Genomic DNA, 71,186 nt, shown 5'->3' with positions numbered 1-71,186 from the left:
ACATATAGGCAGTAAGTACATGGCTGTTGGCCTACTGGAAAGGCTGGGAACCTCATAACTGTTCAGTCCACAGGGCTAGGTGCCTTAGTGGCCCCATCTAGTGCTGAAGACTTGTTTTGAAGACATCCACTGGTCTTCAATTTACACTGGAAGCTGGGTTCCATATCAGCAGAGGTTGACAGCAGCAGTAGCAATATCAGCAAAAGAAGAGGAGCACAAGAAGGAAGAAGAGAAGGAGGAGGAAGAGGGAGAGAAGGAGGAGGGAGAAGAGGAGGAGGAAGAGGGAGAGAAGGAGGAAGAAGCACCAACAAGATGACTGTATTCACCAGGGAGGAGCAAAGGGAAGCAGGTAAAAACAGCACAGCTTTTCCTGCAGACAGCCTCAATCTGGGCTACGAACAGAAAGCACTACCCCCGGGGCTGGAGAGATGGCTCAGCAGTTAAGAGCACTGACTGCTCTTCTCAGAGGTCCTGAGTTCAATTCCCAGCATACACATGGCGGCTCACAACCATCTGTAATGAGATCTGACATCCTCTTCTGGTGTGTATCTGAGGACAGCTACAGTGTATAAATAAATCTTAAAAAAATAAAATAAAATAAGAAAGCACTACCCCACTACCCACTCTAGTCTCTTCCCTTTCAATTAATACTTCCAGTAGATACCCTCACACACACACACACACAGAGAGAGAGAGAGAGAGAGAGAGAGAGAGAGACAGAGACAGAGAGAGAGAGAGACAGAGAGAGAGAGAACCAGTGTCTTAGTTGATCCCAGATTCAACCAATGTACCAGCAGCACTTAACAAACAATGACTTTGAGTTATATTTAGGCAAATAGAGCCTCATATTTTACAGTTGATCATTTGCACTAGTGACCTCATCTTTAAAAGGTACATATTTAAGGTTATTTAAAAAGTTATTTCAATTCTGCAATATCACCAGCAATTTCCTGGACCCACAAAGGCTGCCAGAGGTAATATACTACGTTAAAAACCATTTTTAAATGACATAAGTGAAAATGAAGAATCTCGTGCTTCCTTTGGTCTGCAGATTTTTATCTATGCATTGTTGTGGGGGTGCAGTTAGGCAATACTTGCCAACCTAACGTGCAGGAAGCTGCCTTAGCAAATGTCACTGTCTCTGAAGGTTGCTGCCTGGATTTCTCATCTTCTCCCAACAGAGTCGTGAGCTACCCCTCTAAGCAAGGTACAGTTCCAAACTAGAGGCTCCGCGGGATCATTAGATCAGTGGCCTTGGCTCACACTTCCAGCACAGCCCTGGGGGCTGTCTCTCCCTTGATCATTCCTCATAATGACAAAGTCAGCTAAAACTGTGGGGAGAGGCAGGGAGGCAGATAAAAAGCAAAGAGGAACCATCTTACTTTCTCTCCTGACCTCTTCCCGAGCCCCTGCTCCATCTCAATGACCTGGGTTCTAGCACCATGTGACATTTGTGTGTGTGTGTGTGTGTGTGTGTGTGTGTGTGTGTGGAGACAGAGAGGAGGCAGAGGGAGAGGAAGAGGGACAGAAAGAGAGAGAGAGAGAGAGAGAGAGAGAGAGAGAGAGAGAGAGAGATTGAGAGAACAGTGGTTTGTATGCTACAGCATCAGAAATCAGTTCTTTCTTTCCACTGTAGAGTCCTCTGTTCCGACTCAGGTCCTCAGGCATGCACAGCAAATGTTTTTACCCCACTGAGCCATTTCTGCTTGTTTGTGTTATAAATTTGTCACAATTCCTTTATGAAGTGCTGGGACTTGAACTAAGACCTTATAGAGGCTGGAAAAGCATTCTTCTCCCTCTGGGCTCCAGCCCCAAGCTCAGAACAATTTAAAAAGTAGTAATTTCCTAGATATTTATCATCAGGAAGTCTCTCTACATTCCATGGTACCCAACTCCCTCTCTCAAGTGGACACTCTTTTGGGGAAGTAAAAATCTGTTTATTGGCACGTGGTTTTCCCAAGCATTTGTTTTCCATAACTTAGTCAAGTCACTGTGTTTTGACTCAGATTCTCTGAAAAATAAGTAAGTTTCTTAGACTGAGCCTGCCAAAATGTGCCGTGTGGGCTGGAGAAATAAGAAGCAGTGTTCTAGCTAATATGTGCAAGGATTTTCACTCAACTACTGTTAATGCCAAGGGTCATGATCTGCCAAAAATCTCCCTGTGTTGAAATGAAAATACCTGCCTTCGTGTGGTGGTTTCCTATTGCACTATTGATAATTCACTGTGGTGTGATCAGCTTATACCACGGTAATGGCACATATACGTCACACTTTGAAGATGCTATTTATTGACTTAATGTGGATATTATTGTTCTCATTTATTACAGAGAAGTATCTTGTAGTTACTGAAATAGAACATGGTGCCATTAATCGTCCCGAGTACAAAATGCTACTGTCACTGGTCACACTGTATTAAATACTCTTCAAACCAGAAAGCAATTTGATTTTCAAGTTTGTAAAAAAAAGTTTAAGACTGAGTGTAAACAGAACTGGAACACAAGCTAAATTAGGCTCCTCTACAGCCTTTAGGTAATGTAAGTTGCATGGGTAGATTTCTCCTCCCATTGTGTACATACTGGGTAAAGTGATTTTTTAAATTGTTCTCTCCACAACCAGGAAAAAGTCTGCTTTCCTGTTTGTTTGTTTGTTTGTTTGTTTGTTTGTTTCTGTACTCACCTTGAGAAATAGCTAATAATTGTGTCCATAATTTCAATATTGAACTCTCTGGAATTTGGCGTTTAAATAGCAGTAGTATCAAACAACAATAAACATCACAGATCCCTGCCCCTACACAGATCAGTGTGTGCTGTCCCCACAACCTCCTGTGTTACTATGTAGTAAAGGCAAAATTACATTTTATAGATCAAAAACCTTTGGGGGGGGGGACTCCTGCTTTTTTCTTACACAGCAGAATGGGACTGATAATAAATCCTGTTCACCATGTGCACACTAACTGTAGAGCCCTTTAAAACTCCAGGCTGCACTACAAAGGGAAGGTGGTGTGTGGCTTTCTACAGAGCACTGACTTCGCAGGGAAGAAGGGCTGTCCATCTTTAACCTGCCTTTTAAAAAAATTATTAGCTACAGGACAGTTTATCTGTATTGTTAAATAACTGAGCTTTGAGGGGGGTGCTCCCTTTTCTCTATCATTTATAAAAAAATAACTCAGTGGGTAGTGTTTTCACATCTTAAAAATATATGCCACAGCTCTGTTATTTTAAAATAGACTATTTTAATTATAGAAGTAAAATATGCTCCTTGCAGGCAGCGCACAAAATACACGGGTGAAATCAAGTCACTTAAAGTGCCTCGAGGCTATGTTTTCAAAAAGCTCTTGTAGCCATTTTGAATGTTAAAACATTCATTTAGAGACCCCGTGCCTTTTCTTTTGACATGAACTGATAAGCCACCGAGGACCTCGTAAAGTTAGGTAACTCGAAGATACGAGATGTCATTTCAAATTTGACTTCTGTCTCCCCCACTTCTCTTCTCCGGCATATTTATTTGTGACCACTTTGCAAAGAGATTAAAATGAAAATGTATGAAGAGTCCCAGAAGGTAGTCTGCTTTGAAAAGCCGTTTACTTGCCTGGGGCATGGTTTGGGAGGTCAAAGGTCAGGGATAGTCATAAGGAAGCCCTGTGGGCTGTCCATTCAGTTATGCTCAACGCTCTTTCATCTCTGTTTTTGTTGACACCAGCTGTGCCTACCTTAATCCTCTCTGTACATTTACATCTTTTTTTCCTTAATAATCCATAAACAAACCTTGGGAGGGATAAGGGAGCAATGGTTGGGAAGCAGGGTTCAGGAAGATCTAGAGGGAGAAGAAACACATCAGTTAAGGAAGTCCTGGTAAAATAGCAGCATTCAACAGCAGGTTCGGTGAGACTTGACTTGACACCCAGCATCAGTGAGTACCATGATTCATAAACACTGTCTCAAACCTAACCCGAAGGAATGCCAGTGTGCTAAATGCCTTACGAGGATCTCAAACTGCTTCCCATAAATGATCTTTTTGCACAATGAAACAGATGATGGGTGGGTTCCATGATGCTCTCAGAAACCAGAAGGTAAAATACAGCTAGCATAATGCTGGTTTTAGCATTCACGATCCCCACTCTGCAGCACTAAGATGTTCTGCCTTTATCACCCCCGTTTCCAATAACACAAAGGTTGAGGTGAAATGGGGGCTGGGGAGTGGGGTGAGTGGATTTCTGAATCCCTGATGTGTAAAGAGAGGGAAGCTGGTGATGGAAGGAAGAAATGTGTCAGTGCGTCCTGGTCAAGCTTCTTGGTCTAAAAGGCCAAGAATACAATATGAACACACCGACTAGGCAGAGGCTTTCAAAGATAAAGGAACACATTATTAAACAAGGAGAGGCCCAGAAACGGACCACAGTGGGCTAACTCCCTGAAACATCCAATTAGGAGTCCTTTACCGGCTGAGGGTTGTATTGGTACGTTGGTGCTTGAATAATGCCTGCATGTGGCTCCACCTGTGGAAGGCAGCACTTTGGACTCTCATGCTGGGGTTTATAGAAAAAGTGGTGCTGATGCTGTGGTCTGTCTACACGGGGAAAACGGAGGGCAAGAAAACATCACAGCCAAAGACAGTCCTAGCAACATTGAAGGAATTTCCTGCATATAGTTGCTTGCTACTTTTGCAAAGGAGAAAAGCATCTTTAATATTAACCACAAAGGTGGGGTAGGGTGGGGAAAGGAAGGCACGACCGCCTCTCTGGAGACACTGAAGCCCTGGCTTGATGTGATGGGTAGGGATAATGCCGAGCGAGCGCCCTGCAGTAACCCCTGGCAACAGCCATTCCCAGAACAGCTGTCAAGCAGTGACTTAAATGGATGACCCAAGAGCTGGCTTTGTTTTTTTGTTTGGCTGCTTGTTTTTTAACCCTGATGTGTGCCTAGGAACACCTGGGGACTCTCTTTCTTTTTGGAAGAAATAAGCTGGCATATATTTTATGGTACTTTTGCTTAAATACCCAAGAGAAACGACTTCATTGTCTACGAGCACCAAAGACCTGTTAAATATATCACTCTTAAAAGCCCGAATCCCAAATTTAGTGCATGTCGTTCACAAGTACTACCGTTCTAATTAATGCTCTCTGCCTGTATTTAAAAAAAAAAAAATTGCAGGCAGGCGGGCGGGCTTCATTTCTCCCGCCTACCCTCGCCTTCCGGTGTCAGACTACTCGTATTGAAACCCTAACTTACACACCACTTGTATAAACAAACTTAAGGCAACATGGCTTCTCTCTAGACCTCTGTGGAACATTTACAAACCCAAAGCTTGATATAGGTCCTAAGTGAAGGAGCAAGCTCTGAGGAGGCACTCAGTGTGCTGCCCAGCTCCAGATCAGGGCCAAGAATAAACTTGCTGGCCGGCCACGCCTTAATAAGTGCATGGTGTTAGAGACTGTCTGATGATCACTAGGAAGCGCTGGCACTCAGAACCTATACCACAAAGCTTCCTTCCGGTTCATCATTTTGCATTTTCTGCAAATGTCCTTCTGAACTTAACAGCCATATTTTTTAATCGCATACCACTCATGTGCATATATTACAAGGGAAATATAAGTTTAAATCACTTAATGAATTCATAAACCTGCTCAGCAGCGGGGCCCCAATTCTCCTGAATACCTTTTTGAGTTATCAGAGCTCCAAGACCACCAGGAACACTGCTGATCCTGCAAAACTGCATTTATTAAACTCGCTGAGCAAGAGAAAGCAGCACCTTGGCAGAGTCTCAGCACTCTCCGGGGAGGGGTGGGGGGGGGAGAAGGAGGAAGCGTGTCTGGGGGGGGGAACAAGGAGGGGGGCGTGTCATGTTTATAGAGTGTAGAGTGGGCACAAGGTGGTCTGCGACAGCGCTTATAATAATCGTAACTGGGCAGGGGTAGGCATGAATTTGTAATGAGAAGAGCTTCTCCAAGTCTTATCTTGCAACAAACCCGGCTAATGTGAAAAAGCCCTTCAGTGTGTCTGTGAAGATTCCATGGCTATTCCATAGTTCACCCGCTTTGTAACTCTTACACTATGGTTTTACAAGTAGAGATCACTGCTTTCCTTTTCATCCACGGTCATCCGTGTTTTCTCACTCAAACAGCATGATCTGCACCATTATGGACGCTGGTACTGATGGAATCATTTCACGAGTTGCATTTCTTAAAATGCCTCACAAAGGAAATAATGTGAAGAAGGGGTTTTGTTTGTTCATTTGTTTTGGCTCAGGGTCTGAGGATGGCCAGTCACAAGAGGAAAGCCACCTGCAGCAGGAGCTTGAGGCAGTAGATCTTGGTAAGTCCACAGTCAGGAAGCAGCCAGAGATGAGTTGTGATGCTCAGCTTTCTTTTCTTTTCAATTCAATTCAAGACGCTAGCCCATAAAATAGGGCTGCTACATTTAGGGTGGGTCTTCTTATCCCAGTTATAATGCTATTATAAAGTGGCCCTTACAGATATGCTCCGAATTTTATCTCTCATGTGATTCCAGTTCTTGTCATGTAGTTGTTTTGTTCTGATCCTTATCATTAGCCTTAATTTATTTCATCATTCTAAAAATTTACTACTTTTGCAAATCATTTCCCATAAGGAAGGAATCTTATCTCAGAGGAAACTACACAGACCACAAAGCAAGAAATACCTTGAGGCTATGTCTTAGGTGGTTATTGCTGGGATGAAACCCATGACCAAAAGCAACTTGGGGAAGAAAGGGTGTATTTCATTCACAGTTCCATGTAACAGTTCATTATAAACAGCAGTGAGGACAGAACCTCTAGCAGGACAGGAACCTAAGGCAGGAGCTGACACAGAGGAAGAAGCTGCATGTGTTACCAGGGCAACAGAGCCTTAGAAATCATCTGGTGAGCAAGGCCAGGCTCTCTCCATTCCTATGCTTGACCGCAGTTCAAATTAAAACACACTAAGTAAAAAATTATCTTTTGATTCTCTAGCAACATTCTGACTCCCCTGTGACAATGTTTACCAACTGCACACCAGATAGAGGCCTAATACACAAAATATATAAGGAACTAGCAAAACTAGAGATCAAGAAAACAAATAACCCAATTAAAACTTGGGGTACAGATGTAGACAGAGAATTCTCAACAGTAAAAACTCAAATGGCTGAGAAACCATCAAAGGGATGTTCAACAGGGGAACATTTGATGTTTCTTGGGGGAAAGCAAATCAAAACTACTTTGAAATTTTATCTTACACCTATCAGAATGGCTAAAATAAATAAAACAAGTTTCAGCTCCTGTTGATGAGGATGCGAAGTAAAGGGAACACTCACCCATTCCTGGTAGGCATGCAAACTTGTACAGCCACTGTGGAAATTGGTGTGGCTGTTCCTTAGGAAGATGGGAGTCAGTCTACCTCAAGATCTAGCTATACTCTTCAGCATATACTCAAAGGATGCTTCATTCTACCACAGAGACACTTGCTCAACCTTCTTTATTGCTGCTTTATTCATAATAGCTGGAAATTGGAAACAACTTATATGTCTCTCAACAGAAGAATGGATAAAGAAAATGTGGTACATTTGCACAATAGCATATTGCTTGGACATTTTTCAAAAAATGAAATCATGAAAATTTCAGGGCTCACTAATAAGTGAATATTAACCTAGAAAACTGGAATACCCAAAACATAATCCACACATCAAATGAGGTACAAGAAGAAAGGAGGAGTGGCCCCTGGTTCTGGAAAGACTCAGTGAAGCAGTATTCGACAAAACCAGAACGGGGAAGTGGGAAGGGGTGGGTGGGAGGACAGGGGAAGAGAAGGGGGCTTACGGGACTTTCAGGGAGTGGGGGGCTAGAAAAGGGGAAATCATTTGAAATGTAAATAAATTATATCGAATAAAAATAATTAAAAAAAAAAGAAAATTTCAGGGACATGGACAGAACTAGGAAAAAAAATCCTAAGTGAGGTAACCCAGACCCAGAAATACAAATATAGTGTGTATTCACTTATATGTGAATATGAGCTGCTAAGTCCATGACAACCAAGCCTCTGTAGAACCGCAGAGTAACAGACTAGTGGGGGACAGATAGATCTCCCTAGGAAAGGAAAATGGGAAGTTATAAATGGATGAGAGCAGCAATGGACCACGTGGGGATGAGAAGAGGCAGATGGAGGGAATACAGACAAAGATAACCAAAGAAAGAGGTATTTGAGGGATAGTATGAAAACCTAATACAATAGAAGCTTCCTAAAATATAATCTATATATAAAGGTGCTATTTCTCTCATAGAAGAAGAGGCCAAATAATGAGGGAGACAGCCCCAACTGGATATCTTTTGTCACCAAACAGATTCCAATTCCAGGAATGAAATTGCATCTAATTGAGTTGTTAGCCAACGGAGACTCATGGGAACCCACAAATAACCCAGACTGTTGCCAAAGCTATAGGGTGCTCTCCACAAGCTGACAGCAAGGCCCCTTTTCTGTAGACAACACCTCTACAACCCATTGAACATAGAGGAGTTGAGCTGGTGCCTACATAGAGTCTTTGGCCCCTGCTTGCTAGTGTCTTTGGTATACAAAGGTTCTCTTCTTACTACCAAAGGAGAAATGTAAACAATGACCCAGCCACAAAAATCTTTGATCTACAATAGTGTCCTGCCTGCAAAATATGCTGGGACAATGGTAACATAAAGCTTGTGAAGGTAGCCAACCAATATTTGACTTGACTTAAGGTTTCAAGAGACCCATACCCAACACTGGTTAAACTTGAAGAAACTGAGACTAGATAGTGACCCAGGGGAAAACCAAATATTATAATTCTACTAAGAGAACATTATTATAAAATGACTCTTAATGACATTCTGCTATACTTGTAAATTAGTACCTTGCCCAGCCATCTTCAAAGAAGCTTTCTCCTGCAGTAGATGGAAACAAATACAGAGACCCACAGACAGACAATAAAAGAGAGTAAGAGACCTTGGAACACTCAGCCCTAAATGGGATGACATCATCATATCCCTCATTTCAGGACTCAGAGAACCCATGGAAGAAGAGGCAGAAAGAGTGTAAGAGCCAGAGGGGTTGGAAGACACCAAGAAAACAAGGCCCTCTAAACCAACAGGATTAATGTACACATGAGCTCACAGAGACTGAGGTAGCAGCGTGCACGGGACTTACCTGGGTCTGCACCAGATGGGGTCCTAGAGATGAAAGGAGAAGTGGGCATATGCCCAGCTCCTAACCAGAAGCTACTGATAACCACTTGTTTGATAACCACTTGCAAATGAAAATTTAGTTCTCTTCAAGGGAATTACACTGGGGAAACAAACTTCTCTTAAGGTTAGGTTGCATGCCCTCATTAGATGGTCAAACTCCTTGGCATCTTTAAGGGTTCCTTTCCCCAAAATGTTGCTAGAGCTTTTTTATTTAATCTTATTTTTATTTTTTTAAATTTTACTTGTATTTTTTTTCTTTTTGTGCTCTACAGGTTCTTTGGGTGTATATTATGGCTTTCAGTTTGGTGCTTTGGTGTGATGCCTGGGCATGAGAACAAGTGGGTCTCTGATTCTTGTGTCTTCCCTTGGGCTCTTTTATTCCTGCTTGCTTGTTTTATCCTATTCCAGTGTGTTAGTTTTTGTGTTTATCTTATTATATCTTACTCTGTTACCCCTTAGAAACCTTTTGTTTTCTAGTGAGAGACAGAAAGGGGGTAATCCAGATGGGAGGGCAAGGAGGTGGGACTGGAAGGAATAGAGGGGTGGGAACTGTAATCAGGATTCACCATGTGAGAAAAAAATCTACTTTCAATAGGAAGAGCAAAGAAGCTGTGCATTCACTATGTATAAATCCCTCGTGGGAGAACTGGAGGAAAATGGTGAGTTCATGACACTTAGCGGATAGTGAGGAATATAAGGTGTGTCTTGCTGTAATGACCCTCATTACTTGATTTTCCCATCCATCATAGAAGAGTGATGATTCAGAGGAATGACAGTGAATATGGTCTAGGTCCCAGCCCTCAAAGTCTTCCTTTACCACCAAAACAGATACCTTGAAATAAGTTCCAAGCCATTCACTAGCCTTTGAGCTAGGCAGCAGTACAAATCTCTCTCCTATGGCATTCCTATAAAAGAAGTCTATGTGACTAACCTTAATATTGTATTTATTTTCATCTCCCTTACAATAAGTTTGGATAGCCAAGAGAAGACCTTGATCCACCCAGATGCTGCTCAACTTTGCATTATCTCCAAAAGACAACAGTGTTCGATCTGCCCAGCTCAATTATCCTGGAAGGAAATCTTTCCTTCTGATAGCCTAGTAAGAAACCCCGTGTTTTAGCTATTGCTGTTTTCCTATTTGGTTCTTGGGTAGACTTCATGGCTTTAATTTTCTGCCCCAGACCAAGTCATTTCCATGTCTTTCATCCCCTCTCTTGAGATTCACATATTAATCTTCTAATGTGAATGTGTGCTTCTCCTCTGTTGCATGTGTCTTCCTCTGAGTTCAGGAACACAGGAAAGGAGCCATGATGTAAGTGATCTATCTTGTTCTAATCACTGAGCAGTATATACTGATCATCAAGTCACAGAGTGGTGAGTGAGCGGATGCTCAAACACAACTTGATCCTTCACCTTTTCCCAGGGGAAATGACAATTTTTCTTCAATACATGTACATTGTGCATGTTACATCTTCATAATCATATTTTCCTGAATTCATTACTTAAAAAGAAATAAAGATGGTTAATGTTCTCAGACTTTTTTCTTTGTTATATTTTACAAAGGAAAATAAGTACCCCTGCATCCCTAATATCCTGAGCATATGTTTCACGCACCTGCTGGGTGATCCACACTGGGTGCCATCTCCGTTTGCTTTTGAGTCAGGAGATGTCTTTGACTTTGGGCTACATAGTATAGATGCCTGGAATAACACTGTGGACACTTTTGTGTGTTCATTGTGAGCAAATCTCCCACCCCCAACCCTTTCCTAACCCCATGTCAAATGGGTCATATCTGAAAACACAATTCAGATTTCTTTGCTACAGATTATTCACTTTATCTGTATTTATCTTTAGCTGAAATTATCCTGGGGAACCTTTGTGTTGAAAGCATAAAATGATATTTAAAGCAAATCTAAAAGCTGAAGGCAGGTGTTGGAAGCAGAAAAATCATTCCTTGAACTCCCCAGGAGTTGATCAAAGAGGCAGCCATAAATTGCAGCAAAAGCAGAGATCCGCTCTGCTCTGAAAGCCAGCCAGCAACACTGGAAATGTTTCCTTATTTATGTCATTAATTCTGTGATAGCAATCTCTACTGACAAGATTTGCAAATCTAATCATTTATTAATGAAACCTGTCTGTTGGATTGTACCCAAGATCCTCCTGAGGTCCCAGCCTCTATGTGGCCACAGCCCTTTGCTAGCTACAAGCTTGTTGTCTTGACAGAACGTGACATTGGAATTTCTAAGATTCTCAGGAGAGCACCAGCTCTGTTAGAGCTTGTGACTATATTCAAAGATGGCCGCCAGGCACAGCCTTGGTCCAAGGACCAGCCTCCTGGCCAGTTATCAGTATCCACACAGCAAACATTGTTTCTTCTGCGCACAGAGAACATTTTCTGTGCATCCCAGGCCAACATGTGTGGTTTTGGGTTTTGCTGCTGACAGGAATGAAGAATTGGACCTGTGTTTGCATTCTTCTTACTCACCCTGACAAAGATAAGGTTGACCCAACTCTTGACTAAGACATTGATTTTTTTCCCTAGAAATTTCTCTGTGGTTTCAGATACTTCCAAAATATCACCCTGTTTCCTTAGCGACCGTCTAAGCTTTAGTCCTTCTGAACCGATGTGGCATGATTCATCAGTGAACAGCCAGAAGCAGCCACCCAATTTACAGGCTTCCTTAAGATTTCCTGGAAAGAAATCCCTGCCCTGAGCTCTTTCAAGGGCTCTGTTTTTGATGTTTCACAGAGCATAGTTAAAAGTAATAGTATAAATAATAATAATAATAATAATAGTTCTATAACAGCAATATTGGTGAAGATAATGAGATGCAGAAATGAAAACCCCTCAGCAAAGCTCCCTCACATGTGCCTAAGCTCTGTTCATTAATCTGTGATAATTAGACTTTTTTGCAGAGGTTAACAGCAGTGGTGCATGGTAATTAAAGACTCCATCACTACCAAAGGGATTGAAATGCTTCTAGTGTGACACATGTCCAGCTTTCAGTACATGTTATGTTTGCTTTAGGTATGGATTCCCTATGTAAGAAGTGTGTTGAGTGTGTGTGTGTGTGTGTGTGTAGAGAGAGAGGGAGGAAGGGAGGGAGGAAGAGAGAGAGATGCATGATCTTATATTACTTTCTTCAGTGAAAGTTAACAAAGTATTTTAGCTGTAAACTAAATAGAAGAATGACCTATTGCTTGGATCATCAAATTTTTGGCTTGGCCACATGACCTTAGAGAAGTTTTTGATGTCCTTTGCCTCAGTTTCTCTATCCGTAAGATGGTGTGTTAATAGACTCTTTAGAGTATTATAATTTAATAATGATGACCATCAAAATTGCTAGCATTACTGGCGATATACATTATGCCATGTGCTATTCTGAACCCATGTGCTCCCTCAAAACATTTCAAAGCTGAAGGGGTTGAATAGGCTGTCAGTGCCACTTAATTCCCTTTGAGATATCCAAGTTGCTCAGGAACAACATTCTCCCAAAGGGCAGTTCATTGGACAAGATTCTCCTTTTTTTTCTAGAGTGAAAATTATGTAACACCTCGTAGCAACTTTACTCTGGTTATAGTAACCATTTGGCTTAGGCTGGGTATAGTAGCAAGATTCCATCCATGAAAGAACCCATTAATAGAGACTCTCAAGATGAAGAAGGGAACTATTTCATCCCTGTGCTGTTTTGGTTGTTGGGCTAAATGAGATGATGGATGCAAAGGTCTTAATGTGTGCTAAGTGCTCAATAAACAGTAGCCGGTGTTATCAGGGATGTGTGCTGCATATGAAGCCAAGAAAGGGAATGTTGTGTATTTCACTTTGCAAATTTTTACATGTTTCCTGTCCCCTTACCCACAATGGATGTTTTCTAAGCCCTTAGTGGATGCTGTGGATTGTGAAGAACATACACTTTTTTCCCCTACATATACAATAAATCATAGATATGATGGACCAAGAAAGATGATTCATATCCTAGGATGGTGTGACAGTCCACCATGTTACTCAAAAACATCACATAATTTAAAATGGGAATATTTTATTTCTGATTTTTCTATTTTATAATTTTTAATTATGGTTGACCACAGGCAATTGAAACCCCAGAAAGAAATATACCTAATATAGTCTAGATTGTAGTCATTTCTAAATTTTTTTAATATCAGTTTTAAATATGTAGGTATGCAGTTTGTGACATTACAGAGGAAAGAAGAGGGAAGGGAAGGGGTAAGAGACAGTTCATCTTCATTGTCAATTAACTTAGATTCATGTAGGAGCCACCTCTCTGAGCATGCCCATGAGGGCATTTGCATGAAGGTTTAACTGAAGATGGGAGATACCAACAGAACTTGGTCAGTACCATTTTATAGACTGGGTGCTGAGCTGAATCAAAAGGAGGAAATGAGGGAGGGACTGCTGAGTGCCAGTGTTCACCGCTGTCTGCTTCCTGTTCACAGATACCCTGTGGCCAGCTGCTTCTCTCTCCTGCTGCCACAGCTAGAGCACTCCAGCCTTGCTGGGCTGAGCTCACAGTTGGGAGCCAAGATAAACCCTTTCCTCCATACAATGCTTTGGTTGGGTATTTTTTTCACAGCAAGAAAAGGAGAGAGGGAAGAAGGAGGTTTCTAATCCTTAACCCTACCCCTCAAAGGATGAATTTCAAAGGTCCTAAGAGGGAGAGGGATTTTGCCTATATTTTGAGATTTTTTTTTTCCAGACTAAGTCAAAAAGTAAACTGGCATAGAAGGGGGTTCATTTTTACCCAATGTTTCAGGATCGCCTCCCTGGCATCTTTAGTCATGCTCTAGCTGAGGCCAAGAGTGAGGGCATCAGTGGCGACATGAAAGCCCCACACAGGACCCTGGCAGAGTTTCCACAGCAGCTGGCACATCCATTAGCAGTTCCCAGCCCCTCTCCCAGATGAGTGTGAAGGGGCAGGCTGGCACTTGCTTCTTCAGATCCTCCTTTTACTTTTTGGGGGGAGGGGATTTTTTTTTTTAAAGATTGACACTCCCATGGAAAGAAGAGGAGGAGGAGAAAGAAAATGCAAGGAAGGAAGGAAGGAAGGAAGGAAGGAAGGAAGGAAGGAAGGAAGGAAGGGAGGAAGGAAAGAAAAGGAAAAAGGAAAGAAAAGAAAATTTCTGTCAGCACTGAACTAGAATTACAGTTATTCCAAGGAATGATCTGGAAGTTCACTCCAACCTTCCTGACACAGATGAGAGCAGACTGACATCTGAGCGGCTTGGTCCCCCCCACCTCCCCGAGTTCCTCTTCCTGCTGATTTTCTTTGTAAAGGCAACCTTCAACTTCTGCATGCTGACACCATTGCCTGGAACAGCAATCTGAGCCCACACAGTCTTGCTGTCCCCAGGTGTGGTGACGTTATTTGACAATAAGTGACAAATTTCTGGCAAGGTTTTCTATTCAAGCATCAAAAGGAGATAGAAGATTTAACAAAAAAATAGGCAATAGTATGCTACTGCTATGTGCTAGTCTGTAAACTTGTTTTTTAGAAAACAAAAACAAAAGCCAAGGCATTGGTTTGTACTGAATTCCTTACCACAGCGCATCCAACAGCCCAAACCAAATGGTGTCACTCAACCAAGACAGAACTAGGTTGCTTATCTTACCTCCTAAAAAAAAAATCACAAGAGAGAAATGACAAGTCCCCCCCCCCCCCCACACACACACATACACACACTTTGTTCTCCACTTCTGCCTTCCTATTTGCTTGGTTAGAACACTCACTGTCCTACAGAAGGAGGTGTTTTGATTCTGGAGACATCAAGAAAAGGCAATTAAGATCTTCAAACTTATCTTGATGTAATTTGGTCCCTGGAGATTTTGAAAACTCCTGTAAATCTCCTCATTTTGCCTGGCTCCCATCACATGAAGTATCCTTCCCATTTTCCTTTTTCCAGATTAACCTGGGAGAAAGTAAAATCTCACTTTTACCTCTTCTTCTAGGACTTTTTCTTACTTAATCTTAACATAAAGGGTTCTTTTCTTCCAGTTTAGAGTGGTGGATCTGCCTCTGTGGAATAAGAGATCTTCACACACTGAGCCTGGCACAGATGAACTTGGAAGAGAAGGTATCAGAGCAGGCATGGCTTGGCTTTGCAGTAAGAGAAAACCAAGCCCTAACAACAACAACAAAGATCGAAAGAGAGAAAATGATTCTTCTTGTTAAAGTAAATTAATTAGTTGGATTTATATGAGGAGACAGAAGGGAAGGAGCCAGGCTGTGTCCCACATTAATAACTCCCTCAGGAGAAGCCAGATTGGATTGAAAGAGGAGGATGGGGGGAGGGGCCTTCATGCCACCTTGGAAGGGAAGGATCTTGGGTTTTCCTCTTTTTGCACTCTGTCACCCCTGCAGACACAAGCACATATCCCTGACATGAAAATGATGTCATCTTTCTTTTTGACTCACCAACCAGACTACATTAATCCCCCACAGCGTGAGGGCCAGCAGGAGGCTGCTTAAGGGACTTCAGGCCTGTGAATAAATGATGACCCAGTGGTTAGGGGGCGGTAGCCTAGATACATTCAGGATGCATTAAAGCAATTAGCCTGGAGAGAAGTGAGAGTACAATTTCCAATCCCCAAGAAGGACCAGGCCTTGCCTGGAACTGGGTGGGGAACTCTACAGCTGTAGGTTGGTAAGAACCACTTAGCAAAATGACTGCCCAGGAACGGATCATGCATGGAGTCCTGCCCTTTGGCCTGCTTTCATGCTGCTGCCACTGAGCGTGAGGAGAGGGTTTCAGGACAGGGAGAGCCATGAACTGCATTCTCTGCAAATCGCTGCACTTGGGCCAGCCCGGTCACAGATATTTCTAAATTGCGCCTTGCACACTGGTACCCCTGGTTGAATCTGATATGGAGGATGCTTTCTGTTTGGCCCAGAGCCTTTCTTTGCTTTGGCCCAGCATTTAAAACAAACAAACAAATCAAAGCAATATTTTTAAAATTCAAAACAGATTTTTAGGTCATCTTGAAAAGCCTGCTCGGTGTTACTGCTGGGTTGGTGTTCCTGCCTGACCCCGGGATGCTGGAATAGCTGTGTGGCCTCCACGTTGTCCCAGGTTCACTCTTCCCTGTTACCAACGCTCCCTCCCCGACTCTGCTCATTTATTTACGTGTATTCGGACCTCTGCGTGCCATTTGAGTTTCTGATCGCTACTTCATTAATTGATTTATTTCTTTTACTTCCTTATTTACTGGGACAGGGGCTTGCTGTAATGCTGGCCTTAAACTCAAAATCCTTCTGCCCCAGACTTTCAATTCTGATTTCAATTCGATTCTAGATGCCACTTTAGACTTGTACCTGCAATGACTTCCGAGTTTGATTCAATCAGAAGTATTAGGTGAACTCGGGAATATCCATGCCTGTTTTCTACATAGTTTTTTCTTAATCCCTGCTCTCTAAAGGGCTTTCATCTATCAGTCGTGGCTCAGGAACCCTCCTGTAGACACAGCCATGACTCTGAGTCTGCGTCCTTCCCAGATGAAGCTCCGGAATCTACCTGCTCCGTTGTTTCATCCCCCTTAGAAACAGCAGCTGACCAGGAAGTAGCCCTAGAATAAAGGGCCATCTGAACAGGCTTTAACTGCAGCGATTTGGGCCTGTGCGGAAACGCATCAAGGAAGGACAGCCAAGACTATCCCAGCTAAACACTTCTTCGTCTTTGCTTCAGCATGAGATGTGAGACAGAGCCGCTAGCTTCTAGGAACAGCCGGCCAGAGCATTCCTCCTTCCTGAAGCTGGGTGCTTCGCCCACCCCACCCCACCCCCGCCCCACCCCACCCCACCTCACCCCCACCCTATCCTACCCCACCCCACTCCTGAGGCAGTAAACTCCGTCCCCTCCCCGTCCCCCCCCCCCTTTTGTTTTATTTGTTTTTTGTTCTTATTCGAATGAATTTCCAGTTGGAAACCTCATTTAAAGACAAACAATAGCGCCAGTGACTCCGGCAGACTAAATCCCGCAGCCTGAACTCCCTTCTCTGAACCCTCAGCCGCTTTTCACACCTCTTGCCTCCCCCACTCTCTCTCCCCCAATCCCTAAGGCCTAACAGGAATGGAGTGCTAAGGGGAACTTCCCTCCGTCCCCCTCCCTCCCTCCTTCCCTCCCTCCCTCCCCTCAGCTGAGCTCCATTTGGGCCCTTCTAAAAGGCACATCTCATCCTTCAACCGGCACCCTAGTCCCCCAGTAAACAATCACATTGTTTAAAACTAAAGGGCAAGCTGTGTGTTGAAGGGGGCTGAGGGGCCTGTTTGACGACTGCGCTCCAAAGCCGAGAAGGCGGTAAAAAAGGTCCAAGGTACACAGTCAGAAAATGAATAATTCAACTTCCCTCACACGCCGAATTAACCTTGACTTCTTTCGTGCTTCCCCGCCCCCATCACGCCAACTTTTGCCTCTCTCCAACTGGAGTTGGCTGAAATCATCCAAGCATGCATTTTAATCCCATCTGGAAACGTCTTCTGCTCTATTTGGATCACAGAACACGAGAGCAATCGGGTAAGTACGAGTTCCCTACGGGAAGGGAAAGCCTACAGTGAGGGGTGCTTGGGGCATCCCCCATACCCATGAAAGATGACCACCAACTATCTTTCAGCTAATATTGACAGCCAGAAGACAAAGCAACTCAGGAGGCAGGGAGCCTCTCTGTTTCTATTTTTGTGTCACTCTTTTTTTTTTTTTTTTTGACACATCTCCCTGCCCCAGCTTTCTCATAAAACAGCAACAACTACCACTTTCACGCCACCAGGACAAAAAAAAAAAAAGAACCCGCATCAGGTGCAGGGCTTTGAAAGGCAACTAGGCACAGAGCCATGGTTGGGGGGATGAGGGCACAAGACCCTTGACATATAAAAGCCCCGTTTGTCCAGGATATGTCCCTGAGGTCCTTCCCTTGACCACTTTACGGGGAAGGTAGAAAGAAATGGGAAAAGAGCTTGACCAGCTCAGAGGAAGACAGAAGCAAGCCCGGGCACATGCGGTGGTTTTCTTGGTTCTGTTGTGAGATAAACAGAGTCGCCAGGCGTGGAGATGCACGCCTGCAGTCTGGGCTGCTTTGGAGGCTGATGCGGAAGGATGGCTTGTTTAAATTCTGTCTGAATTACAGAGTGGGTTCAAGGCCAGCCTAAGCAACTTTGGTAAGAGTTTGTCACAAAATAAAAAGCAGGAATGGAGGTTGGGGGGATCCAGTTCAGTGGTGGTTTAAATAAAAATGGCCCCCATAGGCCTATGGGGAGTGGCACTATTAGGAGGTGTGGCCTTGTTGGAGTGGGCGTGGCTTTGTTGGAGGGGGTGTGTCACTGGGAGGCCAGGCTCTGAGGCTGGCATGTCACTGTCATCCTGCTTCCTGCCAATCTGGATGTAGAACTCTCAGCTCCTTCTCTAGCACCATGTCTGCCTGCACACTGCTGTGCTTCCTGCCATGAAGGACTAAACCTCTGAAACTGTAAACCAGCCCCAATCCTAAGTTTTCTTTTGTAAGAGTTGCTGCCATGGCCACAATGTCTCTTCACAGCAATGGACTAAGATAAGTTCAGTGGTAGAACACTTACCTACTGTCTTAGTCAGGGATTCCTGCACAAACATCATGACCAAGAAGCAAGTTGGGGAGGAAAGGGTTTATTCAGCTTAAATTTCCGCATTGCAGTTCATCACTAAAGGAAGTCAAGCAGGTCAGGAAGCAGGAGCTGATGCAGAGGCCATGGAGGGATGTTTGTTACTGTCTTGCTTCCCCTGGCTTGCTCAGCCTGCTCTCTTATAGAACCCAAGAATACCAGCCCAGGGATGGTACCACCTACAAGGGGCTCTCCCCTCTTGATCACTACTTGAAAAAATGCCTTACAGCTGGATCTCATGGAGGCATTGCATTTCCCCAACTGAAGCTTCTTTCTCTGTGATAACTCCAGCCTGTGTCAGGTTGACACACAAAAGCCAGTACACCTACCAAGATCAATCATCAGTCCTGAAATGAAAAAATACTGTATCCATTCAGATGGTATCTTTGGAGATAACAGGAGCTGAGGCAAAAGAGAATCTGGGTCGGACTTAAGAAACTCGCTCCCGTGAGTATGGACAAGATAACTTCTAGAAGAGTATTGTAGATCTCGTCCAAGGGAGCTTTCTGCAGTGGTGGAATGTCCTATAGACGTGTTGCCCAGGAGGATAGCCACTAGTCATATGTGGCCTCTGGACAGCTGAGTTGTGGCAGTTTAGTCTTTCTCAATTTTAAATGACTTACATTTAAAAGCGGCATTGGGTAGCAGACAGCATGAGAGAAGGCAAGGCTGAGGCAGCATCTTCTACATCATTCCTTTGTGAAGCAGCCTGAGGAATGTCTAACTCCAAACACTCCATTCAGAAATTCCTTCAGCGTTTTCAAATCCTAGGAGGGAAGAGGCAAGCACTGGACCGAGCTTCCTCAAGGCGCCAGGTCTGAGAAAAGTACTTTCACATTAGAAATTGAAGCTCCAACTCTGCTATAAATAGTATTTCCCAGCTTGTGCAACTGGGGAATGTGCAGGTGACAAATTGAAGTGTATGGGCAAGAGTTACAAGATGAATAACTGACAGAATTGGAATTATAGTCCCTATTATATCAAGCATTATTCTCAATGCTAAGGTCGTAGAAAATCAGCCACTGGTTACCAAGTTTACGGTTATGTCTGACTTGATCTTTAGCTACCAGATTTCCTTGGGTTAGAGTTGAAACTGTTGGATAAAGGAACAACCTATGCTGTTGGGCTCGTGGCTATTAACAGTGTGACACTCAGGTCTGAAGTGCTCCCTCCCATGATTTTGTTGTTGTCACTGAAGGAACTGAAACCTGAAACAAGTCCATATTAGGCAAAAAATAGTGTCCCAAGGAATAAAATCCCCTTCCCCTGGGGAATAAAACAAAAAATAGCCTTCCTCTGAAACCATCAGGGCCCCTAAAAGGGAGCAGGCTTACCAAGGAGGGTCAGTCTAGCACCCCTGGCTATGGCTGATGAAGAGAAAGCATTTCCCTGTGGCTAGCCATTCATGGGACAAGGTTGGTGTTGGCTATAATTAGAGCTGTCTTTCTAGGAGGGGGTGGGTGCTTCCAATGCCAGCTCTGCATTTGCATCTGGCAGCTGGGATGCTGCCACCTGGCCTGCTCTGTTCTCCAGAGGCATCTCAGCTGCTTTCCCAGGGCAGGTGTGATGAGGGCAAGGAAGGGAGAAAACACAGCAGGGACAGTGACCATCACGCAGGCAGCCATTCGCAGTGAGTCTGCCCTGCTCATGTAGCAGACTGCTGCTGCTCCAGGACCCCGCCATGGCTGCTAGCTTTCTACACCAATGGGCTCCGGGGTGATAAGTTCAATCCCCAGTTCTGTCAAACCTGCAGTTTCTTCAGTGACCTACTTTCCTCACTCGGTGGTGTTGGAACAATGCCTTGCTCTGATCCTTGTTTAGACTCATTTTTGCAAGCCCTGGTACAGAAAGAAGCCCAGGCTTTTGCCAGGCTCCCCCCTCCCCCACACCCCTTGAATCCCTGACAAGTGTTGATGGGAAAAGAAAAAAAGAGAGAGAGAGAAAGAAAAACAAGAGGAAAATAGGTTTTGGTTCTCCCATAGACTGTCAGGCTCCAGAGGAACCAAAGACTGGCCCATCAATAGGAGAGAAATCCAAATGTGCTTCTCAACTCAGAGCAGAATTGGAATCTGAGTCTGTCCTCGAGCAATCTACCTTTCATACCCACCCCCAATTCCTCATAGTGGGAAATAACCCATGCAATGTCAGCAACACTCTGGACCCCACAACATCAAAGAAATCTCTGCCTTTGAGGTATCAGACACCCCCAAATTGCTCTAAGGGCGTGACCACTAGCTTCTTCCTCTTGAGTGAGCCAGTCCAAAAAAACATCTCTTTCATACCCACGGTCACAACTATTATTGAGAGAGTGGAGTGACTGAGGAGCCAGGGAAATAGCCCAAAAGGTTCTTTGTGCTTTGTGAAGCAATGTCAGTCACATCTATAAGCAAACACCAGATAATCTGACCCGGGAAATAACGTAGATAGACACTAAAATCCTAACCAGCCTTGATTGATTGGTTACCGTAGCCATGACTGTCCCATGTGCTTTTGAATTTGTGATGTGCCTTCTTATCTAAGACCCCTGGATACAGATCCTGCTGAAGGCCTCATGTCATAGATCCTGGGGTACAGGGCAGTGCCTGATTCCTAAGGGGTCAGCTTGACTCTGAGTCATCAGTCTTTCCAGAGCCCATACCTGGTCATGGACTCTGGGGCTAGCTTTAAACTACCTTCGAATGTCACCTTCCCATATTTTCTCAGGTCAAACGCTACGATAACTTGGTAGACTGACCTGCCCAGCCTCCAACACTCAATCTCTCCTCTTGCCACCGCTGTGACCCCTAGCTGAATCCACCCAGGCTCCTTCCCCCTGCTTGAACTTGCCAAGATACCATTCCTCTGAGACACCTTCCCCGTTTCCTCTCCAAGAGGACTGGGGTTTTCAAAATGGGCCAGGCCTATGCTGGGCTCAGGGTGAAGGGCATCCCTAAACGCCAAGGCTCTTCTAGTCCAGAGTGATGTATGCTTCAGAAAATGTAAAGGGAATCCCAAAGATATTGAGAGACTCTCCTCTGGGAGTAAAACAGAGGGGTCCACAGGGATGTCCTTTTGGCTGTGCCCCTCTCCCACTAGGTCTGCTACTGAATGAGGATAAAGTTTAAAGCTGTAGAGTATTCCACAAAAACCACAGAATGCACTCACCTTGGACCTACTAAGGACACAAAGGTGGAAGGAAAACTCTGGTTACTTGGTGTCGTGGAGGGGTTCCCTAATCTGGAATGACAAACTTGCAGATTTAAAAATTACTTTGGTGTTGGGAAGATGACTCAGTGGGAAAAAAAGCACTTTCTGTGTAAACGGGACCCGAGTTTGCATCCCTAGCACCCAAATAAAAAAAGCCAGCCGTGGCTGCCAGCACCTGTAACAGCAGCACTGGTGTTGGTGGAAGGAGTGGTAATAGGGGCAGGATGAGTTCTAGGGCTTGCTGACAACCAGCCTAGCTAGATACAAACACAATCAATCAAACAACAACAAACCCCAGTCATCTCCTGGTTCAGGTTCAGATTATCTGGTGTTTGCTTATAGGTCCCACATTTGCCTTACAGAGCACAAAGGATCTTTTGGTCCATTTTACTGGCTCCTTGGTCACCTCACTTTCTCAGGTCAGGCGTATGACCCTGTTTCAAATGGATATGGCAGAGGATAGAACAGAATACCTGTTATCTTTCTCTGGGTATTGTGAGCACATGGGTACACAAATCTGTGCACACACACACTAATTAGATCATCGGTCGTCAATTAATCATGTCTTTTTGTAACTTTTAGCTGAAAACACCTATTGGATGGAGTTACCCACCCATGGATCAGCCCTACAGGAGGGCATGTGTCAACTTCTTACTCAATGATGGTTACAACCAGCCCCACCCTTTCCCATCCAACTGGTTCATCTCCTGTGCCTCTCCCCAAATTGCCCAAGACAACCTGTCCAGCACTGCACCTCACTTCCTGGCCGTAGCACTCCTTCCTCTTCTGCACGTTCCTCCTCATCTTCACGTAGCTGCTTCCTTCTCGACTGGACTGAAATGCCTCTTCAAAATAAGTCCCTACACTGCTCAGCCTTGAGTAGCCATCCAGTAATTACCCTACACACTATATATTTCCTTCATACAACTTAGCACTCTATATAAGTATCTTGTTTAATACCTCTTCAAAGAAGATTCTCTTAACTTCCATCTGTAGAATGAATGCCCAGGGCTTGAGGTCACCTGCAATGTTTGTGGGTTTCAGTGTGTCCTCTGCCTTCCCCCCTACCCCCTCCTCCTATTCTTTCCTATCTCTGTTCTTTCCTCTCATCTCCCTCCTCCAGATTTTGGCTGATGAGCCTCCGCTGAGCTATTTTCCAAATCGTGAGAATCACTCTGTATGCAACGGCTGACATCCTAGTTGGGACATCTCCAATGAGGCTTGGCTTTGGTTTTGTTTCGCTTTCTTTTTTCTTTTCTTTCCTTCTTTTTAGACAGGATGCAATATAGCCCAAGCTGGCAATGCACTCAATACATAACTGAGGCTAGTCCTGGACTTCTGATCTCCTGCCTCTACCCCCATCCACCCAACAATGTACATCACCACACCCAGCCATCATTTGGTTTTCAGTAATTCCTTTAAATTGGGATACTTTTGTGGTATGTCATGAGGGTTTCTTAGCTTCAGTGTTTGCTTCTCTGCATCATTATAGGAGCTTTCAGACTTTCAGACATATTAACATATGTTTAATTATGCTCATCCTCAGATGTAAGTGACAGAGTTTTAAAAATCAAATAAATAGTAAACACAAGGGCCCCTGGAACTTGACAGAAGCCTGCCTGAAGACAGTAAATGTGCTAGTGGGGCCTGAGAAGGAAGATTTGGAGAGAAAGCACCTCCCCTTTCTACATTCCCAGTCACTCAGGCAAGTCTTGAACATCTGAGTAAGAGCCTCTGCCCTGGCCTGACCTCTTCCTTCAGCTTCTGGGCAACCCCTGAAACCTACAGCTCATCCTGATGATGCTGCAAACAGGATGACTACAGGTCACCTTCCTTCCAAAGGAGGAGTTCTACTCCTCACTGAGCAAGGAGAAGCGGTTCTCTCACGCCTCTTAAACTGTGGCAACAAACAGCATAGGACTGAAACATTGGACAAGAGATTGGTGGCACAAGACATCCTTTCCTGGGTAACTGGGCACCTCTCAGCTCCAAATGTGCCTGCTGGCTGGTTTGCCTAGAGCCCAGTTGCTTTGGATGCTGAGCAGTCACCAGGACCCACAGGCAGGGCTCTTCCTCTTTGTCCAACCAGAGACTGGGATGAGACACAGAATGATACAATTGAATCCTCGTGGGCAGTTCCATTGGGGCTGAAAACAGTGGAAATATGGGTACTACCTTAAGATGATGTCCGCCACTTCTCACCAACCCCTCTGACACGTGGCGTTCCACACTGGCTTTTCATAAGTGACCCCCACCCACGCTTCTTTCCACCATTTCTCTCCTTTGACCCTTGTGAACTCATACATCCTTATCTGTAACTTACAATAAAAAAGACCCTAAAGTATAGACTACTTAAAGAACACAGTCCAGAGCTTGACACCTGCTCCTGCCACAGAGGCTTTAGAATATTTTTATGTTGCTCGCCCCTAATGAACGTGTGGGATTAGTGTGAATGATGCCCAGATAATTGCCTCCCCTCCCCAAAGAAACCCAGACAACATCCACATCTGGGCTGCCATGTGATTCTCAAGTAGACAACCAAAATCACATTTTCAGAGACAAGGGGGTCAGGGGAGGAAGAGTATCAAGGAGACAATCTTATCTGTCTCAAAAGCTATGAATGAAATAAAGAAACTGTGCTCTGAGTTCCTAACTCACATGATCACTGTGGGTCAGCCATCAATATGTAGATAGAAAAAAATAATTAGCATAAGCTCCTTGAAATTTCTGCCTACAGCCTCCCCAAGGAGGCCTCAGGGAGATTCAGATAGCGTTTGAACAGCCAGGGTTTGATAATGAGAATTGACATTCTAGTGTGTACTACAAAAGACACTTCCCTCCTGGAACCGAGAAAAGTACTTTAATCAGCCAAAAAGTTGCTACTATAAAAAGGGGAGGAAAGGGGATAAAAGAGCCCCCCCCCCATTGATTGTCACTAGGCTCTGCTCCCACCAAGTGTGCAAACCCCTCTGGCATTAACCACGCCTACCTCATTAATACCATTTGTTCATTGCTACGCCAGAAAACCCAGCTGATTCCCAGGAAGGGCTGGACAGAAGGTTGCCGGGGTTTCCAGTTGCTTAGGCACACAGTTCACACCCCATGTGTTAGGAACTCCCTTGCTTTTCCAACTACTCTGAGAATCTGGGAAGTGAGAAATGGGCTTCCAACAGAATGGTCTCTGACTCCTCCCTTCCTGGTCAACTCCCAGGGTGTCTGAATAATAGTTATTAGTTGCAAGTTCCAAAAAAAAAAGGGGAAAAAAAGGTTAAATTCACATGTGAAACATAAAGAGTGAACAGACCTCAAGATTGAAAATGGTAAGTTGAGAAAACCTCCACCTCCTCCAGCAGAAGCTAAAGATAAAACAAAGCATGCTTTATGCCCAAGGCAGAAAATTAAAAATTGAGCAGCTTCCCTTCTGAGAGGGTACCATAGGGTGAGTTTGCTACATATTCTCCTCACCATGCTCTGTTCAGATTACCTGCTAGCATGCTGATTTCCTTCATCCCTTGCTTCTAGTTGAAGCAAACACCCTAGTACCAATCAGCATGGATGCCGGTACTGTCCACAAGGCAATAATCCTGGCGAAGTTGAGTGAGGCATCAGATCTTCGGGGCTTGGGGTAAATATTCACACGCCTAGGACACAGCCAAACTTATCCTTGAATCTAAGTGGGAGTCCGAGGGCATGCCCCCTCCTGTGTGCTTCCTGCAATAGTTTATTGTCCTATGTGGAGTACAAAGACAAGACACCCTTGGTGTGGTAAGAGCATTTCTGAAAATCCAGCCCCAGAAGATCCTGTGAGTAATAACAGGAAACGCACAACTTCTCTGCAGCTTAATGTTTACCTTTGTTCCAGTTTCTTTTGTTCTTCCATTGTTCCTTTCTTCCTTGCTTCCCTCCTTCCTTTTCACATCCTTTCTTCCTTCCGTGGTGATAGGGTTTACACCCAGGGCCTAGTTAATGCTGGGCGAGCTTCCTTGTACCAGATTCCTGGAACCTGCTTTATTTACTCTTTCTACAGTGTTTACTGCAAGTACACCACCCATTAAACTTACTGTATGAAATAACAAAAAACTCAACCGGAATAGATAAAGGAGGTCTTGAAACCCAAAGATTCTAGCTTGAGACGCCCTTAGAGAGAATCAAATGGCCTTCTCTTGAGCCTCCCCAGTGTTATGGGTTTCTAGATTCTCACAGAGGTTTGGAAAAGGCAGTTTGGTTTTGGAGCCACAGATTTCTATAAAGTAACTGGTGACAACCCAGGAAGGTGGTATGGCTTCTTGGAAAATGATTGCCCACAGAGTCTATAAGACATAGTTGTCCTATAAATGCTCAGGTCTGAACACTAGCAAAGCTACTAACTGGTACTCTAATACTCTGGTCTGAATGCTTGTGGTTTTCCAAAGTTCATAGGTTGAAACTTAGTCCATCTGCAATAGTCCTAAGTAGTAACCATTGTGCAGTGCTTCCCAGACAGGATTAGTGCCCTGTAGAAGGTCAATAGAGTTGTTTCTACTCTAGGAGGACACAGAAAACATGCCAGTGAGTAATCAGAAAGAACTCTTACAGACACCAACACTTCCAGCACCTTCAGCTTGGACTTCCTATCTCCAGTACTGCCAACAATAAATTTTTGTTGCTTGCAAGTAACACAGCCTTATAATTAAAATTTTATATTTTATATAAAACTATAAAAAAAGAAACCCATTTTTATAGCAGATGGGATGGACTGAGCCGTTATAAAATCTAGCTAAGGGATACGGTAAGCCATCCTGCCAAGAGTGGGACAGAAACAACAATGAGAATTTAAGATAAAAGGCCAAGGAAATCGGCAGAAAAGAAGAGCTGAGACTAAAGGACACTACAGAGAGAGCCGGTAAGCAAGCACCAGGCCTCTGGTTTATCTCCTTTGCACGCTGAGCTCCCAAAGGCTCCCAACTGAGCTTGGCACGGTACAGAATATCACAGGGAGAGCTCGGGCTGACGCATAGTGAAGAAAAGTTGAAGTCAGACAGTTTCTAAGTTTTTCCCTGGATGCTCATTTTCCCTGTGCCTGTCTATGATTTTTTTTTAATGATGACTACATTACTCTGGTCAGTACCAAGGTGGAGAGCTGTCGTGGTAATGATGAGGTCGTATACTTCTTCTTTTGATGAGAGAGTGAGTTTGAAATGAAATGAGAACATGGGTTGCAAAAGTAAACTCTTCAAAAATGCCTGAGTGTCTGGCAGGTTGCGACCAAGCCATCATGGGATGGTGAAATTCAGCCACCGTTGTGAGGCGCCACTTAGAAAAAATATCTAGTCCCTTTCTAGATAAACTATTCTATTTGTGGCTGACTTTGACTCCCTGCCTGCCAAAGGTAAAGGACTTTCTCTAGAGTCTCAAGTGTTCCTCAGCTCACACTCAAGATGAGTTGGCAAAGTCAGGATTAGCTTTTCCATATCAAAGAAAGAGTACATGTGCCCACACTCTGGCCTTTTTTTTTTTAACATTTCATTTTTTTTTAATCTTTAAAAGGAGTAGGTTCTGTACAGGGGGGTTAAATGCTTTATAGACAAGAAAAAAACCTGCTTTAGAACCAACTTATTCATCATCATCATCTTCCTCTTCCTCCTCTTCTTCATCATTTTCATCCTCTTCATCCTCTTCCTCTTCCTTCTTTTTCTTGCTCTTTTCAGCCTTGACCACCCCCTCTTTTGCTGTGTCAGGTTTTCCTTTAGCTTTGTAGGCAGCAATATCCTTCTTGTTCTTCTCCTTCAGCTTGGCAGCCTTCTTCTCTTAGGGCTGCTTGTCATCCGCTGCAATGTTGTTCCACATCTCTCCTAGTTTCTTTGCAAAATCACCAATGGATAAGCCAGGAGCTCATCTTTGATTTTGGGACAGTACTCAGAACAGAGCAAGAAGAAGACTGAAGGAGGCCTCTTGGGTGCTTTGGGGTCCTTGAACTTCTTTTTCGTCTCCCCTTTGGGTGGGGGGTGCAGGTTTTCATTTCTCTTTCATAACGAGCCTTGTCAGCTTTTGCCATATCTTCAATTTTTCCCCTTTTCTTTAGCAGACATAGTCTTCCACCTCTTGAGCACTTCTTGGAGAACTCTGAGTAGCTGACAGAGCATTCGGGTGCTTCTTCTTGTGCTTCTCCAGGCAGGTTTGCACAAAGAATGCATATGAGGACATTTTGCCTCTCAACTTCCTAGGATCGCCTTTGCCCATGTTTAGTTGATTTTCCTCTGCGAGGCACAGAGTCGCCCAGTGCCTGTCCGGCTCTCACTTGCCCCAGTGCTGTCTCTATGGAGTTCAATGTACTGCAATGGCTCACTCTAGTCCTTGTTATCCTATTATCAGATCTACAGCAGAAAAAGAAAATCAGTGCAAATACCAAAATGAGAAGGAAGAAATGGATAGGCATGGTGGAGAGAGTGTGGAGGGGGGCGGGGGGGGGGGAGGCAAAAGGTGAGTAATAATAGCAGAAAACTAAAAACAAAGTGAACAGCTTCCTTCCAAGATTGCTGAAGTGTAATAGCCAAGCTATTCCTATAGAATGAAAGTTCAGCATCTAAAGATAGAGCCATCATTCTTAAAAAGGGAAGTCATGAACATTTATCTCCTCAATGCTGGGACTATGCCAACCAAATGTCGGGCACTTCACCCAGAAGAGGATATAAAAGAGGTGGGATTGCAAGTGGTACTTCCCTTCTAGACCTGGAAGACACAGATTCTTGGGACTTTTCATCTGGAGTTGCTAAGCTAATTCTCATTACTGAACAAGTCAATGTGTATGGAAGATAATAATGTAGGAAACACAGAGAAAACTTGTGCATTAAATATTTGACACCAACAGTCTGCAGAATAAAAAAACTAAGAAGAAAATGTGGATGAAAACTTGGTGTTTCAAAAATTCTAAGGAAGGCTTTCCTTGATTGACACCATATACTTGTCTGATCTATTCTTTGGTTCTGATCCAAGTGGGGCATCCTGATCCAAATATAGATAGAAGAAAGAAGGGAGCTGTTTCCTACAATATCAGCTAACCCTCAGAGTGCTGAGAGAGAGAGAGAGAGAGAGAGAGAGAGAGAGAGAGAGAGAGAGAGAGAGAGAGAGAGAGAGGGGGGGTTCTGTTTTAAGTAGAAAGATCTATATGGTCTCACTGCTTATATTACAGAAAAAGAATGAAGGTCAGAGTAGTTGTATGTGGTCATGTCTTAGTTCAGACTATAACAAATTATAGAGACTGGCTTAAACTATCTGAGGTCTCATTTCATATGAATAGCTGGGATATTACAGCTCAACAATCTTGAAAGTCCTGTTTACTTTCCCTTAGTTTTTGTTACTGCTATTCAACTTAGGACCCTTACTTTGGTCCATTTATTCCTTTCCATTGTAGCAGTTACAATGGCTTTATTTTCTGAGGTAGCAGTTGTGACAGAAGTGGTGGCCACAAGATTTATTCCTCATAGTTTTAACTGCTTGGAAATCTCAGATCTAAGGTTTATAGGCAGATGCGGGACTGGCCTTCCTGACTTGCCAATGAGTGTCTTTTCTTTGTATCTTTAAATAGTAGGGGAAGGAAGTAAGCCCCCTAGTGTCTTTTCTTAAGGAGCACCAATCTAGTTCACTAGGCTCCCATCTTTATGGCTTCATGACGTCCCCCAAAGCTCTAGTTACTAATGCCACCATTTTGGGAATTAGAATTTCAACAAATGAGGTGGAGGGAGAAATATCTACATGCACTCTATATCAGACCAAGCTTATGTCTTAGCCATTACTTAGCCGAAGATGTTTGCCTCCAACTGGTTAAATAATATTGTCTCATTCCTGAGCTCACATGCACTTCAGCTTCTCTCAATTTAAAATCACACTTGAAACTCCTAAAGCTCCCCAGTTGGTCCTATGTTAACAGCTAACCTACACCAAGCTCTCCTCTGGGTATTAGACATGAAGACATGCAGTGGAGAGTGAGTAAGCAAAGCACTCACTTTGTGAAGAGAATATTGAAGCATTAGTTAGTGCAAAATATATAATTTACTGATCTCCTCTTGTGGGAGATACTTTTTCCCCTGTAGTGTTATTATTTTAAATGGGACTGAGCATCTTAGAACTCATTCAATGGCATGGCATTCTGTTATGTATCAGTATTACCACAGCATTAAAACTAACATTGCTACAGAAGCTGGGTATAGAAACAGAATAACTTCTGGTCTTGAATATTTTCTCTCTTCTGTCCCATGCACTCCTTGAGGAGCCACTCTCTCATTCCTTCCTCCCTTGGATCTTGAGCCAGTAGGTTGTTGATTATTTCCTATGTGTATCTCTTGTATCTTCAGCTGATGAACTAGCCATTTGAGGACAACTACTATGTCTAATTACCTAGGAGGCCAAAGAAGCGATAGGCTCAGAGTAGGCTCTGACAAAACATCTGGGTGATTAATTGGCTGCTTGGATAGTTGGAATGTTGCTGCTTGGTTGTAGAACGAGAAATAGCTATAGCTCACCATTTGACCCCTGGCTACCCTGGTAATGCCTGCATCTCTTAAAGTATCAGAGATACCTCTGTCCTGTTTCTCCTAAATGAATACATTCTCTCCCACAGCAGGTGTTCAGCTGATATTAAGTTTGTGGTAGAAGCTCAAAGAAACCATGGCAGAAAAAAAATTGAAATACAAAGCAATTCTTTCTGTGGAAAAAAAACATCAAAGGAGATTTGAAAAAACCATTTTGAAAAGTGGTTTACTATCTTAACTTCAATGAGAAGTGGCCCAATTACCATTTACCTCCACATACATAGAGATAAAAAGATCTGCTGTGCATCTGGCTGACAACCAAAAGCAGAAGCTTCCACAGGAAATTCTGAATTTCCAATTCAGTTAGAGCTCTATTCGTTGGAAGGATTTCTTTTCTTTGTCTTAAAGTGTGTGTGTGTGTGTGATATTTTTATTAATTCTCTAAGAAGTTCATACATGCATACAGTGTATTTTTACTATATTCATCCCTACTTCTCCAGTAACCCTTCCTAGGTCCATCCTTTACCCCTGTATTTCTCTCCAAGTTCGTGTTCTCTCTGTGTGTATCTCTGTCTCTGTCTCTCTGTCTGTCTCTGTCTCTCTCTCTCCTTTACATTTATATTTACTGGCCTGGTCTTTGTGTATCTTATGCAGGCAACTACCACTGCTGTCCTGTCATCCCCAGAACACAGTGTTTTACTGTGATCCTCCCCAAACTTTGGCTCTTACAGATCCTTCTAGCTTCTTTCCCTTGATTGTCTTTGAGTCTTGGGAAAAGGGATGTCACATTTGTGGTTGAGTACTCCACAGATACTTATTCTCCATAGTTTGACCAATTACAGGTTTCTTTTTTAACTACTACCCATTGAACAAAGAAAATTCACTTATGATATCTGAAGGCTATACTAATCTGTGTGTATAGACATGCAAATTTAAATAAAAGTTTGCTATTATGTCCATTTAGCAAACAACAATAAAAGATTTGCCCCTGGGATCTATGGACAGATTTCCTGTACAGGTGTGCCTCTCCTCCTCCTGTAGAACAAGCTTTAAATCCAATCAGAACGAAGTTGGTAACCCCGATTATAGTCATGCTACTACTATATCCATGTGTATATTTTCCCATGAGGGCCAAGGCAGCTCTTTTTTTTTTTTTCTTTAAGACTCCAGGTTGGACAGAGTCTCCCTGGTTTGGTCCTTAGCTTGTCCATTCCATAAGACACATTGTGTGGTTCATGTCCTAATTGAGAAGCACAAATCAGCAATCAACAAAGACTTGCCAAGCTCTCGATTGGACTGGAACAATATGTGAACATGGTTGACCAAGGATGTCAAAAAAAAAAAAAGTCCCATTATGGCTATTAGATATTTGAATGGATTTATTGAGACTTGCAGGGGAGCCCTAAAGAAAACCAAAATTCCTCTGTATTGGCCAGATTTGTACTACATTTTCAGATGCAGATACATACGCTAGTGGGAAGAAGGAGTATCTGAGTCAGTTTGTAGGGAGACAGTTTAGGGTAACTGAGAAAGACAAAGTACAGCAATGGAAAACAGACCACCATAATAAACTTTGGTAAAGAGATTCAGGGATGAGAGGGAAATTACTGTGTCCTTATTCTTATTCACCCGCTGGTAAGGCTTGAAGACCATTTAGCTGCACCAGAGTCTCAGGTGTTCCAATCTCCTTGTAAAAGGGTCATGAAATATGTGATCCACCAGGACCTGTCCTGTTGTCTTGTCAATTATCTAGGGACCAGAAATCAATCACCTCGTCACCTGAGCACGAGTTCTCCTTCATGCAGAGACGCCGAAGCAGTTTTTCTAGCTCATCTAAACTGACCTTTACTCCACAGTGAAGGTTACCTTTCCTATCTACCCTTTCCCTTGGCTCTAGTGTAGATGACAGGAAGTCTGCAGACTATGCAAGCACTCAACAAAAGCCTTGTCATCTGATGTACTCAAATGTCCTTATTGCTTTCTGTACAACTCCAGCCCAAGAGCGTGATGAGTGATCATTACCATAGTTCTCTCCTCACATTTTCACTCATCCCAGACACCCTCTGCTTTCCTCCCTGGCTTTCCATTTCCTTCTGTGGGTAAGCTGGGCCAGTCCTCAGGACTGGGCTGGAGAGCTGTGAACCATGAACTTTGAGACCCACCCCCACCCCCACCCCCACCCCCACCCTGGCTCTGCCTCTTGGCTATTACATCCTGAAAAGCCACCCAGTAGGCTGCAACTCTGACTGTCTTCCTCCGTGACCAATCCCTTTAGGAATGTGTTTGTGAAATCTACAGTAGTCTTAGGTGCAAGGGAACAGAGTTATGGCTTTTCCCTTTTTATGTGCTGAGCTGGAAAAGAGCCCTGAAGGATGGCAAATACATTCTAGAGACCTGAGTTCCTCTGGCTGAGTCATTTTAAGCTGCTTTGGGTCCAGTTTTCTCACATATAAGTGAAGAATGCTCATAGTAAAGATAGCACAAAGCTATGGCCTGGAAGCATTTTAATAGACAAACTTTAGAAAGAATATGAACTTTTCCTCCCCTTAGGAGGTAGGTTGTTAGAACAGTTGAAAACATTCAACTCAGGTGGGTTCCAAAGGCACCCTAACTATTTGTCAAGCAAAATCTATATGTCCAAGTCAAACCCATTTGCCTGCATCTGAGAATGAAGAAAAATATTAAAATAGAACAGGCAGCTGAGAAGGGCCAAAAGGCAACTGGACAGGACAGGACTGGGGAGTCTTCTCCACACTGGTTGGCACCTTCCTTCTAGAGATAGGTCTGAATTCTACAAGGCTACAGAATGCTCCATCCCATGAATGTACTGTGAGTAATTGCTAAACTCACAGCACACCATCTAACACATAGCTTGGAGAGGGCATTATTTTATATATATTTTTTAATTCAATTATTTCAGAAATGTACCTTGACCATAGTCACTACCATCCCCCACTGCTCCTCTCCCTCCCAGATTCGTGTCCTTTGTGTATTTATGTTTTTAATTGTCTACCAAAGTCAATTTGTGCTGACTAAATACTCCTGAGTCTGGGGCCATCAGTCGGAGCATGGTCAACCTGCCAGGCACCTTACCCTCAAAGGAAATGGTCTCCACTCTCCCTCAGAAGCTGTCATCTGGATATTTTCTCAGTTAGGGATGTGGGCTCATGAGCCCCTTCTCCAGATTACTTTTTTTTTAAGGTAAGAACTTCCCTGTTAGAACAAAAGCTGATCTTGTTTAGTCTTGAGTTTCCCAGGATGTGATGTTCTGCACAAGGACAAGGCTGAGCATGCTGTGTCCATCACTCGAAGGCATTACCTTAAGAGGTCTGTGCCAAGGCCCTATCATTCTGAGTCATTAGAGTTCTGTTCAAAAGTAAGACAATAAGATTGAAGAAAGAGGTTTTTTTTTTGTTTTTTGTTTGGACACAAGCTCTCACTATGTAATCCAAGCTAGCCTTGAATTTACTGGCATGTTCCTGCTTCAGCCTGCTGAGAAGTGGGATTACATTCCCACCTAATGCCTGTAAGCTCTGAGATGTTTGATAGTAAAAGTAGCCCCAGAGTTTGCCATCTTCTAAGATGGGTTTCTAAAAGGATAGCCACCTGCTTCAGAGCTGTCCCCCGTGGACACACATGCCAGCTCTACACAGCATGGAAGAATCAAGGACAATTGGCCAAAGCTGAGCCTGTACTGTTTGATAACACTGTATCCAAGAGTCATGTCCCCTCTGTGAAATCAAGGACACAGTCTCGTGGCCGCAAGATTCCTGTGGAATGATGGGTAAGGCCCACACATGCTCTTTATGGTCTACAGAGGAAAAGCCAGTGTGGTAAACTGATTGCAGCATGCTCCTATTCTGATATCCTTGTCTTAGCCTCAACAAAATGATGTTTATTTTTCTTTAGCTGGAGCTGACCTTGTGATTCACTTTGAGCAACAGAACACTATAAGTGCCGTGTGCTGGTTGCATGGCTTTACCTCAACAGGCATTAAGCACTTGAAGCTCTTCTCCATGGGCTCCACCATCACCACATAAACAGTAAGTGCTCCTGGCTAGGAGTCACATGGCCTAGGCATCCCATTGCCCCAGCCAAAGAATCATCTGAGAAAGGATTAGAGACTTCCTAAACCAAAGAGCCTTCAGTCCGCCTAACAACAACCCCAGGCATCTGTGTGAGCTGAAGCAAGACCAGCCGGTGTGGCCCAGGGCTGCATAATTGCTGATTCATAGGTTTGGGTGCACACAAAGCTAAGTTTTGGGGTAACTTGTTACAGAGCAACAGATAATCAGTATGGTTACTCATCAGAGCAGATTGATATAATGACTCTAGGCACTTACATGCTCAATTTTCCCACAGATTTGATTAAACATGTACTATGTAACAGAATACATAGGGATACATATCTGTTCCTTTAAAGCTGCCTTTGTTGCTGCTGTTGTTGTTGTTGTTTTTAATTTTGGTTTTGTTTTTGTTTTTGTCTTGGAGCCAGAGCTTCTCTGTGTTGCTTTGGTTGTCCTAGAACTCACTCTATAGACCAGGCTGGCCTTGAACTCAGCCATTTGCCCACCAGAGCTCACATTCTAATGAGCACAAACCAAAATGAAATAAGTCATTATATTTCTAATAAAATATTATCTAGCAATAAGTAGTATATAAGATATTTAATGTATAAAAGGTTCTGGAGACATGGATCAGCAGGTAAATTACTTGCTGTGCAATACAAGGACATGGGTTCAGATCCCTAATAGCTATGTAAAAAGCCCAGCAGCACTGCAACATACCCCAGTAATCCCAGTGCCTGCTTGGCAGAGACAGAGGTATCGTTAGGGCTTGATGGATAGCCGCTCTAGCCAATCAGTGAGCTCCAGGATCAGTGAGGGACCCTGCATCGAAACATAAAATGAAGAAGCAATAGAGGAGGTCATTGAATGACAACCTCTGACCTCTGCACGCGTAAACACAGGCACACACATGAGAACATACACATATAAACTTTTTAAAATGTACATCCATAAAAGGTAAATAAATAAAACTTTAAAATAATAATAAAAACAAATTAATAAAAAGACATGGTACAGTGACAAAGCTTTTAGTTAGGGAAGCCTCAGTGAAGAAAGTTGCCAATCTGAATGTTAAGAAGATAGAAGGAAAGAGTCGCTAGGCAGAAGGTTTAGTAGGTGACGAAGCTCTGGGGGCAGAACATGGTGTGGGAGGACCAGAAGACTGGAGCAGGGAGTGAAAGGGAGGGAGGCGAAGGGCTGAGTATGTTGGCTTCTAAACCAGGAAGAAGAATTCCAATCCTATGCTCCATGTACCAAGTGAGCCGCCATTTACTTTTAAAACAGGAAGGGATGCCGTCAGATTACATGGCTTCCTCTGGCTGATAGGGATAGAGTGGTTGTGTCTGCCCAAGAGGGACTAGTCTGGTGGCTGAGTAGAGGGCTCCTGTAATAACTCAGACTGGGCCAGGGCCACGACCAGAGGTTCAGAGGAGGATTTCTGGAAAGGTGACAGCAAGTGGGGTGGACAGGATGTGGAGTAGAGACAGTTGAGAAGGAACTCCTCAACCTTTGTTCAATAACCGGAAGCTGGCCTTTCGGGCCTGAGATGCCCACTACAAGAGATAGAGGCCAAGTGTGGGGAGGGCAACGCTGGCCTCTTGATCTGGAAAGGGTTACTGCTGGAGAAACAGACTTAGAGCCTGGGTCTGGGAGATCCAAGGCATGAAGGTGATAAAGTCTGAACTGGATGAGGTCACCAGAGACACCTAAAAGAGACAGAAACCCGGGATAGAGATCTGGGACACGCCTGCAAAGACAGGTTGAATAGTTGAGAAGGAGCCGGCAACAGAGCCTGGAGAGCAAGCTGGCGTCATAGACCCAGCACGGAGGCCATGATAAGTTGTTCAGAATACTGGCAGCAGAGAAAATAGGTGAGACCCTTCTGGATGCTTCTGAAGCTGGCAAGCGTGCCGATGCCCTTTGCCCTTCTCAGGGCAGTAGTAACTCACAAGCACACAGTGGATTTATGAAATGGTATTTGAAGCTCTTGCCCCTGCAGCCTTCTCCTTTGGGTAGCTGACAGTTTATTCCAAGCCCCACCCCAACTCCTTCTAATCCAGCTGCTTTCTGAGCTGCTTGATGCGCCATGGTCCCGATGATATACATAATGACGGGCCAGGGTAGTGGGCACCTGGACTCCCTGGGAATCATAACTCCATTATGATGATTGTTCCTGCTCCAGCCCTGCTCCCAGGAAAGTCCTATAAATACTGGGGGCATAAAGGGACAGCAGTGGCATCTCCCCTATCCCTCCATGAATGGACCCAACATCCTCCACATTGAAGCGTCTCTGGCTGGGGCACTGACTTACCCTTCCATCTTTCTTGAGTGGACACTGCTTCTGAAGTCAGCTCACCTGTCCCTCTGGTGGCTTCCTAGGTGCTGACTTCTCTGCCTTTTGGCGGAAGAGATTCTTTCCTGGTGGCCTGTGCCACGTCAACAGTCAGGACCAGTCACCTGTGTCTATGCCCCCCAGGATGTCACCTTTAAGGTTCTTGTGAGCAATCATCGTTGTGGAACTTCCTCTCTTCTTGGTATTCCATTCACATATCTGTGAGGTGTGTACGGCTGGATAATAAGATGGCGTCCTGTCAGCTTGACCCAAAGCATTGTCTGTATAAACGTCAAGGTGATGATATCTGGCCCTGGTATCGGAGAACTGGTGCATGACTCTTTCCTACCTACAAAACATTTCTTTTAGTGTGACATTTTGTCCTCAATGTGCCAGTGTGTGTGGCTCTATCTCAAAGCTTTTGTTTCCGGTACCTGGTTAGCTGATTTAGACCCTTTCACAGGAAGGCATTTACCAGCCATCACAACGAACCAAGAACAGCTCCCCCAGCAGCCTGAGTATGATTCTGTGTTCTGGAATGTTCACGGTACGTTAGGAAGCAGGATGCTGAATTTTTAACTTCATCTGATGTGAACAACAGACCAAACTTTAACCATCAGATTCTCTCTCCTCCGCTCTGTCCCTGTCTCTGTCTTTCTTTATATCCATTCGTCCCTTCCTCCCCCCTATCCCTCCCCTCTCCCTTCCCTCACTTCTCAAATTCCATCTTGTAAAGACTTTGGAAATTGTGGTGAGCTTAAGTCTGTAACGATTCTGCTACAACCTGCTACCGCAAGGAGCTCATATTTGCTTGACCTGTGAAAGGAAATTATCACAGAGTCAAAATCAGATTTCAGCAGAAGTCAAGACACATATTAAATGTGATGCTTCACAGCTGAACACGAGCCTCCTGCTCCCACCTCCAACAGGCTTCTCGTGGCTGTGTGCAGACAGACACTTAATAATCGCTTTTGATGAAGGTCCCTCTGTCTTAAAAAGGAAATTAGATTGTTCTGACAGTATCACCTCATCGCTAAGCTGCTGCTTATTACCCAGCAGCCTGTGATCCTCCAAGTGTTTGAAAACTGATTGCTCTATGTTCTCCATTCCTCTAGGTCCCACTTTTGAGGGTGAGCAGTGACCCGTATAATTTCCAGTATAGGCAATAGTGTTTGTCCCTTACAGGTCTTTGGGCACTCCAGGGACATACACACAACTTTTGTTTTATAATAGTTCATTCACACACATACACAAGGTAAAGCCACGTATTTGCACATCCTCTTTTGATTTAGAAAACTTTCCTAAGTTCTACATTGACTTAGTGAAGAATTTATTGATGTCAAGTATGTACAGAAAGGTGCTGCCTGATGCCTGTCTTCACAGTGGCCAGCAAGACAGAGCACACTCACTTTCTTCCGGGGTTTAGCATCTAGTGACTGTAATTTCCTATTGTTGTTAGAACTGTGGCTAAAGTGAACAGGTTTTGTGATGCAGAATAAATGGGAAGGCCTTTCTGAATTGGAAAGTGTTAAGCTGAGACATTTTTTAAAAGCAGGAGAAGGAGACGGAGGCAATGAAAGGAGGAAGTGTAGTGAGAAAAGGTTTAGTGTGTTCCTGGGCTTAACAGAAAGAACAGGAAGTGAACTTTGGGGAAAGAGTAAACTGGAGAGATGACTATGGCGTCAGGTGACTGTGGACAGAGTGCACATGCATCCCGGCTTGCCAAGAACAGACGTGGTATAGATCTTTGTCCCTGTGCAGTTATGAGCAGAGCTTCCATTCACTCTCAAAAGTGGCCTGGTTTGCATGATATATGGTCCTACTTCTTAAAGGGCATGTCAAAGAGTTAGAATTCTATAATATGTGAGACAGGAAATCATTGGAGAGCATGAGGCAGGGACGTGACAGACTAGATTTATGCCTTAGGATCATTTTACCTGAAGACACAAGGGGGTCAAATGTGGATGTGGAAAAAGCTGGGGACATGGCTATTGTAGGGAGAGAGGGAGGAGCTGATGGTCCACAGAACATGGCATTGTAAGATACGTTACTGGTAAACAACATCCCACTTTCTTTCTCTGTATCTCCCAATGCTGGTTCCAACGGGACACATAGGAAGTCAGGGCACACCGAGGCATACTGGTTAGGGCACTATCCTACCCTTTCAGGCTCAGCCACTAGTCTCACAGTTGTGTCCTTCCACAGGAGTCACAGAGAGAGCTGTCATCCCCAGTGGGGCAGCATACAGTCTAAGTGAAGGTCACTGCAGGGATACAAGGCTACATCCCCTGCCTACACTCAGAAACTGTCACTCCAGCTCAGCATTCTTAGGGGATACTCAACCTCTGCTGCAGTTGTATCCCAGTTTTCAATTCCCCCCACCCCAGACTGTTATCCTAAAATGTCCCCACTGGAACCAGTACATAGTGTTGTCCCTCAGAGAACACCCCAAATTGCCTGCAAGTTGGTATCTTCTACAAAACCTAGTGACTGGGAGATGTGACCTGTGATTCCTGGAGAAGCACAGCTTTCTTTAAAATGTATCTTCGGTGTTCTCTATTCCGAACTTCCTGCCTCTAACCAAGAGTTGCCCCTGGTGCTACTATGTGCATGAGAAGTGTTTTTCCTATTGTCTTTTCTGTGCTTTGAGAATGGACTCACCCAGTTTGCTCTGGATAATTTTACTGTAAATGATTGTATTGGTACACAATGCCCGCAACCTCCTTGCTTCCAACTGCATCCCACGTAGTTATTTCAGACCTTGTAAACCAACAGCACTTAAAGATCCTGATAGTCTATTGCCCGCATCTACTTTTAATTTTTCTGTACTTGAATGATTTCCTTAAACAATGTAAATTCTTTTTCTATTTCTTTGCTTTTCTGCAAGATTATTCCTGGTGATCCTATATAATAAATTAAAATGTGTGGGCATAATTTACTATGGAGCTCTATATTTTTTAATATATCCCATTACCTTTGAGAATATAATTTGTCATAGATTAAATCACCGTCTCCCCATACCTAACTATGGTCAACAAAAAAACAGATGCAGGGCCATGAGAATAATAGAAAAACGTGAGACAGCCTTCTTGAAGTCACATGTTAAGTCTTCATTCGCTCCCAGGTGAGAGAATGACAGCAGGCGGGGCTCTGGAGCGGCAAGGGTGGTAGATATGGTGGTGGATATGGTGGTAGATATGGTGGTGGATATGGTGGTAGATATGGTGGTGGATATGGTGGTAGATATGGTGGTAGACTGTGCACACTACAAGCCCTGGGACTTGCTATGCATCTCTTCTGGTAGTCTCTGGTCTGGCCTCCAGCTGTAAACTCTGCCCATCCACACCACTGTTTACAGTAAAGGCACACAGGAGGGTGGAGCATCTCCATATATTTGACAGTTTAATTCTCTCCATTCATTCATTCATTCATTCATTCATTCAACACACACTTTTAGCCCTCAGGGTAGTTCTATTAAAAATAATAGATTCCTGTAAAAGTAGGGCTTATGGAGGAATTTTTAGGAAATTAGAGATGTGGTTTTGAAGGGGATCATGGGCCCAGCCCCTCCTCATGCTCCAGTGCTCCTTTCCATGAGATGAGCATTTTTAATTCACCATATGTGATGAGTATTTTTTGCTATAGGCCCCAAAACAATGGAATCAGATGGCTGTGGACCAGAACCTGTGAAGCAGTGAGCTGAAATGAACCTTCCCTCTTTATAAACTGGTTGACTCAGGCATTTGTTACATTGGCAGAAAGGAGGTTAATGCAACCCTCAACGTGATTTTTCAGATCTGCATTACACAGCAGAATATAATAATTGCCCACTGTTACTTTATCTTTCTGATAATTTTTTTTTTGCATTAAAATCTACCTTTACTTCTATTTCAAATCTCCTACCCTCTACAGTGTAAAATTTTCATCTTCAACTCATCTATCATATTATGGGGAAATTAAGCCAATTTTTTTTCTTAGTTGATCCAGAACAAAATGGTTTTCTCAATACTTTTCAAAGTTTCACTTTTATTTACAAAACACTGAGCACATTATAGGACTTGATCATGTCTAGCTTTGTGCTCTAGAACAATGCTTATGGAGATCCATTAGAACTTCTAGAGTCCTGTAAATGGGCATAATACCCACCTTAAAAGATTCCATGAGAATCAGAAGAAAGTTTGGTGGAGCCCTTGTGTGAACCATAGTATGCATCTGTCTGTAAGCCTTTCAATTGTCTTAATCACAGATTCTTCCTTCATACACTTATTCATTCAAAAATCAGCATTTGTTGATACTTAGTTGCAGAAGGTTCTATTTTAAGCTCTGAACATATCAACTGGACAAAAAGAACAGCATACCTGGAAATTATACAGCTCTATTCTAGAGGGAGGAGAAGGTAATGAATAAATAAAAAGAAAGCAGGCAGTGATAAATGATAAGATTAAAGTTAATCAGGAAGACAAGATAGGAAATGAATGTGAAGTGGGGATTTGGCTTGACACTGAATAGCCAGAGACAGTCTGCAATAGCAGAGATTGAGCTGAGACCTAAATGAGGAAATAATTCAAGCAAGCATCTGAAAGAAGAGCTGTATAGCCCAGAGGAAGGCAAGAATTGATGGAGGGCTTTGTGTGTGTAGGAGGAAGGAAACCAGCTTGGGCGTGACCATTGTGGGCCAAGGAGGGCCACCATGAAGAGCCTCTGTCATAGTCTCAGTGCCATGGAGAGTTCATAGAGAAATTAAAGCAAAGGAGTTGGCCTGGCCTCCAAATCTGATTGGTATAGCTCTGAATGCCATCAGGAAGGAGGGTAATGGGGTTAACAGATGGTCCACCATTTTGAAAGCTATCTTAGTCATCCAGCTGTGAGATGGGCCATACTGGACCAAATGGTAGTCACAACATGGAAAGAAGTGAGCAGATGCCCGTGTCTCTCTCAAAGGCTGCAAGACTTGAGCAGAGTGTTAAGGAGCAAGCATGTGCTTCACGAGTCCAATAGCTAGTGAACTTACTCCAAAATGGCGCTATTGCTGGCAAGCAAGAGCACATCCCATTGCCCAACCTGGCAGCCCTGGAAGGCATTCCAGGATTCACTTCCAAACACATCAGCATAATGAATTGATTGTGTCCTCCTTTCTCTAGAATCATATATGCACCCATGCTTGTCTCTTGGAATGAGCTCCTGTCAGACCTTAGGTCTTTACAGAAGTAATAGAGTTAGAATGAGACCCTTAGGGAAGTCATGTTATCCAGAGAATATCCAGAGAAAGAGAAAGGGGCAGAACATGAAGGTGGTGATCAGAGAAGTGATGTAGAAACTGAGGAACATGGCTCCCTGAAAGCCATTGGAATCTGGGAGAGAGGCATGGAGTAGCCCAGCAGTATGACATCAATCTTAGCTTTCCTCTGTGGTTGAAGCCACCCAGTCTATGGGACCTTTGGTGTAGTTGTCCCTAGCAAATTCAGGCAACCAGTGTCCCAGAAGGGCAGCCACCAATATCAACTCTGGTAGTTTCCTTTTCTGTATGCAAAAGACAAAATAGATTTCTTATAGAACTATATCAGTCATGGTGGGCCACCTCCCTAGGTATTGTACTCAGTGTTTTCAGTGTTTGAGACACTGAAATTTTGTTGCTGGCACCTATCAAAAAGGAAAAAAGGAGAAAGGAACAGAGGGAGGAAGGGAAGGAAGAAGGGAGGGAAGGAGGGAGGGACATTTGCAACAAAATTCTATGGGACATGTGGCTCTTGAGTAGTAATTGTGATACAAGATTCAGTTTTAACCAGGAAGTAGAGGAGACAAGGCTACAAACATCAGAGCATGTCTAAGGAAAGTGGTCCTTGAGTGTCCTCAGTCAGCACAGAAACACCTAGGACAGTCTTCCCACCCCAGTGACATTCATGCCAAGAGCAACCCGGGCAGGAAGAGAGGGTCAGCTGGTCACCTTCTCTGTCCTTTGAAAAGCACCTCTTTCACACACACCCAGCACAGAAGTTCTATCTCCATCCTAGGTAATAATGTTCTCGAATGCTATGTGTCTCCATGTGATAGTGATAGCTGGTTATGAGTAAAGAAATGAGAGTCTTCTTCAGCTCTTCCAAAAGAAGACAAATGGCCCTGAGTTGAAAGATGCATATGATCAAAGGGGATCCCAGGCCAATCTGGAAGAAGAAGGGGTGCAAACCATGTCTGTGTGTGCTGAAATATGGCTTGTAGCCTCTAGCTAGATAAGCCAGTGTCTCCATTGTGTTAAGGATGAGAAGCTGCCTGGGTCAAGAGACAAAGAAGCTCAGTATGGGCCAAGCAGTGCCTGTTGGCAATGGAAAGAGACCATTGTTCGGGAGAAAGGGGGAAAGAGGTTGTTACCCACCACAGTGGCAGGCTTCTGCAGTCAGTGAACAGTGCACGAGCCGTGTGCTACACCCATCATCTCCTACTCACATGAGCATTTGAAAGTGTTGAAAATTCCCATCTATCTTAGTTCAAGCAGATTCTATTCCAAAAGTGGAATTTGAGTTGTACATAATTGTGTATCCACACAGCCCCCTTGCAAGTTTGAGCAGCTCAGTCACACTGCTGGGCAGGTGTCTCTCTTTGTTCATCTCAGTCTTGCAGACACTGCATGCTTACTCTAGATATTCACTCCCTCCTTTGATATGTTAGGTGGACTTAAAACCAATCTGAAACATACCTCAAGATGACAAAAATAGTTTTGCATTAAAAATAGAACTACAACAGGCACACAGATAGACATTTAGACAAAAGGTAGCAGAATCTTCTATTCTTCCAGTTAATTCATTCTGTTAATGCTGTCAGAAACATGTAACTATCTTACCACTAAATTCAAATCTTTGCTTCTAACATAATGTGTTTCTGATCAACCTTGTCAACTTAAAAAAATAAAATAAAATAACCCTTTCTATTTATGCCATTGTAGTAAAGGATTCCCTTCTCCCGTGCAGCAAGTCCAGAATGAAAGTGGGTTGTTGCCATAGCAACAGAACACAAGGCAGAGAACTCGAAAAGGGACGTCTCTGCTCCCAAGGCCATAGCCACAAGAAAGCCTCAGGCCTCTAAGTGGTGGCAGCCAAGAAAAGCAACCTGCCATGACTTTATACTGTCAGGTGGCAGCCTGCTGTTAGCATAAGGTTCCCCAAAATTAATTATTTGCATAATTCTGGATCATACGCTCAATGGAAAACAAAAATTCACTCATGTATTCATTGCCATACTTCCTAGACAGATTTTTCTCTTTGAATAGCCTGGCATTAGATATTTTCTCAAACACCTAGCACACAGGTGCCTTGCTGCTAGAAGCGGCATAAAAGCTATATATTTAGCTACTTACTGGTTTTCTTCTTCAATCTGATATTGTTCAAGAGTCTAGGGGCAAAACAAAACAACAACAACAAACCCAGGTACCCTTGCTCAAAGTATTCACTGTTTAGTGAGGTGGCCAAAGTATGTAACAGCCAAGTAACCTTCCTTCCTGACAAGGCACCACAGTGCTGAACAGTCAGGAAGATAGTAAGCCACACTGGAGAAATGCAGAGAAGGAGAGAAATGGCGACTGAGTCTCACTGGATGAACAAGGAGCTAGGGTGCGCCTGGTTGTGTTTGGGGATCATCTGGCAGAGGAGACAGCACAGGGAAGGCCTCAGAGTGAAAGAAACCCAGTTCACCCAGGGATAGCAGGAGTGGTTCTCTTGTATTGGTCAAGAATCTATAAGGTAGAGAGAGAGAGGATGCTGAGCTCTAGGTGGAGCAGGGAGAAAGCTGGCTAAGATTTGGGCTAAGGATATGGGTGTCCCTTGTAACTTCATCTTTAGAGCCTAGAGCTGCAGTTTCTGGGCAATGGAGGCAGGAACATAGCAAAGTCTGCTGTCCAGATCGCCTGTTGTTAGCAGGGTGGAGAGATGCTGGACAGATACAGTTAGAATCAAGAGTACCTGCCTAACGCTGCCTCAGACACCTGGGTGTACAGGAGTGTGAATCCAAACAGGGTAACCACACTGGAAGGCGAGAACAGACTATCCAAGCAATAGAGTCACACCACATCTCAGCAAGGCGCATCCTCCAGTCCTGAGACTGCATTCTCCTCTCTGTACCAGTTTTAACACTAGCACTGCCCAGACTGAGAGATGGCTCAGAGCGTAAAGGTACTTCCTGCTAAGCCTGATAACCTAGTCCCGTGTGGTAAAAGGAGAAAACTGACTTTTGCAAGTTGTCCTCTGACCTCTACATAGACACCATGGTACACACACACACACACACACACACAAGCCTGTCATTCTATCCCATAGCTCAGGCATTCTCTGAGCCGCTCTAAACAGCACATCCTGCCCTGGCAGCTGAGTTGATGGACAGGCAAACATATGCCTTTCTTGAATTTAGCCCAGCACAGTTTCCTATCATTTGTGGTCATGGTGGGGAGGGGGTCAGAATAAGAAAGGAGATCTTTTAGGAAGCTTTTAAGCAATATCTCAATGTCAGCACACAGTGGCAAACAAAACAAGACTGATAAGGGCCCTTATGGAGGTCTTCGCCGGCTTCTCTGGCCATCCTGGTCTGTCTCTCGGCGATAGTAATTTTCAGTGGGAAAATGGGAAACTAGGGTGGGCTTCTTCCTCATGAGGGAAGAAGAGGCAGGCAAGGCTAGAAAGGAAACAGAAAAAGCCAGAAGGAGCCAAGTCAGAGAGAGGAGTCTGGCCTTTTCATTTCCCTGGTTTTATCATGTAAGCTTGCTCTAATGAGGTCACTGTCTTGAAGACAGCCTGAGCAGATCTCATCTAGAAGGAGGAAGCAAAGGCCTGGGTAATTTTCCAGATAATTTCCTTAAAAGAAAAAAAAAATAAAAGCAACCTCTCTTCCCAGTTGTTTATAACTGATATAATACAGGAAGTCTCAATGCTTTTTAATGAGTTCCCAAACGCAAGTTCTGCTATTTAATTTTTTTTTTAAAGCTGCACTTGCCTAAAATATCTCAGTAATTCAAGTGGAAAGGGAGGCTTTTGCCTAAATTATGAAAATGACCTCAATTTATTCCGTGTCGCTATGGAGAAGTAGGCACTGTTTGGTATCTGGGCAGCAGGAATCAATCCCTCCCCTCACAGGGGTATGGGACGCGTGGGTTCCTGGGTGCTGGTGTGCGGTGGCAGGGGAAACCCATGCTCAAGTTCAGTACTGTATTCCTTTCGGCTTTTTCATGATGAATTTGTGTGATCCTGACCTTGGCTTGTTCTGCATCTACCCAGTGCTCAGCAAGCACCAGCTTTTCTGTGATTGTTACAGAGGTAGAGATGCAGGACTTAACACTCCTGACTGCAAGCAACGGTCACTCAGTTCTTGTTGGAGGATCAGCCCTGGACCGGGCTTGTCTCTGTTGTTTACATGGAGGGATGACTGAGCAGTGACGATGATGCAAAGAAATGGCCTCACTGCTGCTTCTCTTGCAACACATCTGCTCAGCTCTTTGTCTGCCGCTAGTCCGGTATCTGCCACCATGAGCCTGTTAGCCACCAGTCTCTTTCCTTCTCTTTCCTTTTCCAGTGCCCCAGGATACAGGCATTGCCTCCAGACACTTTACTTCAGTGGAAACCTTAGATTGCACCGGGGCCCGTGAGCTGAAGAGACAAACCCTGTCCTGCAACTGGAAACAGACCTAAAGTCTCTGCCTCTTAGAGGAGAATCACAGACAAAAGCCTCAAATCTGGGTGAGGATCAGAGGTAACTCCTTCAGGTGGGCATTCAGATTGTCACGCTGCCCTCAGTAGTCAGAGGAACCAGAAACAAAGATGCCCACGAGGCCACTCAGGCGCCCAGCTGGAGAGCAGCCTACCCATGAGGGGGCTTTCTCCTCTAAATTTAAACATTTCTCCAAGGGAAGGGCTCCTTTCTGACATAATTCACAGGGATACATGTGATTAGATATGATTTCCCAAACATAAGAGTGATCTGCAGGCTCTATCCCAAGCACGGTCTCTAAGTGGTTAAGAGAAAAACACCAGGAGGAGGGAGAGGAAGGGGGATGGAAAGCCAGGGCTCTGAAGTCTTTGTTTGTCTCCCCATCTGGCTGGAAGCCAGAGGCGAAGATCGAAGATCCGAAGAGACCTCTCCTTTGTCCACTGATCTGACAGCCATCCTGTGTTACCACTCGGCAAAATCAAAGTACTGGTGCATTCACAGGTTTATGTCCGTCGCTCCAGAGGCTACTGGGAAATCTGTCGTCCTGTGCCTGATGGCAGCAGGGTTCTGGGCTCTGTTTCCGCTTTCAAGGTCACAATACAAATTAAGAGAGCTCCACTTTCTCCAAGAGAGTCTGTCATTGTTAGCATTCTCCTCATCCTCCATGGGGACCCAAAGCATGCGCTCTGTGGCTTTAAGGGAAGAGAGAGCTCTTCCCAGCCCTCCCCATCAGGGTTGGTTAGGCTTTAGCATGTAAACTTCCAGGTCATAAATAATTCAAAAGATATGAAGACAATTTTCTACCTTCTCCCTCTATCCCTACATACAGTATCTCCTCTTCCTTCCTGGCTTCTAACAAACGCTAATGTAATCAATTGGCAGTAGACAGCCCTGGTTGCTGACTCGTGCCAGGCCTGGACCCTGTGCCCTCACAGACTCACTCTGCCATCTCCTTTGGAAAGGAATGATAAAGAAATCCGGTCCTGATCTGCCTACCTTTCTTCTTTTGCTGTCCCCTGTTTCTTCTCTCCCCGATGGACCCCTTGTCACCCAGTTGAGTGGCTCTCATGGCATTTTAGCCACCTGCAACAGTTTCAGCTATAACTGCACCAGAGATATTTGGGGACTTCCCGTGGCACTGAGGGCAGCTCCTGGGGTAAATCCCGAGTGCACAGGGAAGAGAGAAGAGAGACCCTGCCAAGGATGGGAAGAGGCATGAGACAGACCAGTGCCCTTGTTACCCAAGCTGAGAACTTGTCATTTCAGTCAGGCTGCATGTGTATTGGGAAGCCTGGCAGTGTTGAAGTCAGGAAGAACAAACAGCTCTTCTTCCCAAACCAGTGAGCATCTAGGACTCTGGGACCCCTGATACAGCAGTACATGGAGGATGGAAGAAAAGCAGGAGGCACAGGTACAAGGCAAGGGCTAAAGAATAGAACAAAAAGCTACGTGTTCTCCAAGAACGGAGCCAGACGTATAAGAATGCGTGGCGAGTCCAGGTAGCCCCATGGCCTGTTTCCTTTGCCTTCTGCTCTTTCCACTTAGCTGTAAATATTCATCCTACGAAGAAGCATTCTCTATCCCAACCCCAGAGGGATTCCTTTAAAATCTTCACGGCCATCATCCTCCAAATATTAGTTTAGCACTAATGTATAGGGTCCTCTGTGAGGAAATAGATTGTTTACCCTTCTCATCTCCAACAGATGCTTGTAAAGGAAACACTTACAGTATCCCAAGCACCGTCCTGTCCATTATTTTGTTTGCTTTCTTCTCCTAACCACCGGTAAAGTACACAGAGGGGTAACAAGAAGGCGTTCTAGAGAGAGGCTGAGTTCCCAGGAAGGGCTGGTGGCTAACAAACCAACCTACATCTACCTGTTCCCAGGAAGGGAGAGGTGCACATGGTAGGTCTATCTGCATTAGGCTTGTGGTTTAGTAAAATAAATAAATAAATAAATAAATAAATAAATAAACAAACAAACAAACAAACAAACCAAATATCAGAAGTTTGGGGAGGGGCTCCTGGTCTGGTGTAGTCCTTTTGGTCTTAAATTCAATGAACTGTTTTGTTGGTCTGTACCCTAACCCCAATCCCACCACCTCCATGTTGGATTGTATATTGCTCTCCTACCATGGAAGTTTTTCTGTTCTCCATAGGGCTAAGGATGGGAATTTGCAGAGACCAAATGCTCTGATCACACACCTACATTGGCTTTTAAAGACAACCCATTAGAGTCACCTCTGTTTTTTAATCTGCCCCACTGCGGCTTATTTCTGCTGAGGGTGTTTCTCTAGAACAGCAGCAGTAGACTGGTTCCTTTGAATTCTGTTTCCAGTTATGGTATGTGTGTATTAGACTAGCTGCATTGTTCTGTGATTCTCTTTGATGACTCCTTTCTGACAAAGAAGACATGCGCAAGGGTGACCGCGCATCCCCTTTGGAGCACTGAGAAGGCACCATTGACTTCCTCCAGGAAGCTGAGAGTGGGATGTGATAAGTCCCCTGTCCCTGAGCATCCTTAAACCATGTTCTTCCTCCTGATTTATAATTCTACAACCATGGGGTCATTGGAGTGCTGGGAAAGAATCATCGGCACAGCACACAGCATTCTAACAGTTCCTACTTCACTGCCAAGCATGGAAGGCGTGGTTCCCTTTGTCCTTATTTGACCAGAAGGCGAGGCATGGAATGCCGCCTCAGTGCCCGTGCTGGAAACTCCCCAAATAAGCCTACAGCCCGGTATGGCCTCTTGGCTAAACGTTTGCACAGTTACTCAAATGAAGCAGCAGGCATGAGTCAGGAGGGAGAAATAACCTCAAGAAGGGGGGCAGGGAGGTTTAGGCGACCCAGGACTGGGAGATGGTTCTTTACTGAGAGCTATGCACAGTAGAGGCTCCAGGGACAGACTGTGAGCCCTCCCCCTACGCTGCGCCACCTGCCAGAGCCATTTGCAAAGCAGCTTGTAAGAGCAGCTAAGGGAACCAGCCACTTGTCCATCCTCCGTGCGGGAGGCCAACAAGGACTTTAAGCATTGCTGAGAGGGGCAATAAAAAGACATTAAATATTTTATCTGTTTTGAAGCCTCACAATTTGAACCAAGGTTATACACAAGCCATGAACCTAAAGCTCTGGTATAGCACTGACTCAGCAAGGTCGGATCCAGCAGAAGCTTGACAAGATGCGGTATTGAATTCCAGTGTTAAGTACACAGTGCCGAGCAGATCACCAGATCTATCTCTCCTTGCCTTGCAGAGACCGGTGCCAGCAGCTGGCGGCCACAGGTTATTAAGCCTTTATGGCATGCTTCATTTTCTCTGGGAGGGAAAATAAAGATCCCCTTCGGGCTGCTCTGTGCTATGTTCCAAGGGACTTAAAGGAAAGTACAGTTGTCTTTTGAAAAGTACTCCACTTCAAGTTTACAGAGGATTGGTTCCAGCTCACCCCCCCCCTCCCCAACACACACCACCACCACATCCAGATACCAAAGTCTTCAGAAGGCTTAAATCCACGATGCAGAGGCATTGTATCTGTAATGACCCACAACCTATTGTCGGATTTACATCCTGTCTAGATTGTTTGTAATACCTGCTCTAATGTAAACGGGAGGTAAATAGATTTCAGGCTGTATTGTTTAGGGGACAATGACAGAAAAAGTCTTTACCAGTCTGATTCAGTTGAAATATTTTTTTGAACATTTTGATTTGTAGTTGTTTGAACTTTAAAAATGCAGAATCCGCAGATACAGAGATTCGTGCTGGGTAGATGAATGCTCTTCCTTTCTCCTTTCCTGTCTCTCCTTCCCTTCCTCCCTTCCTTCATCTCCCTCTCCCTCTTCCTCCCCACTGAAGTTCAGACCTCCTAGATGCCATACTTCTTCATTGTTTTGTTCGTCGTCCTCTCTTGCTTATTCTGAATGCCGGCACTCATCCACTCCGCTGCCTTAGAGAAAGGCTAGGAACAGCAGCTTAAACAAGAACTAATTTTTCTGAAAACTGGAAGTTTGGAACCTAGGTACCACTTTCACAGGCCCTTGCGAAGGCCTCCCTCTGGCATCGCGGTGGGAGACTTTCTCTGGGGTAGTCTTTTCTCTATGTTATCCTAGCTCTCCTGGAGCACTATTCACAGGGATTATCATAATCACCTTTTTACAGACCTTATTTCAAAAACCAGTCCATCCAAGGTACGATGGGCTATGATTTCAGCACATAAGTTTGGGAAGGTCTCAATTCAGTCCATGGCAGTTATGATTTCTATGCATGAACAAATGATGCTGGGCTTTGTCTGCACAGACTTTTGGCAAACACAAGAACATACAGGATCTACACTATTGTCCCTGCTGACCCACAGGTACCATCATCTCCTCTAAAAGGTAAAACTAAAACGCACAGGTCGTTTTGAGTGGGAAACCAAGAAGAAAGAAGAGACAATCAGTGTAATAGTCCAGGGAAGCAATTCTCTGGTGAAGGAAAGAGGGACTTAGAACAAGGACTCTGTGATCTACCTCTGCTCCTGCTGTGTCTGGTCCCTGTCACCAGACTCTCTCATTTGGTGGCCTAGCCCTTTGTACAAAAGTGACTGATGCTGGCTGCCTCTCTTGGTACCTCATGTAAGCAGCCTGTTTTGATAACTGGAGAAGCTGTCCCATTTTCAGTAGAGGTGGAGTTCAGCACAGGACCACCTCAGGTTTCAAGTGAATTCAGGTCAGAGCCTCCTTCCTGAGTCACTTTCTCTGTCCTTCCCCAAGTGGCCATCTCAGAGGGTCCTATTACCACTGCCCCAGACAAGAGTCCCTTCAAACAGAAGTGTGGTCTTTCCCTTAATCCCCAAAGCATCTGCCATCCCAGCCGGCCCCACCCCCACAGCCTCCCTATCCAAGGACAATGATACTGAGACCTCTCAGGGTGACTTGTGGCTTCATAAGGACCAGATAGTTAAAGTGTAGAGTCAAGAAAGGGCACTCCTGTGACATTTGTTATGCTTTTTAAAAATACCATTTAGAGTCTTCTCCACTAAGCCCGTTTCATATGTCTTATTTTGAAATGCTCCTCCAATTCCAGCATGCAGGAGGCATGACAAATTTGGCATTTCAATCCATATGTCCACTTGAATTCCAGGAATACACATAGATTAGGGTCATGGGGCACCTTCTGGTAAGTGGAGTCACATGGGGCACATATCTGTTCTGATGCACACACAGGGAAATTAGCAACAAGAATGGAGCAGGAAAAAATATCTCTCAGTCTTCTTTGATTTTACAATTCAAGCCCACATTTTTAGGGTGTTTTTTTTTTTTAAAAAAGGTTTTATAAGAAATTCTTAATTGAACAAAATTAGGAGTCAAACAATGAATTAATACTATTTACTCACAATACATGGAGCAAAGAGAAGTAGATGGAGAAATAAAAGTATAAATCTCTGTTATCCAGGATCACATAGAGTGAAGAGACCTAGGCACACAAAATTGCCCCTGAGAAGGGCAGACATTTCACACCTCTGGTGTGGATTGATGATCACCCCAGGAAAAGGGTCCTGGGAGAGATGACATCTGAGCTTGGGCTAGAGGCTCAAACACAGTATGGTTTCACTAACAGTGCGTGGGCAAGGGCCCTGGAGTAGGTGGGAAGCCAGGCTAGGAAACTGGCAGATCCTGGCTGTGGCTGTGGCCCAGGTACTAGGCAATTTACCCCCTACCTGAAGGTTGCCAGGGCTGTGCAGAGGAAGAGCAGAGGAGGCAGAGGCTGGGAAGAGTGAGTGATATTGATCTTCTCACACTGGGTGAGACACAGAACAGATATCAAGGTCCTGATGCAAACCAGCTTCTCCATGCTTCCCGGCCCGAAGCTCTCTCAACTCCCTTCTCCTCCTCCAGTCCCCTAGAGACAGCACACAAGGCTTTCTCATGGAAGTCCTAGGTCATCCCAAGAATGTAGCCCTGACCTCATGAGGAGGAAGAATGTTAATCATTTGTGACCAGTTGTCAACCAAAAATCCTCACAGCTCTCTGGCTTTGGGTCACACATTTGCCATCAACCCCAAAGAAGCTCTCCATTGTGGTTGTATGTAAATATATATGACCAACTGTAACTTGAATATTTTAGGCTTTGGGTCATAGACATCTGCTCCCTTTTAGATTTTGTCATGGTCTGTAAGCATCTTGTGTCTATCTTCTTCCATTTCAACAGCCCTTACTTCTATTTGTGTATTATCTATGACCCCAGGGTTCACATGGTATGGTCTAGGTTAGACGTGCAAGACATTTCAACTTCCTGTCCTGTCCTTGTTGATATAATAGCAGTTACATGAAACATCTTCCTTTTATTATTTAAACTAGTTCTAGCTTGGTATCTGACATTTGCACATACAGTCTCTGAAACAGTCTCTTCATGTGTTACTGTGTACATGACCATACTATTCCTTACTCTGGTGTGAACTGGCTATGTGATCCTTGCCTTCCAAGTCCAGTACACTCAGAAGGGGAAGCTTGGTTAAGGCACTACATCTTTCTGGACTTGGATTTCCTAATGGATAATTGTTCGAGCTGATCCCTAACCATCTTTCCAGCCTTATCATTCTGATTCTAAATCTCCACTATATTTTGAATTAGGGATCTTGAGAATCTATCTCATGAATTACATGACACAGTCATTCCACTACCTTTGCCTAACACCATAATATGGTCCTTGAATACTGGATAAACAGCCACTTCCAGCAAGACTGAGGCATTAATCATGGTTCTATGTCATGGAGCACATATAGGCATGAACTAAGGAGTAGCATTACCAGAAACAGTCAACTCTGTTCTTGGGGATGTGGGCAGAAAGGTTCTTGGGAAAAGTGAGGAATGCAAGATGTTGGGTGGGAAGCAAGGTCACTCAAAGATTTATTGAACTAGGATAAGTAGGAGATAATCCCCACAGAAATGTCTGACTGGTAGATTCTATATTAGAGGGGAAAGTCTCCAATGACCTTGATGTGGTTGAAGATAGGCACAAGTCAAGAACTGGAGGGAAAAACTCTACTTAAAAAGAAACTCTGACAGAGCAGTGACAGAGGAAGCTTAAACTAGAGGGTCAGCTGGGTGGTGGTGGTCCACGCCTGTAATCCCAGCTCTCTGGGAGGCAGAAGCAGGTGGATTTCTGAGTTCGAGGCCAGCCTGGTCTGCAGAGTGAGTTCCAGGACAGCCAGGGCTATACAGAGAAACCCTTTCTCCAAAAAACCAAATCCAAAAAACAAACAAAAAACAAAAACAAACAAACAAACAAACAAACAAAACAAAACAAAATTAGAGGGTCAAGTGATATGCCTAGGAATGGAGAGACACAATATTTAAACAAGATAAACAGATGGCTCAGGGGTTAATGAAGGGTGCTTACTGTTCCTATAGAGGCCTCAGGTTCAGTTCCCAGCACCTTGTGGCTCACAAACTCCTACAATTCCAGTTCCAGGGGATCTGATAGACTCTATGGCCACTGCAGGCAAGTGGTAATTATAAACACACATACATGCAGGCAAAACTCACACCCACACACTAATAATAATAATAATAATAATAATAATAATAATAATAATAATAATAATAATTTGTGGGTGTTTTTTCAAAAGGCAAAGGAGAAAGCAGAGAAGGAACAACTTCCTGAACTACTGAGCATGCTCTGTCTGTGTTTGGAAAACTATAGTGGTGAGTGTTAGGAAAGAGAAAGAAGCTACAGTATAGTCTAGGAGAAGGGCCCCGGCCTTTGTGCCCTTGGGCAGTTTTCCCCGCTGTCTAAGGAGTGGGCAATTGAATGCCATGAAGCCTAGTTCAGCCATAATCTAGATTGTGCCCACCTAATAAGGATGAATCCTGACCTTACATTCTGGATATTACAGTGGAGACTCTGGTGCCCTGAGTCAGGGCGCTTTTCTGATTCAAACACTGGACAGTGCTCTCTTCAGCTCCCCTCCTGGTGTCTCTGCTTTGTCCAGGATTTCCCTAATTCCGTGAAAGCCTCCTAGGGAAGATCAGACAAAATGTGGGATTCACATCCTTTTCCCCTAACTTTTAGCTACTGGGAGCTAATGAACTCATGCTCTGGCCCCTTTCTCTTTACCTGTGGTAGAGATTTCAATACATCAATGTTATTGGCTTTTTTTCCTTCCTGGCCATGATATGTCTACGCCTTTACTCCTACTGCCTAGGGCGTCTCCTATGAAATCAACTATCCAGACTCAGTGCTTGACTGAGACTTAGTGCTCAGAAGAAGCAGACCAGACCCAGAGAAGTCAGATTCTGTAGTGGGTTGGTGGTGGGGTAAATCAGGAAGTGTTAGCAGAAGCATGAGCATACATTTTCTTTTGAAGTCCCAAAAGGCTAAATAAGTACAACAGACCTCTGCTCTTCTGTGTAATGACTAAAGTAAGCTGAATCCTACAGGGTAAGTGGAGATGCTGCTCTGGATAGTATCCAAAGCTCTCGGTCATAAATTCCTCTTGGCAGGGCGGACATGCAGTGCCTGTTCTTAGGACTTCAAGTTGGAAACACAAACAAGCAAAAGCCACAACCACATCACAGTAGAATCACACCTCCCCTTCAGAGGGTCACTATCCCTGGTTCAGAGGCTGCCTTCTGGGAACCTACGACTGCAAAGCCCAAGACATGTGGGTTGTTTTCTTCCCTATTGGATCCTCTGTGTGGATAAGTCTCTCACTCGGTTGTGTTTGTAGCTGCTCCCTGAAGGCATCAGAGCCCACACCTAGAGCTCCAGCATAGTTGTAAGAAAGGTCAGTTCACTCCTCTAGAGAACCCCTGGCTATGGTCTCTAAGTTACCTAACTCCTAATTCCCCATCTCTAGTCCGTCCTGAACTTCTCTAGGGTTTTCCAACTAGTCTCCTCCTTAGACCTAAAATGACTGTTTATTTTCAATACTGTGCTGATTGCACCCTGGAGGAAGAGTAGTCTTTGGGAGTTTAGGCAAAGCTACCCAAATTTGGATGGGACTCATTATGTCATTTCTTACCAAATAGGGTTACTGAAAGTAACTGGCTCTTCCAAACTCTTGGAAAGTCAATAGAGGGCAAGGGTGTCAAAAGCCAAAAAAAAAAAAAAAAAAAAAAAAAAAGGAACACAAAATCAGGACCTATTTCTGTTCCCTGGATGCATCAGTCCTACTCCTATCATGGAGTCCCATGGCAGGTCCTCTCTGCCCTTGTTCAGGACCCACTCTGCTGCTCAAAGGTCTGCCCTGTTCAGAACAGTTTCATGTTTGCCCTCCCCTGTCTTCAAAATATGTTTCCACACTCCAGTATGACTTCTGAAGCTGTCCTCATGTCATGTGAAAACCACACATTTGTACACCTTTGTACAATAGACCCTCTTACTCTCGACTGTATTTTTGACTTCCTAAGTATTGACAAAATTAATTCTTTAATACTTCAATAAAGCAATTTGAGCCCTTCCTTTTGCTAACTTTCCTGTTAGAGGAGACCTAGACATTGTCTCTATACATTTACAGGGTTATCCAAGGGTTTTTCTTAAAGAAAGTAGAGTGGGCTGATATCATTTCAGCATTAATCGGCACACAGGCTGTAGTCCTAACCTGGATTTGATGCATGGCTGCAATTTCATTTAACCATCACGATGACAAACACATTCTTTACCATCTATAAAGGTTGTCAAGCCTTAATATTAAAGGGGAATAAAGTAAAACTTGTGGTCCAACAAAGATGGCATCACTATCACCCGGGTCTCATTTAAAGCTCAAGATTTTATAGCTGCCTTAAAGGAAAAATGGCCAGGCCAGGCATACCCAAACATCCTTTCTTCTCTCTCTCTCTCTCTCTCTCTCTCTCTCTCTCTCTCTCTCTCTCTCTCTCTCTCTAATGCAGTGGTTCTTCAAATTCCAATGTGAATAGAAATTAGGATATAGGGTGTTGTATGTTTTATGGTTGATACAAGAGCTCTTCAAGAATAATTCTGAGTTTGTGTGATGTTCAAGTTAGATGTTGATCATGGGGCCTAAAAAGTCATTCCTGAGATGTATGTCTTCTATTGGAAAGTTTTCCTCAACGTGAATTGTGCCAGGAGATAGAATGTTTATATTGTGGCAAAAATGTAATAGCATATTCTCTCTTTCTTTCTCACTTCTTTTTTCTCTTTCTCCCTGGTCTTTACACCTTTCAGAAGGAGAACTTGACCCCAAGACTTGAAATGGACAATTAAAAACCACCCCTGACCCCTTCCTTACCCAGGTCATCACTTAACAGCATCACCGTTATAATCTGCAGAGACATCTGAAGCGTCAAGCTTGGCTTTCACCTGCCAACCAGGTGCACTGGATAGCAAAATCCAATCCCATCCATTCCGTTTCTAATCTTCAAAGTAAAGATCTCCTAGCCCATCATATGTGTCCTGAGTTTTCCAGAATTATATCCAGCCCTGTTTGATCTGTTGCTGCCTTTACCCCTGCGCAGGTACATGGCAAATGGTCTGTGTCTGTGGATGACTTTTTCACCTGTGTCGGGGAAAGGAAAGCCCATTAGACAAATCCAGTGGGACAAGTTCAGAGAGTTTGTCAGTTCCTGTCACTTTCAGGGTTGGCTGTGCAGTGGAGCACGGACTTGAAACAGACTTGTCAGGATAGGCAGCTCCCTTCTGGAAAGAGTTTATCTCAATTGAGAGAAAGTGTGAGGGGTGAAAAGCATTTTTCTTTAAAGCGCCAACATTCTGGTCTGGAAAGCTGTGGGGAGATGCTGATGAATAAGTTGAAATAATTTCATCTCAGTCCCCAGAGCTGTGGATTCCAGGTGCAGTAAGGACCGGACACAGAAGAGAAAGCTACCATTTCTTATCAATAATCATTCCCAAGGCTTTCCTTTTATCACTATCAGTATCATTAATAAGAGACATGAAAAACGATGTCTTGTTTCACTAAGAAAATGGACAAGGAACTGTCTCTCTCCATTGCCAAGTTTGGTATGTTCCTCCACGTGTCTCAGCCTCCTTCTCTGCCTCATTCCCTTGGCAAGCTGGCAAGCGGTCTGGGATACAAGCTAAGGCCACGCCCTCCATTACCCAAAGATGCGCCTTCTCTCCACCCCTTTGTCAAGAATTCTCTAAACTGATCTGTGTGACACCAGTTCCTGTCCACTCAGTCATTCCTTTCAGAGCATATGCCATGATAGCTACTGTTAAAAAGACCTCACTCTCTGTGTGTTTGCTTTTAGGTGCAACTAAAAATTTTAGTGTTTTTAATGCTCTCTGTAGCAAAGTTCCTTTGTAAACTTCCTCCTTTTCCTATTTTCTAGATCAATGTTCAGGAAACAGAAAGTTCCCAAGGTCACCAGTGACTACACATAACCAAAGATGATACTTATTTTCACAACATTAGTCTCAGTTGGTCTCCACATAATAAATCTATTTCTTTGCTCATTTGTGTAGCATCTGGTTCCTCAATAGAACCATTGTACTATCTACCAGATATTCCCAACTCCAAAATACTGTGATTCTGGTATATTTTAGGCATTTAACAAAAACTCATTGAATGAATAATTCAATTAATTGATTAATCATTGGGGGTTGTAGCAAAAGCATGGTTCATGTGGTGCCTGTGTATCAACAGTCAGAATAAAAGTTTCTTTGAAATATATCTGGGCCATTTATTTATTTTCTTATTGCAATGGTCCAGGGCATGATTTTGTGTGTTCTCAGGAAATGGTTGACAAGAAGATATGAAGCCAATATTTATTGTCTGTACCACTTAGCAAGTGCTAGATTAGCCAATTTTGTTTTGCTCATTTAGTAAAGACAGGTGCTATGACTATATCTAATGTGCAGATGAAGAACCTAGGGCAAAAAGAGAGATTGAGCGACCTTGTTCAAATTCACTCAAACCTCAGTTGAGTATCAATGAGGAAGCAGTGGGGGCTCCTAGCTCCCGCCTCTTAAATGCTACAAATTCATAAGAAATCCCAGGACTTGAGCTAACACAGACAAATGTAAGTCAAAGTTTCTAAAGCAAAATCCATGTCCAGTGCAGAATGTTTGTGGCAGTGTTTTTGTTGTCAAAAACCATTAAAGCAATAGGGTACAATATGATTTTCTTTCTTATGTATGTCACAAGACACTTACAGCCATTATTCACAGAACATCTATATACATAGTTATAGAGGAACCGTATGGCTAAAGTGCCAGTTCAAACACAAGATGTCAAATTCGATTGAACTGAAAAGGAAATACAAGCAATGGTTCTGAATAAGTACATCTCCATTATGGTGTGGGCCATACTCTAAAAAAAATCTCTAACTGAAATTCAAATTTAACTTTGGTTCCATAATTTGATTGCTAAATCTGTCAACCTGACCATTTGCTGTCACCATTCCTATACATGTCCCATAATGCTGCTGGATAGGTTTTGTTGAGACAGATGGAAAAGAAGAAAGAAGACATCTTTGAGCGGACTCTAAAAAGATAAAAGCCGGTGACCTGCTCAATGAGGGAAGGCTGGTCTGCCTCCAGAGACTCCCCCCGAGCCCAACTTCAACACACTTGTCACTGCAGTTCTGACATTGAACATATGTGGACAGTTCCTTACTGTTTCTAGCCTCAGTTTCCATGTCTGCAAGGAGCAGTAGCATTCATTGTTGGGAAGTGAGCAGGTGCTGTGGGCTGATTGGCTTCCCTGGATTGAGAGATTCAGCTGAGGCTTTTCATCAGAAGCTGGAGTAGTTAGGGAAAACAAAGCAAAGGTGACAAGAGACACAGAGCAGAGAGTCTGTCTTCAAGTGTATCTGTGGGATTGCACGTAAGAGGAGGAGACGGGAGGCAGATGGGAGAGTGCTCACGGAATGTTGAATGGGGACACAAGAATCCATACTGACCTGCTTTTCATTTTAACAAAAATAAAAGAAGCCAGGTTTCTCACAAAGTGAAAACTTGGTAAGTGGGACAAAAGGAAGCTAATCCATAAATCACTCTCCTTGGACTGTGTTTACAATGGCAGCTTGAGATGCGTGCTAAGAGGAAGAAAATATCAAGACAAGGCATAAAGACGGCGTGGAGTTAGGATTAAGACATTTAGAAGAAAACTAATACCATGACTATTTCATATAATGGGTATTCTGAAGTAGCACAATGATATAGAGTAAGTTATGTTCTCACAAATTCACATGTTGAAGCCCAGATTGATTACATGAAGTCAAAAAAATGAGATCCAAAGTTACTCCAGAAGACAGGAAAGTAAAAAGGGGTCAAGGGGGCAAGAAAAAGAAGAGAATACCTGGATGCAGATGGTGTTAAATGGGGAATGAGAAAACAGGGAGAAAGCATTAATGGGGACAGGGGAAGGGGGCCACTAAAGAAGGAGAGGTGGAGGGACAAATCACACTGAGGATACTTGACTAAAGCCTCAAAGAATCATATTATTTCATATTTACCTAAAGTTATGCACATATATATATACATATATGCTATATATCATATATGATACATAGATATAGATAAATATGTATAAAATCTTATGTCACTTGGGCTGTCTAACATCCAGTACCTGACATGAGAAACCTCTATTTGAGTGGTTTCTCAGGATAGTCCAAGTTACTCCCAAAACAATACAGGCCTGCCACAAATTGGTGGTTAGTTCCTAATGATGAAGATACACACACTTTGGACACAGGACCTGGAAGATCTGAGTTGGATCTGACCTGAAATCCTCCTCCCAGTGGCTTAATTTTCATAGTACCGGAAGATGCAAGACAAACTGCCAAGGAAGAAAAGCAATCGACTGTCCTATAGAACTGTCACGCCTGTGAACGATGAGCCACGTGGAGAGGTGCCTTAAAGGAGCAATAGTGGCGCCCACATCCTGCCCGAAATGAACAGCTGTGTAATTGTACTTCACATCCCACCCGAGAAGGAAATCATGCCTGGTACTAGAAACATAGACACCCATTAGGACTAGTGGGGCCATGAATCTCACTGCCACAACTTTCCTAGACCAGCATAATTCCTAACTGCATACCGAGTATATCCTTATACTCACATATTAGGTGTAGCTCTCACTCTTCTGGGCAGACAGATGCCATTACAGAAAACCACAACCGATAATAATGCCTAGATCAACTGATGTTGGGGAGCCCAGCCCCAATGGGCACATCTACAGCACAGCTTTTGCACCTAACCTCAGGGAACATCATGGAAGAGGAAGAAGAAAGAGTCTAAGTGCCAGAGGATTAGGAAGTCTGATGTGAGATTTTGTCTCCTAAAAATGACAATGATGCTAAATCCATGATACCTCAATACTATGGCTGCCTAGAAGAGATGATGATAGATAACATCAGTATACATACTAATGCAGAAGTAAGAAAGTCTCACGGCATCCACGCCCTACCCAAAGAAGTAAGGCAACAAGTGAATGCTGAGAGAGGGAAAATGCTTCTCCTCCAAGGATGAGCTCCCTAACTGGTCAGAGTGGTCAGCCATAAAATAAATATGCATGCATATGTACACATATATGTATATATATGTATATATATACACACACAAGCAACCATAAACTCATCAGTTGTGTTTATATATTATGTGCATACATGTAACAACAACAATGATAATAGTAATAATAAAAGACATCAAGTGAGAGAGTATGTGGGAGGGGTTGAAGGGAGGGAGCATGGGGGTTGGAAGGAGGAAAGGGAAGGGGGGAAGCAATGTGATTAGATTTTAAATTTTTGAAAGGTGGAGTCTGATCCAATAGAATCAGTGACCGTACACATTTTCCCTTCTTCTTTCTTTTCTCCCCTTCCCCAGCCACACACAGAGGAAAGGCTGGTGAGCACACAGCAATGCAGATATCCCTAACTGAAGAAACAAACCAACACCATAGGCTAACTATACTGACACCCCAATCTTGAACTTCCAGCCTGCAGAATGGGGAGAAAATACATGTCTTCACTTAAGTCATACAATCTATGGGCCACTCAGACTGACACTGTCAGGCAGTTAAGGAACTAAAACCTGTTCGGAAGAAGGCCTACAGACACAGTTTAACAACCTTACTGTACAAAAAGGTTAAAGTTGTTTAATATCAAGTAGCAAATGGAGCAAGAAAGAGACATGAACTTAGTGAGAAGAATGAACAAAAACAAGCAGAATAAAATAATCAGGCTTGGAGCCTCTGTTCCCACGCTAGAGCAGCTTTGGGTTTATCAAGGAAATTGATTGTATGAAATCACATACCTCACCTGGTGCACACAGTTTGCATTGGCAAAGGCAGCTGGGACAGCCCTATGAATATCTTGTGCCACTGGAAAGATTTGGATTTTAACCTTAAAAATTAATGCATGTATTAATTTATCCATTCTAAGTAGTTTGCTTGGATTACAAGAGAAGAGTAAGGCATAATCACAACCAATTTCCTCCTAGGTTTCTTCATTCATGATACTATTGTAAAGGATGGGAGGAAGATCTGACTAGAAAAGGAGAGAGTTACTGGTCACAAGACACATGAGGTGATACTCAGAAATCCCAAGCAGTGTGAGGATGAGCTTGAAAAGGCAAATCGCTATTATATGACTAAATGAGCACATAGATGGATGGACATGTGGATGGATGTGAGGATATATGCATGGATAGGTGGATAGATAGATGGGCAGATGAATAGACAGATGGATGCATAGGTGGAGAGAGGGATTGGACAATGATCAGTACAAATGTTCAGAGAAGTCCTCAACAGCTAGCCTCTAGTTTTGCTGGACCCCTTGACCACAGGCAGTGACTTTTCTCTGGTAAACTGAAAACACCCTGTAGATGGTTCCTCTCCTCTGACTATCTGAGAAATCTAGATAACATATTATTTGCTTCTGTTATTTGCTTCAGCCTCCTAAACTGGGATACTGACAATCTCATTGACTCTCTGAACTCTGTCCTATTACCCTGTCATTGGGGGAACCTGCTAAATTGGATCATTAATTCATTGGCTCCTTCATTTCTCCAACAAATATTTATCAAGTGCTTTCTGTTTCTAAGTCTGATATTGGTCTCCATTCTGGGACATAATTAGAAATCAAACATATCTCAGCTTCTGCTGAGAAGAAACAGGACACAAACCAATAAGGGATACATAGCCCATCCAAGGCAAACACTATGGAGAAAAATGATGACAGAAGAATGGGAGTGAGGTGCAAGGTTTAACAGCGTGGTCAGGGAAGGTGTCCCATGACCATCTAGGGGAAAGTGCTCCAGAAGAGAAATGTACAGAGTGCTGGGGTGACACTGTGCTAAGGAAAGATGCCATTTGTGAAGCAAACCAGAGAGACAGCAAACACAAAATGGCAAAAGAGTTTAGGAAAGAGGGAGGAGGCCTGTGTGGTGACTTACAGGCACTGGTAAGAATTGTGTCTTTTAGTTGCATCATTGAGGGCATGTATTTTTAATAATACTTTTATTTATTCCTAGAAATGTTCATATACATGTTTTTGGTCTTGTCTATCCTCTGCTACCTCTGTTCATGTCTCTATCTTGACCCATTTACCCATCTCCATCCCAGCTTTATGTCCTTTTTATCACTATCATTAGTGCTGACCATGTGTGAATGGGGGTGAGGGCATCGACAAGCATTGTCAACTCAACAGCAGGCACATCCCCAAAGAAAAGTGACTGCTCTCCCCACATATACACACATACACACAGTTATCAATTATCGATCTTGTGTGGGTCTTGTGCAGGCCACCATGGATGCTATGAGCTAATGTGTACGGCAGTCATGCCCTGTCCAGAAGATAGCATTTTATAGCTCTCCTCCCCATTCTCTGGCTCCTACACTCTGTCCAATCACTCTTCTTCCACATACACTGAGCCTCAGATAGGAGGAGGTTGGTATGGATGATACTTGTACAACTGAGCACTTACACTTACTTGAATTTTAACATGATTTCTCTGGCAACTGAATTGATAGTATGAGAAAGAGACATAGCAAGGCAATGGCAAAAAAAAAAGGGAGAAAGGTAGTTTTATAATCCCCATAAAACAGGATAGTACGGTGGGACAAGTGTTGATAGTAGAAGTATTAAGATTTTAAATGTACTTGGGAAGTAGAGCCAACAGAATTTTCTGATGCTGGTTTTCATGTGAAATCTGAAGATGGAAACTCCCTTTTCTAAGCATCCCTGGTTTCAACACTGCTGTGTAGCTTCTAGTAAGAGAGCTCAGTCAACTATTATTAGCTTGCCTTCTGATGATCCTGCCATTGTGATTTGGACTGATGGTCATTACATTCCTGTATCCCTTTTCCAAGCCCAACCCAAGGCCCACTCTATGACCTCCACTTCTACCCACCTCACTCTACGCACACTCTGGCTTCCAGAGTGGAAAAGTGAACTGTGGGAGAAAGGATTTCTATGGATTAAAATAAGCATGAGTGGCCATGGTAACTGACTCCAAGCCAAGGTCAAGGCTAAGACAAAGCAGCAGCTCATGCAGAATTGGACCAAAATGACTAGAGCCCTGGGGTCAGACACTGAAACATTTCTAACTTTTCATCGGACCTATTTCCAAATTTCAAGACCCTTTTGGTAAAAATTAAACTTAGACAGTAACAAGTTAAGAGTAAGAATACGCACAAAGTCTAAGGATACCAATGACTGTTGAAAGTTCTTAATATTAGAAAACCTAAAGGGAACAAAGAGAAAGAAAGAAGAAGCAATAAAAAAAGTAAGAAGATTCTTTTCTGTTATGAAAGCCAGCAGTTAGTTATTGTCACATTTCACACTATTGTACTCCTAACTTTTAAAGAGAATTCAAGCCATCAAATGCCTGTATATTATTTTATGACTTAAAGTCAAACATAAAAAAGTAACAATTAAAAAGGCTCAGTGGGTTAAACAGTTGCCATGAATGTGCCCCTAGAACCTATATAGAGCTGGATGAAGTAGTGTACCTCTGTGAACCCAGTACAATTGTTATCTAACTTTCAGGTCACAATGTGTGTCCAGGCCAATAAAATCCAGACACCTGTTCTTAATAGGCCAATTAAAACAGCCAAATTAGTAGCGGAGAGCAGGAAGGGGATGCTAACTTAATGTAGCCACATTGGGAAGCAAGACAAAAAGATCCAGCAAACTCCTCAAGTTCTTCATGGCCCTGAAATAGATCAAGGTTTAAATGGAGGACCAAGGATATGCACATCTAAACAGCCCCTGTCAAGATGTGGTCCATTGGTCCATCGATATCTGGGCTTCAGTCTCATCCTGGAAACTGGTCTATCAAGATGTTCAAACTGTATGAAATCTCTTCCCAGGAGACAAGATCTCTCTCTAGCTGGTGCCTTTCCTTCTCCCAACAACAGATTCCTAGGGGAATTCCAGTTTGGGGGTGGGGTCCAGTGTTTTAAGAGTCTGATGATCTGATTGAGAAAGGCAAGTATCTCTTTAGAATATCTTCATTTCTGCCACATTGGTTACACAATTACAACAAGATGTCAGGTGAGGAGGAGGAGAAACTCACAGGGCAGCTAGCCTAGTTCACAGAGCAGCCAAAGAGAGACTCTGGCTTAAAATAGAAGTCAAGTACCAACTTGTCCTCTGACCTCCGCGTGTTTGCCACATCATATGCACACACACACACACACACACACACACACACACACACACAATCTTTTTATAAGGAAAAACTAAAGATTTTTTTTAGGCCATGGGAGTGGGAACAAGTGTGACCAACGCCCTCTGTAGTGTTTTGAAAGCAAATCAGGTAAACAGTTATAAACCCAATTGATACATTAGAGCCTGTCCTTGTGCTTTTCTGCTTCATGATCAGAATTTTCAGTCTTCAGAGATACTCAAGGCTTGTGTGCAATTGTCGTTCCTTACAGTATCTAATACTACACTGCTCACACGTGGAGATTTTCTACTGACTGCAGTTTTATTAGTATGAACCACCAAACCCTCAAAGATTGTGCTAAAGAACTTTGGAGGCTGGTTTCCAACCTCCTGGTGGAATACATTATAAGATGTGATGAAGTAGTTATTTTCTAGCGCTCCTTGTGTTTTTATTCCTCCCACAAAGAAACTGGAAACCATCACAAATTAAACAGATTCCTTAAGGCCCTAAAGAGGCAGCTCCTGCTGGGTTTTTGTATAGTCAGCAATAGAGTCTTAGCTAATGTTAAAGGGCCACCTCTGGTGAAGAACTCACTCTAGTGGTAGGCTATGAACAGGAAATGCATACCTGAAGGGCCTTGAAGAGAGGCTGCTGGGATGAAAAGACACTGACAAGCCTCAATGTCAACCCCTGATTAGCTCTGTTTTGTGTCGAACGTTCCTTATCTGAAAGTGCTTGGGATAGGACCTATTTCAGATTTCAGTTTTTCAGATTTTTGGAATGTTTGCATTGACTTTAGCCTGGAGCACGCATGCTATAGTGTGTTTCTTTTCTCCATGTCTGGAAGCACAGCAGACGCAGCGATTTGCAGAAAGGCCCTCACGAGATCAGCTTGTTAACAATCCCTCATGGAAAGAGGGTCCATCAGACTGGTTCTCTGCAGAGACAGAATCAGTGAGAGAGGAGAGAGACAGAGACAGACAGACAGGCAGACAGGACATAGATGTAAACAGACACAGAACTGCTAAATTGACTTGCACAGTAGGGGCTGAGTAGTCTAATAAGTTGCATCTGTAACCAGTAAAGCGGTAGTTCTCAACTTTGGGTCACAATCTCATTGGGGGGGGGGCCCAAACGACCCTTTGCAGGATCACCTAAGACCATCTATAGATCAGATATTATGATTCATATCAGTAGCAAACGTAGCCACAAAATAATTTGATGGTTGTGAGCTATCACAATATCAGGAACTATTGCCAACACTTGGAAGATTGAGAATCACTGTGATAGAGGAAAAGAATCCCGTAGCTCTTCAGTCTGAAGAGCTGTATCCCTTAGCAGCTCTCCCTGGAAACGAGGCTGACATCAGTGGAGGGTGGTGAAGGCAGCAGTAGACTCAGGCTTCAAGCCACAGTGTTCTTCCTCAGAGCTCCTTGTATCTGAGCAACCATTTTGAAATAGGGTCTTCTCTCAGTTAAGCTTCCCTGCAAAAGCCCTCAGAAATTCAGACAAGCAATTCTCTTAGGTTGATTCTAAATCACACCCAGCTGCCCAATAAGATGGTTGATCTTATTGGGCAGCTCATGAGAATGATGAAGCGTTCAGGAGACCACCGGGAATTGTTTCCTTTCACATGATTCCCACCACTACTTTATAAAATGGAAACAAGCAGCTTGGGCAGGGCTTCCTGTGGTGTATCTGCCTGTCAGCATCCCAGGGGGTTCACAATAGCGTGTAGATGGCTCTGTGTCCTCTCTGCTCCCGTAAGACAGCCCAGTAAATTGACCTTCAATGTGATAGTTTGGCTGTCAGTTCCCACTCTATCTGGGGTGAATAGACATCTATGTATTCTCAGAAAAAGTCACATAACACATACCTGGGCTGAAAAAAAATCCCTAATCAGAAATGGTCTGAAATTCAAATCTTCAGAGTATCACATCAGCACTCATAAAGTTAAAGATTTGAGATTAAGGATGTTCAACCTATATGTCTTTCTGGGACATTCATTTGTTATTTCTTTCTTTATTTGCTTGCTTGCTCTGAAGACTGGGGTAGTTGGATTGGTTGTAAACTAGAGTACTAGGCACTCATCTTGTTTTGCCTATCCGAAGGACTAGGGCTTTGGGACTCAAACCTGTAAAGTACTCTGGACAGCATAGCTAGTGTATCTACTAACAACAGCAGACATAGGGTATAGAACCCATGGAAGTGACAGTGTCCTGCCTTCACCTGCTCCTGCTCAACATTTCATTTATAAATGAAGTCAGTGACCCCGAGAACCGCCCCTCCCTTCCTTTCCTTGTACCTAATTTACACACTGTAGTAGAGCAGCTCAGCTTTAGGCCCCTCCTGAAGCTCCATTCCTGACCCTTGGTTTGCACTAGCTGATTAGAAACATGGTAGCAATCAGTTCTTGAGTAGCCACCTATCATCAGCCTTGCCTAGGATGTGCCCCTGCATAAGGCCATTAGCTGTAGGTGCCATAACGAGAGTCTGGAGACAAGATGACTTATTCAAACCCCAAGTCTTGTCAGTGTGGTGACAGAAATTAATAGATTCCATGTTCATTAGCATACATCTAGCTGGAAACTATTACTAGAGCCAGAACTTACAAGCTTCAATGAACAAATTAATGAGAAACCTTGAACATTTCAGAGACAGACAACACAGTTAGTTTGAGCAGACAAACATTTGGTTAGAAATTACATCTTAAGCTGAGTAGGATGGCATACACCTGTAATTCCAGCTCTTGAGAGGTGGAGGCAGGAAGATCATTGGTTCAAAGCCAGCCTATGCTATATAGAAAGTTCAAGGCCAGCCCAGGATCTCATGAGAGTTCCTAACGTAACATAAGTTACCATAATGGAATTTGAACTAATTGATTGTATATATTTTGAAGTTGGGTCTTACCCTATGTATTAGTCAGGGTTCTCTAGAGAAAGAGAACTGATAGAATGAATATATATATATTATATATACATGATTTGTTAGAGTGGATCACAGGCTGTGATCTGACATTTCCAACAATGACTGTTGCCCAGTGAAAGGTCCAAGAATACAGTAGTTGCTCAGTCTAAGAGCCTAGATGTCTCAGCTGGTCTTCAGCAGGTGCTATAATCCCGAAGAAGTAGGTTCTAATGCCAGTGAAGGAATGGACTTTATAGCAAGGTAAAGGTAATCAGGCATGAAGCAAAAATTTCCTTCTTCCAAGCCCAGCTACCAGAAAATGTGGCCCAGATTAAAGATGGTCTTTCTATCTGGAATGATCCAATCAAGAAAAATCCCTCACAGGTGTGCCCAGCAGTTTATGCTTTGGTTAATTCCAGATAGAGTCAAACTGACCAACAAGAATAACCCTGGCAACTTGTCTCTTACTGCACATAAATCTTTATAATATTAAAAGCTTATTTTAAGAACTTCTGTCTTACAACTTAAAGACATCCATGTTCACTATGGGAAGCAAAATGCATGTTAAAGTTTGTTGAAGGAATTTGGTCCTGAGCCTTGTCATCTCCAGTAAACAACAGCACACATAGACTTGTTGTAGACTATATTTTTCAGAGGTTGACATAAGTTACCAATATTACTATAAATACTGCATATGGCCAGGCTCTGTCTGGGTCCAGCTGGAGAAGGGGTAGAAGCTGTGTGTTAGAAGCAAGAGCACATCTAAGCAAAATTCTGGAGATCCCACTGTTTCCAGGCCAGGAAAAGAGTGCCCTCAATATTACATTTCTAATGAACATGGGGGTGTGTTTAGGTTTGAAAAAGATCATTCAAAGGGTACTTCTATGACCAATTAATTAGAGTGGTTGTGATAGTTTTTTGTTGGTGTGATAAAATAGTCTGACAAAAGCAACTTAAGGGAGGAAGGATTTGTTTCTGCTCACAGTTCAAGGTACAGTCCATCATGGTGGGGAAGTCAGAGCAGCAAGATCTTGGGGACTCTGGTACGTTGTGACCACAGTCAGGAAACAGAGGACTATAAATGCTGTCCTCTGCAGTTAACCTCAATTAACTCATTCAAGACAATGCCCTGCAAGCATGCTTGAGGATACCCTAACCAAGCTGATCCTTTACAGGCATGGCCAAAGTCTCATCTCCAAGATGATTCCTGACATGACATCAAATCGACAATTGAGATTAGCCATCACAATTCAGTATACAAAAATCCCTGGCCTGGAAGGCTACATACACTACACGTGTAACAAATGCATACTCAATTTGATTATTCCAAAAACAGTCCTGTTTTAGAGGTCAAGGTATAAAAAGATCCTTTGGAAAGTCATCTAATTCCACCCCACCCTGAAATTCCTTTTCAATTCTCAATAGGGAAGTCAACTGCCTGAGCTGTTGATGAGAGGTGCTGTAGTTTGAATGTGGTTTGTTCATGTATTAGAAGCTTGGTTCTTCAGGATATCAATGAAAAAAGATCATGGAGTCTCTAGGATACTACTTAGTGGGAGGTGAGTGGGTTCTTACTGCCCCTTGAAGGAATTAATGCAGATCTAGGGCAAGAAGGATTCTCTGGAGTGCATTAGTTTCTACAAGAGTGGGTTAGTATAAAAGAGCAAGCCTTCTTCTTCCTTCCTCTCATTTCCATTTTTACCAGGTTACCTCTCGCCTTGCATATACCTCCTTCCCCTATTTCTTGTAATGCTTGGTTGCATGCAGCCAGGGACCCATTATCAAATGTCAGTGTCATGCTCTGCAGACTTCTCAACCACCACGACTTCCAAACAAAATAAGCCTTTCCTTTAAAATTTACCCAGCCTCTAGTATTCTGTGTATAAAATACGGAAAATAGACTCAGAAAAGAAACCTGTGGTCTTTCAAATCACCTTTTGGGGTCATTACCTGAGTATGGATTAAGACAATGTGGTGTTTTCTACCCCCATAAATCCTTCCTTCCCCATAAGTCATGAGTTTCCCTAAGCTCTCCTCAATGTTTCATATCCAGTGTGGACTCCAGTCTGTGTCCAGCTTCTGCTTCAAAGAAGGACACGTGATAGTGACTGTAAGCAGTTGACCTTCTCCAGTCATCAGCTAATCCCCACATGAAGGAACACTCTTCACAAAATAGTCCAGCTTCTCTGAGTGAAGGAGATGCCCCTTCCAGGGTACTGTTGTTAGGGAATATTCTCTTCATCTCTTCCAGCCAGGTTGGTCAAGCCTCAGTGAGCTGGCATCATAGGTTTTGTCTTCTCCCGCCCAATCTGCTGCCCTTTCTGTCTTTCCTCAGATGCCGATCTCCTAAGAACCTTGCTCTCCAAACTCCATCTCAGCATCTGTTCTGCAGAGGAAAACGACGACAGCTGTTTTGTATTTTGGTCTTCTTCATGAGTTGACTGGCAAAAGACAAACCTGACCAAACACCCAGGCAGATGAAGGGCACTGTCTGGAAGGTCACTAGACTGTACTTGTGGTCCTGGATATTTAGCCCTTAGAGAAGGAATAATTCCGTCAAACAAGACCTCTAGGGAAGCCACAAAGCAGAATAAAGTGGCTGCACAGAAGCATCTGTGGCAGGCCACAGGGCCTGAAAGAAATGGAAATCAATGGAGCAGATAGACCGGTGGTTCTCAGCCCACGCCTGCACCATGGTCTATCAGAGGCATTTTTTCAAAATACAAGTATTGGGGTCACATGCTGCTGACTCAGTTTGGCCTTATAAGAGTCTTTCAGGTGACTTAGGAACCACTGAACCCTCCAGGTCTGCAGTCCTTCCATCTTCTATTGATCTCTAATTCCACAAGACTCCACAGGTAGCCTTTTGTCCAGGCATTGTGTAAACATTTAAAACAAGGACCCTCATCAGCCAAGGTTAGAGAATCAATCCTTGCTCCTACACATACACACACACACACACACACACACACACACACACACACACACACACAGATTTATTTTTAATTATTCATGTTCTCTCCCCAAAGGCAAGCAGACGAAATAGCAGGTGTGCTAACATCCCCTCGGCCTCTTTCCACCCCAAGATCAAAGGGCT

The 71,186-nt window shown here is 43.6% G+C and overlaps 1 pseudogene; it reads right to left on the bottom strand.

Annotated features, from left to right (window-relative positions):
* Positions 1-27,617: 27,617 nt before the first annotated feature.
* Positions 27,618-28,288, bottom strand: LOC127692179 (high mobility group protein B1-like; annotated as a pseudogene).
* Positions 28,289-71,186: the final 42,898 nt, after the last annotated feature.

Source organism: Apodemus sylvaticus, chromosome 9 (genome assembly GCF_947179515.1).
Source record: "Apodemus sylvaticus chromosome 9, mApoSyl1.1, whole genome shotgun sequence".
Classification (NCBI taxonomy): Eukaryota; Metazoa; Chordata; class Mammalia; order Rodentia; family Muridae; genus Apodemus; species Apodemus sylvaticus.
Note: the sequence above shows the minus strand (reverse complement) of the source record. Positions and strands in the feature narration are given on the sequence as shown.